The 60,948-nt window shown below is 38.3% G+C and overlaps 1 protein-coding gene across 1 annotated transcript; it reads left to right on the top strand.

The window, feature by feature from the left end:
• Positions 1-19,964: 19,964 nt before the first annotated feature.
• LOC131902702 (vomeronasal type-2 receptor 116-like) lies at positions 19,965-50,704 on the top strand. The gene is made up of 6 exons (XM_059253707.1): positions 19,965-20,176; positions 42,763-43,054; positions 43,406-44,212; positions 44,904-45,119; positions 47,256-47,379; positions 49,776-50,704. Exons 1-6 carry the CDS (start codon positions 19,965-19,967, stop codon positions 50,702-50,704), a joined length of 2,580 nt encoding a protein of 859 aa, XP_059109690.1.
• The last annotated feature ends 10,244 nt before the right edge of the window (positions 50,705-60,948 follow it).

The raw sequence follows: 60,948 nt of genomic DNA, 5'->3' as shown, positions 1-60,948 counted from the left end.
CAGTGGACAGCATGTTTTCTGAGCTGCAATGTACTGGCTCTGGAGTCAGGCAGGAGAGGCCATTATGACCATTTGCTAGAGACCAACTGTGTGCTGGCAATGTCATTGTTTACTTGCTAGTGCTAGATGATTTTGTAGCTTCTGTCTCATGGGTTTAGAGAATATGACAGGCACACTATTAGCCTCTCAGCCCCTCAGTTCGTGGAAACAGAGTTAGGAATTATAAATCCCATTTCTTGGCTTCAGAAGCTGGGTTTTAGTCAGTGTTGGTGATAAATTGTGTATTTCAGTATTGAAAAGAATGGGGGTCAATTCTGTTACCCCATGTTGACTCACAACTGCTAGGTGCAAGTAAACCCAGAGACTTGTGGGTGATTGTGTGTACATGTGCATTTGTGTGTTTTTCTATGTATCTGTGTATGGGTACACAGAGCATGTATCATAGTTCTATAGTCTGAGCATTTACTCTAAACTCTAACTTCTGATTCTTTTCCATGTTCTGGGATACCATACAGCTTCTGTGTTAAGAGGAAAGAGCAGATAGAATATTGAAACTCTCAGACCTTAGATACTCCCTCAGTTGATACAACCTGATATCTCCAGACCTTTTTGCCTATTGTATTTCACACTCTTGCACCTTTTTTTTTTTTTTTGGCGGGGGGGGGTTTTCGAGACAGGGTTTCTCTGTGTAGCTTTGCGCCTTTCCTGGGACTCACTTGGTAGCCCAGGCTGGCCTCGAACTCACAGAGATCCACCTGGCTCTGCCTCCCGAGTGCTGGGATTAAAGGCGTGCGCCACCACCGCCCGGCTCTTGCACCTTTTTTTATCAACACAGACACAGTGAATTATACAGGTGAATCTGCCCTGAGGCCTGTGAGAAAACCTCTGTCCTAGCCAACTCCCACATGTCCTCACCTTACCTAACTTGCAATTGAACAAAAAGGAATCACTCACCAGGGCTGAGCTCTGCTGCTGGAACAGGGTCAGGAATGTGGCCCTCGGTAAATTTGGGTCATCTTCAGCTAGTGCATTTATAGATCCTGAGGATTCCCAAGTTCACCTTTGCACCTGGAGCTGCAATTACCTTGTCACCTGTTGAGCATTGAAACCTTCTGCAAAGGGACCATGATACACCATTGAAGGAGCTGTAAATGTCAATTCCAGGACAAGGCAGCAGGTCCTGGGGACTATTAAGAGCTGAGATAATTAGCATCAATGAAAACTTTCCTGAGTCCATTGTAATGAGCTGCATCTCAAATGCAGAAAAGAGTTGATAAGTGGGTCAGCTATACACTTGGCCTGGTCCCCTCAGCATCACAGGCAGGATATCTGTAATATTCATGACAGAATTTGTGCTATTGATTCAAAATGAGGACACGGATGCTTTCCTGGCAATAGACATGTTAATATTAGCAAGTCTTACACACATGCTCACCTCACATTTTTGGCAACCTTGGAAAATACTATCCTACTCACTTCAATTTTGTCCTTTTTTTTTCTTACTGTCAAGGCAGCTGGGAAAACAAGGGTCCTCATATTGTACTTCTGAACCCATTTCAACATTCTTATTGAGGCTTATCTATGAGTAGTTTAATTCAGAACCAGGACAATTTTGATTGAAGAGAAGGCTCAGTGGGTAAAAGTACTTGCCATGTAAGGTGGAGGACCTGAATTCAGATGCTCAGATTCCCTAGGGCAAGTGTCCAAAGCTCCTGGTGTTCTGAAGATGAGATTGGAAGCCATGGCAGAATAATCTTTGAAAGCTTGACTGTCAGCTAGATAGCTGTACACAGCATGGAAAAAAGGGACCATGACTTAAACAAGTTTGAGTGTGAAAGACCACATCTAGAGAATGTTCTCTAACTACCAGATGTGTACCAAATTAACACACATACATACATACACACACAAACACACACATACACACACACACACACACACACACACAGAGAAAGAGAGAGAGAGAGAGAGAGAGAGAGAGAGAGAGAGAGAGAGAGAGAGAGAGTGAGAGAGTCGACGTTTTGCGTAAGACTCCTCTTATTCTTTACCCACTCACCAGGATTATAATTTTCAAAATATTTCTATTCTAAGAGTTTTTTGTTAGTGTCTTTGTTTTTTGCATCTCTCCATGGCATGGCCATCACTATGTAGATCAAACTCATCATTAACTCAAAGAGACTCATGTGTCTCAGACTGCCCAGTGCTGTGATTAAAGTCTTGAACTAACGCAGCTGAGAAGTATTCATGTTCAAGTAGGGAATTTTGTTTTTTAATCAAGGTCCTCACTTGTGTGAATATGTACTCTAAACTCTGCTTCAGGTCAAATGTTCCTTATGTTTGATGAAGCATTTGTTAAATTTTTGCTTTGATTTGTATTTGTGGTCAAGTTTTTCTAGGTAGACCAGTCTAACCCAAACTATCCATTCTCCTGCCTCAGCCTACAAAATCCTGGAATTAAAGCACTGTACCACCATTCTCATTTCTTTTTACCTTATTTAGCAAATTAACGTTGGCGACACAACATTGTTCCATGGACTAAATATTCTTATAATACAGTCCCACTAGCTCTCCACCTTTACTTATTTAAACCATTTTAAGTTGTTATTGTGTTTAACCCTTCATGTGTGTAATGTTCTAAAGTTCAATGAATAATTGTTCCTATCTGTAAACAGTTTCAGTGCTGACTGTCAGTTCTATAAATACTATGGGTGAAATTTCCATCTCTTCAGTTTCTCCCACACATTCATAGAATTCTATGATACCTCTGATACCATTAGTTATGTTTGGCTGTGTGTTAACAGAAGACTTATTTGAGGTAATAGTCTTCATGATTTTGAGATTTCTCAATCAATAAGTTAACCTACCACAGATGGGATTTTTACCTATTTAAAGATCTTTCAGTAATGCATAACCTATAGGGCTGAGGAAATGGCTATCCTGTTGAGATGCAGAGGAGCTACCCACCACCCACACATATTCCCAGAGTGCTTTTGAGTGAGAGTAGTAGGAAATATTAGATAGAAGGATATAGAGTGTGGAGATAAACCGATAGAAAATACAGGATAGCCTTGAGAGGTCCTGCGACCTATTTCAATGGGCCCAACTCTCTCTGCCCTAGGGTATTTAAAAAAATGCCAAGGGGTGGAGCAAAAGACCTCCCCAGCACAGCCAAGTGCAGACCATCTCAGATACCTGCAGTCAGGCCCGTGGTCCAATCATCCTCTCTATGCAGACCTGCTGGGTAAAGTCACTAGGGAATCTGAAAATGGGCTCCTGCAGTTCCCCATTTCTTAATATATAAAAAACCAGTTCCTCATTAATAGTTTACAGCAATCTCTATAGCTGTCTCACCTCCCAGTACAGAGTAGAGGATGATAAAGATGGCATTTCTTTTTTTGGATTGGATCTGAGGTGACTATGGCAGTCTTTAGCTGCATCCAGCTCTTTCTAAACCAAAAACTCTTAATGCAATTGCAAACTTAAATAATCCCTTAACTTTATCATTATCATTAACAGGTTAACATAAATATCAATATACATAGTTAAAATTCTCTCAATTTTACATCTTAGACTCTTAACAGAACCATTTGAATTAACATAAATGATGCTATATATAATTACGATTTTCTCAGTCTTACAACTTAAACTCTTAATAGAACCATTTGAATTTCTTGCTAACAGAACATAGGAGAAACTTCTGATGTTTTCACATCAACTTAAATATTTCCTTAACTTCAAAAAACCAGGGTGCATTAATATCAATAGGTTAATGTAATTTCTGCAAACATAGATTCAACTTTAATTCACTCATAACTCCTCCTTTTCTTTATAAATTTTTTAAAACAATCTCAAACCCAAACTTACACAGTTCCTTCAAACCCATGTTTAAAAGCAATATTCTCAAACTAACCATTAACACTTTGAAAACTTTTAGCAAAACATCCAAAAGCAGTTTCTTAATAAAACTCTTTACACTTTAAAGTAATCTCTTAGTATACCCATTTGAATTTCCTACTAACAAAACATTAATCCACTCAAATAACAAGAAAATATTTTTAAATTAAATAGACTAAGGAATATTACTTCTCCCTTTTCTTTATAATTTTTTAAAACAAAATCTCAAGCCTAGTTAGAAAACCCAAACTTTTCTGTTTAAACAGTTCTATGAAACCAGTTTCATAAGAAACTCCATTTTTACACATACAGTTCCATACCACAAAACAATTCATGAATCACCACAGTTAATAAAGCATATATTCATACACAGAACTGCATCTTGAGCCTAGGTAGGAACAACAAATTTCTTCATTTAAACAGTTCTATTTTTAACACAAATAATTGCAGAAAACAGTTCCTAAGTCATCACCATAAGTAAATTCAAAATTGTCCCATTGCAATGAAATCACTATTGTTCATTTCATTTAAGTCTCAAAATTCAAATAATTCTAGTACCAACCTTCCAAATATGAAGAAACCTATAACCAAAACATTTTTGTAGTTTTATCTCATTTTTTTAAGTTCAAAAAGTTCAAAAAAAGTAAATTCTGGTATCAGACTTTTACTTCCAAATATGAAGAGATGTTTTACAACCAAAACTTTTTTGCAGTTAACAATTTTAGTTCAAACAAGCATCTCTGCAACTTTCATTCTCAAGCCAGAACATTTTTTAGTTACAGTAACATTTTAAACTGCACCATTTTTGCTACTAGCTCAGGTTTTTCTGTGTTGCATTGATTTTCTCAGACTAATGGGCCTCAGTTGCAGATGCCTGTCTGTGGTTGTTGTACTGGTTCTGGTATCCACCATTCTTAGCTTCTTAGCAGCTTCTGGAGCTTTTGAAACCACTCAGACTTCTTGCTTTGCAGTCTACTAGGATACTATGTTCTGTGTCTCAGGGTCCTTGACTATATACATTAAGCATAGATTCACATCAATATTTACACTTTTTCACAAATTCACATATACTATATGCTTAAGCATAAACTCATGCTCAACATTTACACTTTTTTACAAACACATATAACATATTAACATATACTTCTTAAGGAAACTAGGAACACTTTAGCAAATATATTTCTTATTTACTTCTTTTTTTGAAATATGGTTTCATTTTTTAAAGATTTATTTATCTATCTATCATCTATCTATCATCTATCTATCTATCTATCTATCTATCTATCTATCTATCTATCTATCTATCTATTATGTATACAGTGTTCTATCTGCATGTAGGCCTTCAGGACAGAAGAGGGCACCAGACCTCATTACATATGGTTGTGAGTCACCATTTGGTTGCTGGGAATTGAACTCAGGACCTCTGGAAGAGCAGCAGTGCTCTCAACCTATGAGCCATCTCTCCAGCCCCTTATTTACTTCTTATATTCATCTTATATTCTTCTTATTTAAACTTACATTTACAACTAGCATCTTTATTTCTTACAAGCTTATTACTGAATGTCTTAGGACTACCTTAGATACTTCTTGCAAGCTTATATTCTTAAAGGAATTCTATAGCTCTATTTTACATGCATATACTTCTTATTTAAACTTAGATCTTTACTCATTACAAGCTTATTATAGAGCTACCTTAGATCTTTACTTCTTATAAGCTTATATTCTTTAGTATATATCTAACTTAGCAAACACCTAAAGATTTCTTAACATCTACATTATTTTCCAACAAGACAGAGTAACTTTCTGCTTTTTTACTTTTCACTAGAACTATTAGACTCTTATGTATATCATTTCTAAAGTTCAGAGCTTATCATTCTGAAAGTTCTTGAGAAATAAGAGTTTAATTCTTTAATGGCTTTCTCTTAACTCGGATTTAGTGACTTCTGTTGCTATGCTCTATTGAGAACTATGTCAGTTTACAGCAAACCAAAAAATAAAGAAAAAAGAGAAGAGAAGAAAAGCCTTGTAAGAAATATTTTGTTTCTGAATTACTTGGCTGACAACTCAACAGTCTTCATTAGCTTCTTAACCCTGATATTATTATTAGCATCTGCGATATACTCTGACCATGAGTTAATTCAGATTGTTCTCATAAACATCAGTGCATTCACTAAGCAAACATTCTGATTTAACACTGTTTTCTTATGAAGCAACTATTTTGTAGGAGCTAGATTTTTTTTTTGAAGTTTGATTCCCATCTATAAGACAGTCATTTCTTTTCGACTGCCTGTTTTCTTGTCCCCTTAATTAGATGTGCAAAAGTATCATTGCAGGCTGTCTGTTCAAGAGGTAAAGAACTTTTTTTTTTTTTAAATTTCCCATACGTTTCTTCTTAAACAATGTTCAGTGTATGGACTGCTTTCCCAAGGACTTTAAAATGGCTTGTTGATAAACAGTTAGTAGTTAGAGGATGTCCCTTTGCCCAAATTCATACCAGCTTCTCTGTGACATAATTCAGACAAATTTTCCTGTTGTAGCAGAACTTTCAGTTTGCTCTACAAAAAACTTCACTTCAGGATGAGGGTGAAATTCCTGTTGAACTATTGTAAAGCTCTTAGCAAAAATTTCTTGCACAGCTATTAGGGAAAATGCAATATTTTGTCAAGGAGACAAAAACTGTGAAGCTCCGAGTTTTGTATTCTTACAATTTTCCTTGGAACTAATATTCAACAAACTGAGATGGTTTTCCTCTTTCTTACTCATTTAAAAGCTGTATTTTAAGTTTACTATGAACGTCTTTTCAAGCTGAAAACTTTTTTGGGTCAATGTCGACATCTTTAGTGGAAAAAACTACCTTTCCCAGAATGCATTTCTCTTATATCAGTCTTTTGTTACAAGCTACCTTATGGACTTCATTTCCGTAGCTTATAACTACTGTTTTTTTTTTTTTTCATATTAGCTACAGATTCCTCTATCCTCCCTCCTCTCACCCCCCAGCTCCCCCTCCCCAATGCACCCCTCTTTCCCATCTCCTCCAAGGCAAGATTTCAGCTGGTAGATTCAGTTGAGGAGGGTCCAGTCCTCTCCTCCCTACACAAAGGCTGAATAAAGTGTCTCAGCCTAGGCCCTAGGTTTCAAAACGCCAGCTCATGCAACAAGGACAGGTCCCGGTACCACTGCCTCAGGGACTTCTAAACAGTTCAAGCTCATTAACTGTCTCACTTATCCAGAGGGCCTGGTCCAGTTCCATGGGGGCGCCTCAGTTATTGGTTTAGAGTTCATGTGTTTCCACTAGTTTGGCTATTTGTCCCTGAGCTTTTTCCAATCATGGTCTCGATATCTCTTGCTCGCTCGTATACTCCCTCCTCTCTCCTGCCGATTGGACTCTTGAGGTTCCACCTGGGGTTTGGCCATGGATCTCTGCATCTTATTCCACCAGTCACTGGATGAGAGTTCTATCATGACAGTGCAGATGTTCGGCCATCCGATTACCAGAGTAGGTCAGCTCAGGCACTCTCTTGACCATTGCCAGTAGTCTATAGTAGAGGTATCTTTGTGGATTTCTGGGGACCTCTCTAGCACTCTGCTTCTTCTTATTCCCATGGGGTCTTCATTCATCATGGTATCTCTTTCCTTGTTCTCCCACTCTGTTCCTGATCCAGCTGCGACCTCCTGTTTTGCTAAGCTCTCTTTCCCCTACCCTTGCCTTCTATTACCCCTCACCCCACCCCCCGTTTGCTCATGTAGATCTCATCCATTTCTCTGTCACTGGGCAATCCCTGTGTCTTTCTTAGGGTCATCTTTACTAGGTAGCATCCCTGGAGTTGTCAGTTGCAGTCTGATTATCCTTTGCTTTACATCTATTACCCACTTATGAGTGAGTATATGCCTTGTTTGTCTTTCTGAGTCTGTGTTACCTCACTCAGGATCATATTTTCTAGTTCCATCCATTTGCCTGCAAACCTCATGCTGTCATTGTTTTTCTCTGCTGAGTAGTATTCCATTGTGTATATGCACCACATTTTAGTTATCCATTCTTCAGTTGAAGGGCATCTAGGTTGTTTCCAGGTTCTGGCTATTACAAATAATGCTGTTATGAACATAGTTGAGCATGTGTCCTTGTGGTATGATTGAGCATTCCTTGGGTATATGCTGGGTCTTGAGGGAGGTTGATTCCCAATTTTCTAAGATAACATCATATTGACTTCCAAAGTACAAGTTTGCATTCCCACCAGCAGTGGAGGAGTGTTCCCTTTGTTTCACATCCTCTCCAACATAAGTTGTCTTCAGTGTTTTTGATCTAGCCATTCTAACAGGTGTAAGATGGTATCTCAGAGTTGTTTTGATTTGCATTTCCCTGATGATTAAGGATGTTGAGCAATTCCTTTAAATGTCTTTCAGCCATTTGAGCTTCTGCTAAGAATTCTGTTTAGCTCTGTAGCCCATTTTTTAATTGGACTGTTGAATATTTTGATGTCTAATTTATTGAGTTCTTTATATATTCTAAATATCAGCCCTCTGTCAGATGTGGGGTTGGTGAAGATCTTTTCCCATTCTGTAGGCTGTCATTTTGTTTTGTTGACCATGTCTTTGCCCTACAAAAGCTTCTCAGTTTAAAGATGTCCTATTTATTAATTGATTCTCTCAGTGTTTGTGCTACTGGTGTTTAATTTAGGAAGTGATCTCTGGTGCCAATGCATTCAAGACTACTTGCTACTTTCTCTTTCTCTTTTGTCAGGTTTAGAGTAACTGGATTTATGTTGAGGTCTTTGATCCACTTGGACTTAAGTTTTGTGCACAGTGACAGATATAGATGTATTTACAGTCTTCCACATGTTGACATTCAGTTATGCCCACATCATTTGCTGAAGATGCTTTCTCTTTTCCATTGTACAGTTTTGGCTTCTTTGTTGAAAATCATATGTTCATAGATGTGTGGATTAATGTCAGGGTCTTCAGTTCAGTTCCATTGGTCCACATGTTGGTTTTTGTGCTAGAACCAAGCTATTTTTATTACTGTAGCTCTATAGCAGAGCTTGAAATCAGGGGTCATGATGCCTCCAGAGGTTGTTTTATTGTACAGGATTCTTTTGGCTATCCTTGGTTTTGTGTTTTTCCATATTAAGTTGAGTATTGTTCTGTAAATACAGGCAGTGATGAAGCAGTCATGTGTTTGGGTTTACAACCAATGAGAAGGCAGAACAGCTAGACTATATAAAGACACACACAGGAAGTAGGCTCTTTTCGGAGAGATCTCTTGGCTGAAGCAGGAAGGGTAAGGCTCTTAGTTCTGACCTCTTGGCTTTCTTTTCTGAATCGGCTCTGTGTTTCTTATTTAATGAGATGGTTGGTTACATCTACATTTGGCACCCAACATGACAAGAATCCATTAAAAACCACTTAACTTGGCTTGGCGGCAGGTCCAGTTTCCTGCCACGGCGGCCGGCTCCCTAGCCTGGGCCCAGGTCGGCTTGGCCTCAGGCCGGACAAACCTTGAGCTACTTGCTTAAAGCTGGTGCTACAAACAACTCAGGCCTGCCCTGCCAAACAGGGCCCCTGCCTGTAAAGCCAATGCATGTGGTTGGAGCTTAAGGAAGCTAGAGCCAAGGCTTGACTAGGCTCAAGTGGGAACACGTGGCTGGATTCAAGCTCTTAGGCAGAACTTGTGGCTTCTCTCTCTCTCTCTCTCTCTCTCTCTCTCTCTCTCTCTCTCTCTCTGGATTCACACTTTGGACACTAGGTGGCTGTTTTGAAATTCCCTCGGATTTGTACTGTTCTATGCGGTCTTGGTAAGTCACTTAACATATCAGATATTTTAAAGGAAACTATTTAAAAGAGAAATTTTTTCCACATTAAAAAAAATGGGTTTTCTGTGTACATTGGAAGAAAATTGGGCTTTGTTTGCAATTTTAGGCAGTCTTACAATGGAACGACTATATGAGAAGATTAATGTTGATCCAATTATGCAGTTTATTACTATGCTTATCCTCATTTTACTATTTAAAAAGATAGTCAATTTAAGTGTCAGGGTGACAGCTTTAAAAAAACTTGTTAAACCTATAAAAATTCAGACAGAAGAAATTAACAGTGAAGTTGCTTCAAGATTAGATCATAAGGTTACAGAAAGAAAGCCTGTTTTCACACAGTCACCCTTAATTTGTCCAGTAACCATACAGCAGTTGCCTGATCAAATGACTACACAAAGTATTTGGGCTCCAATTGAAATGTTAGATTTACAAAGGTTTAAGGAGGCAATAGTATCTTATGGCATGCATTCCCCATATGTAAAGCAAGTGTTAAACTCTTGGTCAACATATAATAGGATTGTACCACAGGACTGGCGGGAGCTGGCACAAGCTGTTCTTGAACCCAGTCAAAGGATTCAGTGGCTAACTTGGTTCAAGGATGAAGCTAAAAACATAGAAAAACAATGGAGGGATAAAGGAATACAAGTCTGCCAGGATCAGCTTATTGGAGAAGGTCAATATGCTTCAGCACAAACACAATGTTTATATGATGTCCAAACCCTAATTTTATGTCGAATGGCAGCCTTGAATGCATGGGACAGAGTTGAGGAACCAGGAAAAAAAAACTGAGTCATTTACAAAGGTTGTACAAGGCCCAAAAGAATCTTTCACAGATTTTTTACAAAGACTGGCTTCAGCAGTAAAGAGAATGGTCCCGGATTCAGAAGCTAGTAAGATAATAATTGAATCTTTGGCCTTTGAGAATGCAAATGCAGCATGCAAAAGAATAATCAGGCCACTAAAGGCAAGATCTGCACCTTTGGAAGATTGGATTAGAGACACGGTTAATGTTGAAACTCATGAGCATGATGATATGTGGGTAGGAGAAGCAATTTCAAAAGGTTTGAGGAATGTTAGATGTTTTGGATGTGGAAAGCAAGGACATTTGAAATGGAACTGTAAACAGGTCATTCCTAGAAACAATGTTTCTTCAAGGAACAATGGCAACAAAATGCCCCTTCCTTCTGGAGTATGCAGAAGGCGTGGTAAGGGAAAACACTGGACCAACGAATGTAGATCAACAAGGGACAGACAGGGTAATCCTTTGCCTCAGTCTTTGGGAAACTCCCAGAGGGGCCTCATGCAGGCCCCAATAGCAAATCCAGTTCAAACCTTTCCTGCAGTCATAGAGGAAACCCCTATTCAAAACAATTAAATAACCAAATGCCTATTGGAATAAGTCATGCTGGTCAGAATGATGAAACAGAGAGAATAGAAAATTCAGGAAAAACATAAAGAAAATATTTTTGCAAACTTCTATTAATGAACAAAGACCAAAATTATCAATAAAAATAAATGGTGTTTTGTTGTCTGGTCTGGTAGACATAGGTGTGGACGTTATCATAATTGCACCAGAATTTTGGCATCCAACTTGACCTCTTCAGGAGGTAAACGTTCAACTGTTAGGAATTGGGACATTATCTCAGGTGAAACAGAGTGCAAGATGGCTCGAATGTATAGGTCCAGAAGGACAGAGAGGAAAATTAAAACCATATGTGGCTAACATAGCTATGAACCTGTGGGGTGGAGACTTATTGCAACAATGGAATACTCAGATTAACATCCCTCCAATCTCAGAAACAAATCATAAACTAGCACATGTTTCTGAGAGAAATATTAGAAGGCATTATTCTGAGTGGTCACCAGCCATCCATATTATATAAGAACAGGGCACAACAACTGATGATCTTCCAAAGACACCAACATCTCTACCTTTAAAATGGTTAACAGACAAGCCTGTATGGGTCCAGCAATGGCCTTTAACAACAGAGAAACTCCAGGCTTTAGAAGAGCTGGTAGAAGAACAGTTAAATGCTCAGCATATTGAAGAATCAACCAGCCCTTGGAATTCTCCTGTATTTGTTATTAAGAAGAAATCCGGTAAATGGAGAATGGTAACAGACCTTAGAGCAATTAACAAAGTAATTCAGCCAATGGGCTCTCTACAATCTGGAATTCCTTTGCCTACTCTGTTACCAAAAGGATGGCCTCTCATAGTTATTGATTTAAAAGACTGTTTCTTTTCAATACCCTTACAAGAAAAGGACAGATAAAGATTTGCTTTCACAGTGCCTACTTATAATAATTCTCAACCAGTTAAAAGATTTCAATGGAGGATCCTCCCACAGGGAATGTTGAATAGCCCAACACTGTGCCAATATTTTGTACAACAGCCATTGGAAGTGATACATAAAAATGTCCTAAATCTATAATTTATCATTATATGGATGATATTTTACTAGCTGACTCAAATGCAGATACTTTAGAAAGAATGTTTGAAGAGGTAAAGAAAATTTTGCCTTGCTGGGGATTACAAATTGCTCCTGAAAAGATACAAAGAGGAGATTCTATTAATTATTTAGGATATAAAATAGAGCTACAAAAAATTAGACCCCAAAAGGTGCAAATTAGGAGAGATAGACTACAGATTCTTAATGACTTTCAAAGATTATTTGGAGATATTTCTCATCTATGAACTATTGTTGTTGTAAAAAATGATGATCTGCATAATTTGTTCAAAACCTTAGAAGGTGACAAGGACTTAAATAGTCCAAGAGAATTATCACCTGAAGCTGAGAAAGAATTGGCTTTGGTAGAAAAGAAAGTACATGAAGGGCACGTGGATCATATTGATCCAAACCTTCTAGGCATTCTCCTACAGGAATATTAATGCAGAGGGAAGATATTATATTGGAATGGATATTTTTACCAAATAAACCAAATAAAAAATTAAAAACTTATGTGGAAAAAATCTCTGACTTGATTTGGAAAGGAAAATTGAGACTTTGTCAATTAGCAGGAATAGACCCAGCAGAAATTGTCGTACTGTTAACTAAGGAGGACATTGAAACATTATGGACAGAAAGTGAACCTTGGCAAAGAGCTTGCAGTAATTTTTTGGGAGAAATTAACAGCAAATATCCCAAAAGCGATAGAATTGATCTTATAAAGAGAGCTGACTAGATCTTGCCTCGAATTGTATGTGAAAAACCCATATCTGGAGATCGTACATTTTATACAGATGCCAACAAACAAGGAAAGGCAGGTTACAAATCAGAAAATTTAAGTAAAGTGGTTCAAAGTCCTTATAATTATCTTCAAAAATCAGAATTGTATGCTATTCTGTTGGTATTAATGGATTTTTCAGAACCTCTCAACATAGTAACTCACTCTCAGTATGCTGAAAGAGTAGTATTACATATTGAGACTGCAGAATTTATCCCTGATGCTTCAGAATTAACTTTACTATTTATTCAATTACAAGATGCAATCAGGAAAAGGAGTGATCCTTTATATATAATTCCCATACTGGTCTGCCAGGCCCTCTAGCACAAGGCAATGATGAGATTGATAAATTATTGATAGGAAATGTGCTGCAGGCCTCAGAATTTCATAAAAAGCATCATGTCAATAGTAAAGGTTTAAAAAAGGATTTTTCCATAACCTGGCAACAAGCCAAAGAATTGGTAAAGAAATGTCCTACTTGTTCCTTCTACAATCAAATGCCATTACCAGCAGAATGTAACCCAAAGGGTACTCAAAGGAATGAAATCTGGCAGATGGATGTGTTTCACTTTGTGGAATTTGGAAAACTGAAATATGTACACCACACTATTGATACTTATTCAGGATTTCAATGGGCAACTGCTTTGAGTTCTGAAAAAGTTGATTCTGTAATCACTCATTTGCTAGAAGTTATTGCCATCATGGGTATACCTACACAAGTCAAAACTGACAGTGCTCCATCATATGTCTCTGTTAAAATGAAACAGTTTTTTGCTTATTACAATATAAAGCATATTACAGGCATACCACATAATCCTACAGGTCAAGCAGTTATAGAAAGATCAAACAGAACTCTAAAGGATATGCTAAATAAACAGAAAGGAATAACAAAAACCCCCAGAAATAGACAGCATAATGCTCTATTAACTTTGAATTTTCTTAATGCCAATGAGAAAGGAACAACAGCTGCAGAGAGACATTGGATAATAGAAAAAACTACAGAATTAAATCAGCCTATATACTTTAAGGATGTGCTGACCACAGAATGGAAACCAGGGTATGTGTTGTGTTGGGGACGAGGTTTTGCTTTTGTTTCTACAGGAGAAGATAAGTTGTGGGTACCATCAAAATTGATAAAGGTTCGATTTGAACAAGAGAAACCTCTTAATTAGAGGAGGTGATAGTTCATCAACCAGCATGAACATCCAATTTAAACTAACTTATACCAGTAACACATGTCTTTTCATTTAATCAGATAATAACTTGCCAAAAAAGGAACATCCCCAAAATTTGTCTTGGGGAAAGATTTTTGTTTTTGTCTTTTAGGAGAATGAAGGTTAAGGAATCTGAAGAACACTGGACAAATGAGACAACTGAAGAAAAGGGACAAATCATCTATCCCAGGAAACAGAGTGAAACGGCATATGGGTATATATTATCTAAAAAATTTTATGTCTTCCTAAAGGTTTGTTTCTGATTTTCTCTAAAAATTTAACACTATTGGTCTTCTAACAGTCCCAGTTCAATTAAAATTTAAAGCTGACTTTGGAGTTGGAGAATGGTTCTCTCCTTCTTTAAACTCAAGCATGTTGTTAAATGGAAAATGCAAACTCCCTGTATCATGCCAGAAGAAAAGAGCCATCTTCTGCTATGGGACAGGAGAAAAGCCAAATTAATTAAGGGACTATTCTATTACTAATCTCAACTCTTTGATTCTATTCTGATTCTTTAAACTTTTCTTAAAGTATAAATTTTATATCAAAATTTACAAGATTAATATATATATAGATATATATACATTTTAAACTTTGTTAAGATATGTATGGTCATATAGAGTACTAACCAATTCTAGAAAAAAGGCTTCAATTAGCTGCATATATATGTCTTTGTGTTCGAGTCTCTTATCAGCTTTCTGCAGGAAATCACGGCCAGGCCTAACATCAACTTAAGTCTCAAGGAAGAAGTTGGGGCCCCACAACAACAACAATTCCACGTGGACAATAATAACATCACTAAGTTGACAAACATCATCTACAGATCAGCTTTGTACTACAAGGTGCTCAGAGCAATTTTGAGATGACTAGCTGAGATGATCCAGTCTCAAAGACTACTTGAATAAGGACTTGAGATAAACCTTGAACTTTGGCATTATACACAGACTGGATAATGAAGGACATAGTTACCTTTCCTAGAATTTGACAATTAACCTAAAATTTTTCTTTCAGGATAAAGATAACTTCGCCCATACCCAGCAGGAAGCAATTTTAAGAATACGACGCCCACATTCCCAAAGAGGTGGTGTGGGGCAGGTGTTTTTTTGGTCTTTTTAATGGTTTTTGGGTCTGGGATAATTTTCATTGTTTAGGGGGGTTGATTACAAGTTGTCAAGGGTTAGGAAAAAGGCTAAGCAAAGGAGATTAGATTTAAGGTTCTTGTTTAAAAAAAAAGAGAAAGAAAGAAGAAGAAAAAGACAATTACTAGTTTTAAATACTTTACATTGGATTGGATTGTTTTATATTGTATACAAATTATATATATTGAAATTGATATTGTTAGAAAATGCTATATGTATATTTCTAATTGTACTTATACCGTTCATTTAACAATGCAATTTTCTGATCCTTGAATGTTATTATTACCAATTATTAGGATATAAAGAAATGAAAGTTAGTAGTTAGACATTACAATAGAACTTGTAGTCATATTAGATATGTTTTAAAAATTGAGCAGATATATTTTACACAGGTCATCTTCAAACCCTTCAGAGAACTACAGAATATGACATTTAAAATGTTTTAATAACTTAGAAAATTTTTTTTTGTTATGACTATGAGACATGTCATCTCCTGGCAGTACCAATCTACTTCAGAGAAAATATGGGCATTGAAGAAACTGCGTATGGAGTTAGCTTTCATTGTGGCAAAAGTTAGCCACTGGACAACAAAGTATCCTCGAATCAACTGCTGACAAAATGGGCAGACAGGACATGAAACAAAGTACTACTGATTCTTGCCAAAACAAGTGTGGTTATGGCTTTATCAAAAGGCATCTTCTGAGGCCAGGACTATATGGCACCATCCCTGAAGTGGTCTTTGCAATTCGGAAAAGGTACAGTGCCCTTTTCTTCTAAGGCAGCTGAACAGGCAGTGGGCCGATGGCTTCTGATGTGCAATGGAACAGCAGCTGAAACGTTATTCTTTTTTTTTTATTTTTATTTTGCAATACAATTCAGTTCTACATATCAGCCATGGATTCCCTTGTTCTCCCCCCTCCAACCCCCCTCACCTTCCCCCCAGCCCGCCCCTCATTCCCATCTCCTCCAGATCGAAGCCTTCCCTGCAGACTGAGATCAATCTGGTAGACTCAGTCCAGGTAGGTCCAGTCCCCTCCTCCCAGGCCGAGCCAAGCAACCCTGCATAGGCCCCAGGTTTCAAACAGCCGACTCATGTAATGAGCACAGGACCCGGTCCCACTGCCTGGATGCCTCCCAAACAGATCAGGCCAATCAACTGTCTCACCCACTCAGAGGGCCTGATCCAGTTGGTGACCCCTCAGCCATTGGTTCATATTTCATGTGTTTCCGTTTGTTTGGCTATTTGTCCCTGTGCTTTATCCAACCTTGGTCTCAATAATTCTCGCTCATATAAACCCTCCTCATTCTCGCTAATTGGACTCCCAGAGATCCACCCAGGGCCTAGTCATGGATCTCTGCATCCAGATCCCTCAGTAGTTGGATGAGGTTTCTAGCATGACAATTAGGGTGTGAAACAGTTATTCTTGAAGAGTAACTAAGCTCATGCCTCTCAATACTAGACTGGCATTTGATAGAGGGATGTGGAGAAGAATGGGATGCTGAGATGAAGCCATATATACACAGCCAAAAAGAACGGACAGTTGAATTAAAAAACCATCAACAATTTCCAGAATTTAAAATCCTGAATCATGACATGACACTAGTGGAATTCAGGTGTTTCTGGTACATGGACTGCTCTCACCCAATGTGAGGTTGAACTGTTGACCTTGTGTACATTCTACTTCACAAATGAGTCTGTCAGATACACTAAGCCTATAGGCTGAAGATGATGCCCCAGCACTGCGGAAAAACCTCAGGTGACTGTCCAGGCAGCTGGCTGTTTCTGTCAACTCACAAATTTTTTTTTTTTTTTTTTTTTGGTTTTTCGAGACAGGGTTTCTCTGTGTAGCTTTGCGCCTTTCCTGGGACTCACTTGGTAGCCCAGGCTGGCCTCGAACTCACAGAGATCCGCCTGGCTCTGCCTCCCGAGTGCTGGGATTAAAGGCGTGCGCCACCACTGCCCGGCTCAACTCACAAATTTTTTGGAAGTTGCTTGCATGCACTTTCTGTTTTTATTTTTGTTATCTAATATTATTTCCTTCTTGGGTCTCTGAGGGAGTTGAAGATTAGTTAGTTATAGTTGAAGGTTAGTTAGTTATAGTTGAAGATTAATTAGGATAGAAAATGATTTAGATACATTTTGGACTTAACAAAATAGGATAGATAATGAAATTATTTTCTCTGAATTTGTCAAATACAAATGGACTAGACATAGTTTAGACATTTATTACTTGTATATATTGTATATAGTCATTGTACTTTTGTATATAGTTTTTCTTTTGTTAGTTATATCCTTTTTCATTCTTTTTCCTTTTTATTAAAATAGAAAAGGGGAAATGTGGTAGTATTTTATTTGTACTGAAATGTGATTTTAATTGTATGTTAATAAATAAAGTTGCCTGAGGGTCAAAGCTATTAGAGCCATAGCAAGTGCGTGGCGGTGGTGGTGCACGCCTTTAAGGACCTGGAGGGTGGTACATACAGGCAGTGACGAGGCAGTCACGTGTTTGGGTTTACAACCAATGAGAAGGCAGAACAGCTAGACTATATAAAGACATACACACAGGAAGTAGGCCCTTTTTGGAGAGCTCTCTTGGCTGAAGAGGGTCGCTGAATCAGGAAGGGTGAGGCTCTTAGCTCTGACCTCTTGGCTTTCTTCTCTGAATTGGCTCTGTGTTTCTTATTTAATAAGACGGTTGGATACATCTACAAAAAAGTTAGTTTTTAATGGATTTTTGGTGAAAATTTGAGAATCCCATGGTGAGAAATTTTATTCTTTTTTTTCCCCCCTGACATGATTGAACACCAGGCAACCTGGTGTAGCTAGAGTTTTCCTGCCTGGCCCACAGTCAGGACAAATCTCTCTCACCTGCCAGTCCCACAGCCGCTCAGACCCGACCAAGTAAACACAGAGACTTATATTGGTTACAAACTGTATGGCCATGAAAGGCTTCTTGCTAACTGTTCTTACAGCTTAAATTAATCCATTTCTATAAATCTATACCTTGCCACGTGGTTCGTGGCTTACTGGCATCTTCACATGCTGTTTCTCATTGTGGCGGCTGGTAGTGTCTCTCTCTCTCAGCCTTCCTTCCACTTCCCAGCTTTATTCTCCTCCTTGTCCCGCCTATACTTCCTGCCTGGCCACTGGCCAATCAGTGATTTATTTATTGACCAATCAGCAACACACTTGACATACAGACCATCCCACAGCCACCTGGGAAATGAACCTGGTTCCTCTGGAACATCATTTATTGCTCTTAACCTCTGAACCATCTATCTCCTCACTGAAAAATTTCATATTGTTGTCAGGTCTGCATCCCAATAATGTCTGAGTCTTTACCCTAGACGCAAACTTTTTGTTTCTTCTTCTAAGTCATAAATTGAAAAATACAATGGTTAGTATAGAAGTAACTTGTACTGTTCTCATGCTGAAGAGATAAGAAAATTGAAATCAGTATTAGAAAGTTTCACATTATAGTCAAGACTTCATCCTGTGTGCCAAAGTTGATATCATCTATTAATTTACTAAGTTTTAGATATATTTCAGCACAGCACAACTTGGCAAAAAGTTTCCTGGTGATCCTGGTGATAAATAACTCAATCCCATTTGCATAATGGAAACTCTTTATAAAGTGCAGGTGACATCTTCTATAACTATGGGTTCTGTAGATTGACTACATGTAAACATTTTTCATAAAAATACATTTGGTAGGTGGAAAGACTCAAGGCACGTGTCTGGGGGAGAATAGGGTATAGTTCCAGCCTCACAGATAGCAAAAATGTGACCAGGCTATTAAACAGTCCACTACCAGCTTTCTAGGTGGAAATTAGATTCTACATCTCTGCCTTTGAAAGGAAAACCTTGTGCACTTAACATTCCTAGCTCTCCTGGTGTCTGTAAGCACAAGAAGCTCTATGCCTTCCATAGTGAGGAAGCTCATAATGTAAACAAGAATTTTGATTTCTGCACTGAAATTAAGTGGTTCATTTGGAACTGAGGAATTCAGTAGGGTCATCAATGTTCCAAAGTGAGAAATAAACTGACTGTGTTGTGTGCGGACATCAAATTGGTCTGCATATATCGACATATTATAAAATGAAATCCTGAGACTCCTAGACTCATTATGTCAGGAATACATTCACTGGTTAACTTTGGCTTCAGCAAGCATAACAGTCTCCTTATTTTATATGCTATATGCTGCACAGGCCTTTTTCACCCTCTCTCCTCTCTCCCTTTTTTCACCAACACAGGAACCTCAGATGTAGCATGTTTACTTCAGCTGCAGTTATTTACATAGGAAAAGTTTTTTTGCTTCATACATGTGACCAAATGGCCCTAAGAGGAGGTCATCCCTGAGATCATGCTCATCAACTTGGATGAAGTCATGATGCCTGTGGCTAGAGAAAAAGATCCATAAACACATTTTCCAGTTTGTTTTTCACATGAATACAGGGCCCCAGATGCAGAGCCTAAGGGAAGAAGAAAAGATTCCAGAATTCTCAGTGGCAATGGGTGAGGAGGCAACAGAAAGAGCTTGTGTTGCTTATTGTAACAGCCTCACTCATCAACAAGGTTAGAAGTACATACACTCACAAACATATGAGTTGATTATATAACTCCTGGACACCTTAGTATCTGCATGTAGCTTACTTACAGCTTGGCAGACACACTTGTTAGTGGAATGTCTTCATGGATTTTTATCCTTGGGTTTCTCCTGCTTGCCACTCTTGTATGTGCCTATAGCAGCTCTGAATGCTATGTCAAAATCAAGGAAGATTTTCACCACAAAGGAGATGTGGTGATTGGTGTGTTTTTCCCTATTCATATTGTCTATACAATCAACAAGGATCCACATGCATCTTTACAACACTATTTCAAAGACTTCCACCTACAGTAAGTGCCATTATTTAAGTATTCTTTTTTTAATTCATATTTCTTATGACCAAGATGATGTATGGATTTAAACTTCCATTATCCATATAGTTTTCATCATGACAACCTGGCTTCTATTCTCAAATCCATTTTATTGTATGTTCCTGTTCACTTCTTTTTCTCTTCATAAGATAAAAAGTGGACATGAGAAAATATTTATTGATTTTCGTTTCCAAAATTGGTATTTTTAATCATGTGATCTGATTTGCCCTGTGTTTACTGTCACAAGGTTTTGATTGTTATCCACATTATATCTTCACAGGAAGGATGGTTTTCTTTAATGTTGACCTAGTAATTAAGAAAATTCTACTTGGGAGGCAGAACCAGCGGATCTCTGTGAGTTTGAGGCCAGCCTGGGCTACCAAGTAAGTTCCAGGAGAGGCGCAAAGCTACACAGAGAAACCCTGTCTCGAAAAACCAAAAAAAAAAAAAAAAAAAAAGAAAATTCTAGAAGGTTAGATGTGTTTCTTTAAGAAAACTTGATGCCACTGAAAACTGTGTCTCTTGAGTGCCAGATGTGATGCTAGAGTGTCAAGACCTGCCTGTGTTAGATGCACTGATTCAGGATCAGGGATATCAGATTTAGAAGTTGGGCTCACTTCTTTGCTGTCAAAAGATCTCTGCCTGTGTAAGAGTGTCATATTATATCCTTTGTCTTCTAAGTCTTTTACTATCAGATATGTTTACCATTTACCTATTTGATTCATGCATTTCTAACAAGTTTTATTCTCATTTTCATGTATTTGTTAATAGGAAACACTGACTCAGGTGGTGGTCACATAGGGCTGTTTCTTATTAAGTTAGAAATAAAATCAAACTCAATTTGTGATAGGGGAATACTATTATGATTATAAAAGGTTACCATGAGCATCTCTTGTTTTTTCCTATTTTTTTCATACAGGGTAGAGCACATGAAGTCCCTCAAATCTAAAAGCCGCCTTTTATGCTTCTGATACATCCTTTACTTCAGTGTGGGAAGTACATATATGTTGTCTTTCTTAAAGTATCATGATAATTTTATTCAACATTTCTTGGCTTTCTAGAAGCAATATTTAGTAATTTAAAAATCCATACTTCATTAAAAAGATCAAATAAGGAGGCATTCAGACGCATCCCACCAGAAAACTCTTATTTTTATATATCCAACATTAGATACAAAAAAATCAGCATTTCTATGAATCTGTGAATAATTTCATATCAATTCTTTCTTCAGGTTAACCATATATTTCATGAAAGTGGGTATTTTTGCCCTGTTTTTTGTTTAATCTGTCAGTACACTAGGTACTAAACCAGTACCCCATCATGTCCTCTGCAACCTACAATTGCTCTTGGTATATCTAACTCTCCATCCCCTGAACTTACCTGTTGACTTAATAAACATACCATTCTAAGACCTGAGTGACGGCTCAGCAGCCCAAGAGCTCCTTAATTTCAAGTGATAAAATGACTTCCAATCTTCAGTGAACAACCACATTACTCACAAGGCTTAGGTGTTGGGGGGAATTTACTGTTTCTTTTAACCAACTTTTTAAAATTGAAAATAGATTCTTCTCACAGATAGTACATCCCAACCACATTTTCCCCTCTTTCCGTTCCTATCAGCTACTGCAAACCTCCCCTCTCCCCAATCAACTCCACCTCATTTTCTCTTCAGAAAGGAGAAGGCCTACAAGAGACAACAACCAAACATGACAAAAAAAGAAAAAAAGAAAAGGAAAAAAGAAAATGCTTTCCTATCAAGGCTGGACCAGGCAACCCAAAAGGAATGAGAGTCCCAAGTGCAGGCAAAAGATTCAGAGACACACTTTTCTCCCACTGTTAAATCCCAGAAAAACACCATGGTACCAACACATGCAGGCCCCATGCTTGCAGCTTCAGTCACCTCTCATGAGCCCTGCTTAATTGATTCAGTGGCCCATATTATCCTGGTGTCCCCCATGCTCTCTGACTCTAACAATATACCTCCCTCATTCTCAATGGGATTCCCCAAGCTCTGAGAAGAGGAATTTGATGGAGACCTCCAATTTAGCCACTTCACATAATAGTGTCGTGCTGTGGGCCTCTGCACCCACTGCCACCTGCTGCCATGACACTGGAGAAGGAACTAATCTATGATTATATCAGAATAATTTCATTAATTTTTTTCCAGTCCTGTTTGGTTCTATTCTAAGCTCTGTGCTATCCAGTCTCAGGTTCCTGGCCATCCAGGCAGCATTTGCCATGAGCTCCCTTTGAAGCAAGACTCTCAAGTTATAACAGACAGTGGTTGTCGACTCCCAAAAGATGTACAAGTTCTGTTCCACCACTACCCAAGCACATTTTATAGTCAGGATAGAATGTAGGTCACATATTTTGTTGCTGGGTTGGTGTTTATGTTTCTTTTTAGGTAGACTGCAGAGCATCTTCCCTCACCAAAGAGACTAGAACAGAGAGGTGAAAGTCCCATGCAGGCAACAGCTTGACTGGTCTATGATGTGTGAGCTCTGTGGATGTTGTCCTACACAATTAGGCCCTGCTGTCAGTTTTGGGAGAGTGAACCTCTTTCCTAGTATCAGCCTGAGTTGTTTGGGAATCACTGAAGGACCACTTTGGCCAACAACTCCATCAAATGAACAATGGCCTACCACTGCAAGCTTTGCCTGGGTACAGAAGATGGACAGCTCATATTCTACATCCTTTAGTACTAGAAGTCCTCACTAGGACCCTCCTCCAGAAGTTTCCACAGCACCAAGTTTCCAAAGTCCCCCAAATGACCCCTGATTGTAGCTGTCTTTCTATGCTCTTACTCTCTCCATCCCTCACCCCCACCTGATCACTCCTGTTCCTATACCTACCTGCCCCCAACCCATTCTCAAAATTCATTCTATTTCCCCTTTCCAGGGAGAATCATGCATTCCTCCTCTAGAAAACTCCTTTTTACCTAACACCTATGGGTCTGTGGATTTATAGCTTGGTTGTTATTTACTCAACAATCAATAACCACTTATAAGTGAATATATAGCATATTTGTTTTTCTGGGTCTGGACTACCTCACTCAGGATGGTTTTTTTCTAGTTCCATACATTTGTCTACAAATTACATTATGTCATTTTTTATACAGCTGAATAATAGCCCATTGTGTGTAACTTCATCCATTCTTTGGTTGAGGGACATCTCGTTCTTTCCAGTTTGTGGCTAATATAAATAGAGACAAAATTAACAGAGTTGAGCAAGTGTCTTTGTGGTAGGATGGGGTGCCCATTTTGTATATGCCCAATAATGTTGTAGCTGTTTTTTCTTTTTTTTTATTATTAAGACATTTTCTATTCATTTTTCATACCAACCACAGATCTCCCTCTCCTCCCTCCTCCTGGTTTCTCAGAAAGTTGGGAGTCAATCCATCTCAAGACCCAGCTATATCACTTTTGGGAATATACCCAAGGAATATTCAATCATATCACAAGGGTACATGCTCAACTATGTTCATAGCAGCATTATTCATAATAGCCAGATTCTAGAAACAACCTAGATGCTCCTCAAATGAAGAATGGAAAGAAAATCTGACAGATATACATGATGGAGTATGACTCAGCAGTAAAAACAATGACATTATAGCTGGGTCTTGAGGTAGATCAATTCCCAATTTTCTAGGGAAGTACCATATTGAATTCCATAGTGGTTATACAAGTTTGCACTCCCACCAGCAATGGTGGAGTGTTCCCTTTGCTCTATATCCATTCCAGCATGAACTGAAACTGTCACTTCTGTTTTTTATGTTAGCCATTCTGACACATGTAAGATGGAATCACAGAGTTGTTTTGATTTCCATTTTCCTGATGGCTAAAGATGTTGAACATTTCAAGTGTTTTTCAGCACTTTGAGACTCTTGTGTTGAGAATACTCTGTTTAGAGCTGTAGCCCATCCTTTCATTGAATTATTAGGGTTTTTTTATGCCTAGTTTCTTGTGTTCTTTATTTATTTTGGATTTAAGATTTATGGGACTGGAATTGCTAAAAAAAAATTTCCCATTCTGTAGTCAGCTGTTTTGTCCTATTGATCTTGTCCTTTGTCTTACAGAAGCCTGTAAGGTTCTGAGGTCCCTTTTCTTAATTATTGGTCATAGTGCCTTCACTATTGGTGTTCTGTTCAAAAAGTTGTCTCTGTGCCAATGCATTCAAGGTTATTCCCCACTTTCTCTTCTATTGGGTTAAGTGTGTTTGGTTTTATGTTGAGGTCTTTTGTCAATTTGGAGTTCAATTTTGTTCAGAGTGATAAATATGGAACTATTTGTATTGTTCTACACTCAGATATCCAATTTGACCTGTACCATTTGTTGAAGATGATTTCTTTATTCTAGTGTGCATTTCTTTCTTTATCAAAAATCAGAAGTACACGGGTGTGTGGATTTATTTCTAGGTCTTCAATTAATATTGATTGATGGACACTTCTATGTTTATGCCAAAATCATTCAGGTTTTTTTTTATTACTGCACCTCTGTAGTACAATTTGAAATCAGGGATGGTGATACCCCAGTATTGTTTTTTTATTGTTCAGGTTTGATTTAGCTACTCTGGGCATTTTTGTTTTTCAATATGAAGTTGTTGTTCTACCAAGGACTGTAAAAAATTGTGTTGGAGTTTTCATGGGGATTAGATTGCATCTGTATATCTCTTTTGGTAGGATGGCCAATTTATTTAAGTTAGTCCTACTGGTCCATGAGCATGGGAGGCTATTCATCTTCTGATATCTTCCTCAATTTCTGTCTCCAAAGGCTTGAAGTTTTCATCATTCATTCTTTCACTTACTTGGTTTAATTTACTCTGAAATTTATATTACTTGTGGCTATTATAAACAATGTTATTTCCCTGATTTCTTTCTCAGTCCCTTTGTTAATTTGTTTTTATGTGGGCTACTGATTTTTTTTTAGTTAAGTTATATTCAGCCACTTCACTGAAGATGTTCATCAGCAGTGGGTGTTGCCTGTTGAATTTTTTAGGGTCACTTGTATATACTATCATATCATCTACAAATAATGATGCATTGACTTCTCCCTGTCCAATTTTTATTCTCTCAATCGCCTTCAGTTGTCTTAGTGCTCCCGATAAAACTTCAACTACTGTTATATTGAATAGAAATGGAAAAGTATGGTAGAATTGTCTTGTTCCTCATTTTAGTGGAATTCATTTGAGTTTCTCTCTATTTAATTTGATGTTTACAACTTGCCATAAATCACCATTCTTATGTTTAGAATGTATCCCTGATCTTTCCAAGACTTTCATTATGAAAGGGTGTTGGATTTTGGCAAAGACTTCTTCAGCATCTAATGAGAGGGTCATATGTTTTTTTTTTTCAGTTTGTTTATATGGTGGATTACATTAACTGATTTTTGTATATTGAACCATTCCTGCATCTCTAGGATGAAGCCTACTTGATCATGGCAGATGATCTTTTTCATGTGTTCTTGGCTTCAGCTTGGTCCTTTGCATCAATGTTCATGACAGAAATTGGTCTGTGATTCTTTCATTGTTGAATCCTTTTGTGGATTTGGTAGCAGGGTGACTGTGGCCTCATAAAATAAATTTGGAAATTTTCCTTCTTTTTCTGTTTTGTGGAATAATTTGAGAAGTGCTGCTATTAGCTTTTCTTTGTAAGGCTGGTATAATCTCATGGTAAAACCATCTGGATCTGTTTATTTTTCAGGGGGTGGCTTTTTTTTTTGGTTTTTTGATAGGGTTTCTCTGTGACACAGTCTTGGATATCCTGGAAATCACACTGTAGACCAGGCTGGCCTCAAAGTCACAGAGATCCACCTTCCTCTGCCTACTGAGTGCTGGGATTAAAAGTGTGAACCATCACTACCCTGCTGTGGAAGAAGATTTTAATACTGCTACTATTTCCTTAAGGGTTATATGTCTGTTTAAATTGTTAATTTGATCTTTATTTAACTTTGATAAGTGGTACCTAAGGCAACTGTCAAGAAAATTATCCCTTTTTTTCAGATTTTTCTAATTTTTGTAGAGCACATGCTCTTAAAGTATGTCTTCTTGACTGTTAGGATTTTCTCAGTGTCTGTTGTAATATCCCACTTTTTGTTTCTGATTTTGTTAATTTGGATATTCTTTCTCTGTTTTTTGGTTTGTAAAAGTGTTTGTCTACCTTGTTGATTTTATCAAAGAACCTACCGTTTCTCCATGATTCTTTGTATTATTCTCTTTCTCTCCATTTTATTGATTATAGTGTGAAGTTTGATTATTACTTGCCATGTACTCCTCTTGGGTGTAACCACTTCTTTTTGTCCTAGAGATTTCAGGTGTGCTGTTGGGTTGTTAGTATGAGACATCTACATATTTTGTGTAGGCATTTTGTTGTTTGAATCTTAGATGGTCTTTTAATAAAAAACACAAAGCCAAATACTAGGATCAAAGCTGAACGATCAGAGAAGCAGAGCAAGCTACAGCCAACCTCACCTGCTAACTCCTCAGCAGATCGTGTTTCTTCTGACTGAAAGCCTATGAGTCCTCACCCAAAAGGATCTCAGCTGAACTGCGTTAGTTCCTGTTTCCTCACAACTTGTATACCTTCCTTTGCCTGGCCATCACTTCCTGGGATTAAAGGAACGTGTGCTTTCCAGTACTGGGATTAAAGGTGCGTGCCACCACTGCCAGACTATGGTTCCAATGTGCCCTTGAACTTAAAGAGATTCAGATGAATCTCTGCCTCCCCGAGTGATGGGATTAAGGGTGTGTGTCACCACTGTCTGGTTTCTATGTCTAATCTAGTAGCTGGTTCTGTCCTCTGATCCTAAGACAAACTTTATTAGGGTACACAATATATCACTACAGCACTTAGTGTTACAAACTTTCCTATTTTCATAGCTTTCATTTTGTCCCATAAGTTTGTATATATTTTGTACTCATTTCATTCTAGAAAGTGTTTAATTTTTTTATTTGTCTTTATATATATATTTATTATTATTTTATAATTTAATTTAATTTTACATATCAGCCACGGATTCCCCTGTCCTCACCCCTCCCACACTCCCCCCCATCCCCCTAAGCCCACCCCCCATTCCAATATATCCTCCAGGGCAAAGACTCCCCTGGGGATTCAGCTCAACCTGGTAGATTCAGTCCAGGCAGGTCCAGTCCCCTCCTTCCAGGCTGAGCAAAGTCTCCCTGCATAAGCCCCAGGTTCCAAACAGCCAGCTCATGCACTAAGGACAGGACCCGGTCCCACTGCCTGGGTGCCTCCCAAACAGTTCAAGCTAATCAACTGTCTCACTTATCCAGAGGGCCTAATACAGTTGGGGGTTCCTCAGCTATTGGTTCATAGTTTATGTGTTTCCATTAGTTTTGCTATTTGTCCCTGTGCTTTTTCCAAGCTTGGTCTCAACAATTTTCACTCATACAATCCCTCTTCTTTCTCACCAATTGGACTCCTGGAGCTCCACCTGGGGCCTGGCCATGGATCTCTGCATCCAGTTCCCTCAGTCATTAGATGAGATTTCTAGAACGACAGTTAGGGTGTTTGGCCATCCTATCACCAGAGTAGGTCAGTTCGGGCTTTCTCTCTACCATTGCCAGTAGTCTATTGTGGAGGTACCTTTGTGGATTCCTGGGGACCTCTCTAGCACTTTGCTTTTTCTATTCCCCTGGGGTCTTCATTTTCATGGTCTCTTATTCCTTGTTCTCCCTCTCTGTTCTTGATCCAGCTGGGATCTCCAGCTTCCCTTAGCTCTCTTTCTCTCGAGACTTGCCCTTAATTACCCCCACTTATGTCCAGGTTCTTCATGTAGATCTCATCTATTTCTCTGTCATAGGGCGATCCCTGTGTCTTTCTTAGGGTCCTGTTTTCTAGGTAGCCTCCCTGGAGTTGTGAGTAGCAGTCTAGTCATCTTTGTTTTACATCTAGTATCCTCCTTTGAGTGAGTACATACCATGTTTGTCTTTCTGAGTCTGGGTTACCTCACTCAGGATGATATTTTCTACATCCATCCATTTGCCTGCAAACCTCATGATGTCCTTGTTTTTCTCTGCTGAGTAGTACTCCATTGTGTATATGTACCACATTTTATTTATCCATTCTTCAATTGAAGGGCATCTAGGTTGTTTCCAGGTTCTGGCTATTACAAACAATGCTGATATGAACATAGCTGAGCAAGTGCCCTTGTGGTATGATTGAGCATTTCTTGGGTATATGCCCAAGAGTGGTATAGCTGGGTCTTGGGGGAGATTGATTTCCAATTTTCTAAGAAAGTGTCATATTGATTTCCAAAGTGGCTGTACAAGCTTGCATTCCCACCAGCAGTGGAGGAGAGTTCCCCTTGCTCCACATCCTCTCCAGCATAAGGTGTCTTCAGTGTTTTCGATCTTAGTCATTCTGACAGGTGTAAGGTAGTATCTCAGAGTCATTTTGATTTGCATTTCCCTTTTCATTATGTAGAGAAATGTTCAGTTTTCATGAGTTTATAAGTGTTCTATTGTTTCTGACATCCAGCTCTAATTCATGATGATCATATAGTATGCAGGGAGTTGTTTCAATTTTCTTGTATCTATTCAGACTTGCTTTTATCTCAGTATGTAGACAATTTGGGAGAAATTTCTATGAGGTGCTGAGAAGTAGATATATTCTTTTGTGTTTGAGTGAAATGTCCTGTAAATATGTGGTAGGTCCATTTGGTTTCTAGTATCTACTAGTTCTAGTATTTCACTGTTTACTTTATGTCTGGATGACTTCTAGGTTGATGACAATGGGGTATTGAGGTTTCCTATTATTAGGAATGATGAATATGTGATTTTTATCTGCAGTAATGTTTCTTTTACAAAAGTGGATGCACTTGTGATTAGGGCATTGATGTTAAGATTTGAAATGTCGTCTTGGTGGATTTTTCTTTGTATATGTATGTTGTGTTCTTCTCCATCTCTTTTGATTAATTTTGGTTTGAAGTTGATTTTAGTAGATATTAAAATGGCCATACCAGCTTACTTCTTAGGTCCCCTTGTATGGTATACCTTATTTCAACCCTTTACCCTGAGGTAATACCTATATTTGGTGTTGGGATGTGTTTCTTATATGCAGCAGAACAATAGATACAGTTTTGGCATTCATTTTGTTAGTCTGTTTCTCTCTGTTGAGGAATTGAGACCATTGACATTGAGAGATATTAAAGACCAATGACTGTTAATTCCTATTATTTTGTTGTTGTTTTTGATGTTGATGGTGCTGGTATTGGTGGTGGTGTGTGTGTGTATGTGTGTGTGTGTGTGTGTGTGTGTGTGTGTGTGTGTGTGCATTTGCATGTGTGTGTTTTGGGCTTCCTTATTTTGTTTTTTTAGTATGAGATTATTTATTTCTTGTGTTTTCATGGGTATAGTAAGCCGCCTTGGGTTGGAGTTTTCTTTCTAGCACATTCCATATGGTGGGATCTGTAGATTTATTTTATCTCTATCATGGAATATCATATTTTCTATGCATGATGATTGAAATTGTTGCTGGGTATAATAATCTGGGCTGGCATCAATCTTTTGGGGTCTGCAAGATATCTGTCCAAATTCTCCTATATTTTAGAGTTCTCATTGAGAAGTCAGCTGTAATACTTTTTTTATTAAGAGATTTTCTTTTCATTTTACATACCAACCACAGATTACTTCTCTCACCCCCAGCCTTCACCCCACCCCACCCCCTATTCCCACCTCATCCAAGGCAAGGTCTCCCATGGCGAGTCAGCAAAGCCTAGTACATTCATTTGTGGCAGGTCCAAGCCCCTCCTCCCTGCACCAAGGCTGTACAAAGTGTCTCGCCATAGGCACTAGGCTCCAAAAAGCCAGCTCATGCACTAGGGACAGGCCCCCATTCCACTGCCTGGGGGCCCCATAAACAGTTCAAACTAAACAACTGTCTCAATTATCCAGAGGGCCTAGTCCAGTACCATTGGGGCTCCTCAGCTATTGGTCCACAGTTCATGTGTTTCCACTAGTTTGGCTAGTTGTCTCTGTACTTTTTCCAATCATGGTCTCGGTATCTCTTGCTCATAGAATCCCTTCTCTCTCTCATCGATTGGACTCCTGGAGCTCTGCCTGGGACCCCCGGCCATGGATCTCTGCATCTGCTTCCATCAGTTATTGGATGAGGGTTCTATGATGACAGTTAAGATATTTAGCCACCCTATCACCAGAGTAGGTCAGCTCAGGCACCCTCTGAATCATTGCCAGTAGTCTATGGTGGAGTCATCTTTGTGGACTCCTGGGGACCTCCTGAGCACTCTGCTTCTCCCTATTCCCATGGTGCATTCATTTATCATGGTATCTCTTTCCTTGTTCTCCCATTCTGTTCCCTTTCCAGCTCAAATCTCCCACTCCCCTAAACTCTCATTCCCCTGTCTCTTGCTCTCCATTACTCTCTCTCACCTCCAGTTTGCTCATGTAGATTTCATCCATTTCTCCATCACGGAGCTATCCATGCATCCTTCCTAGGGTCCTCCTTACTAGCTAGCCTCCCTGTAGCAGTGGGCTGCAGTTTGGTTATCCTTTGCTTTACATCTAGTATCCACTTATGAGTGAGTGCATACCATGTTTGTCCTTCTGAGTCTGAGTTACCTCATGCAGGATGATATTTTCTAGTTTCATCCATTTGCCTGCAAACCTCATGATGTCATTGTTTTTCTCTGCAGAGTAGTACTCCATTGTGTATGTATACCACATTTTCTTTATCCATTCTTCAGTTGAGGGGCATCTAGGTTGTTTCCAGGTTCTTGCTATTTCAAAGAATACTGCTATGAACATAATTGAGCATGTGTCCTTATAGTACAATTGAGTATTCCCTAGGTATATGCCCAAGAGTGGTATAGCTGGGTCTTGAGGAAGATTGATTCCCAATTTTCTGAGAAACCACTATACTGATTTCCAGAGTGGCTGTACAAGATTGCATTCCCACCAACAGTGTAGGAGTGTTCCCCTTGCTCCACATCCTCTGCAACATAAGCTGACTTTAGTGTTTTTGATCTTAGCCATTCTGACAGGTGTAAGATGTTATCTCAGAGTCACTTTGATTTGCATTTCCCTGATGACTAAGGATGTTGAGCACATGGTCTTTTGGCCATTTGAGATTCTTCTATTGAGAATTCCCTGTTTACCTCTATAGCCCATTTTTTAATTGGACTGTTAGGCATTTGGATGTTTAGTTTCTTGAGTTCTTTATATATTCTGGGGATCAGCCCTCAGTCAGATGTGGGGTTGGTGAAGATCTTTTCCCATTCTCTAGGCTCTCGTTTTGTCTTATTGAACATGGCCTTTGCCCTACAAAAGCTTCTCAGTTTCAAGAGGTCCCATTTATTAATTGTTTCTCTCAGTGTCTGTGCTACTGGTGTTATATTTAGGAAGTGATCTCCAGTGCCAATGTGTTCAAGACTACTTCCTACTTTCTCTTCTATCACATTCAGATTTATGTTGAGGTCATTGATCCACTTGGACTTAGGTTTTGTGCACAGTGACAGATATGGATCTATTTGCAGTCTTCTACATATTGACACCCAGTTATGCCAGTACCATTTGTTGAAGATGATTTCTTTTTTCCATGGTACAGTTTTAGCGTCTTTGTTGAAAATCAGATGTTCATAGGTGTGTGGATTAATGTCAGATTCTTTTATTTGAGTCCATTGGTCCACATGTCAGTTTTTATGCTAGTCTCAAGCTGTTTTTATTATTGTAGCTCTATAGTAGAGCTGGAAGTCAGGGATCATGATGCCTCCAGAGGTTGCTTTATTATACAGCATTCTGTAGCATGATTCTTAGAAAGTCTTATTAATAAAAACAAACCTGGAGCCAGGTATTGGGGTAAACACTGGAAGATCAGAGAAGCAGAACAAGTCACAGCCACCTCACCTTGCCAGTTCCTCAGCTGATCCTTTTTCCTCAGACTGGAAGCCTTTCAGTCCTCATCCAGAATGAATCTCAGCTAAATTGTTGCTCAAAAGCCTAAAAGCTTAACCAGGCTATACTGCTCGTCCTCACACCTTAAATACCTTACTGTCTCCTGCCAATACTTCCTGGGATTAAAGAAGTGAGTCACCATGCAGGGCTGTTTCCCATGTGGCCTTGTACTCACAGAGATCCAGGCAGATCTCTGCCTCTGGAATGCTAGGATTAAAGGCATGTACTACCACTGCCTAACCTCTATGTTTAATATTGTGGCTGTTCTGTTCTCTGACCCCAGATAAGTTTATTAGAGTGCACAATATTTGGGGGAACACAATACCACCACAGGATTCTTTTAGCTATTGTAGGTTTTTGGTTTCTCCATATGAAGTTGAGTATTGCTTTTTCCAGATCTGTGAAAAATTGTGTTGGGATTTTGATGGGGATTGCATTGCATCTGTAGATTGCTTTTGTTAAGACTTTGTTTACTATGTTAATCGCACCTACCCATGAGCATGGGAGATCTTTCCATTTTTGATATCTTCTTCAATTTCTTTCCTCAGAGTCTTAAAGTTCTTGTCATACAGGTGCTTCACTTTCTTACTTAGAGTTACCCCTCCAAGGTATTTTATAGTATTTGGGGCTATTGTAAATGGTCATATTTCTTTGATTTCTTTCTCGGCCCATTTATCATTTGTTTATAGGAGGGTTACTGATTTTTCTGAATTAATCTTGTATCCTGCCATATTACTAAAGGTGTTTATCAGCTGTAGGAGTTCCTTGGTTGAAATTTTGGGGTCATTTATGTATACTATCATATCATCTGCAAATAGTGAAAGTTTGAATTCTTCCTTTCCAATTTGTACCCCTTTGATCTCCTTTTGTTGTCTTATTGCTCTAGCTAGAACTTCAAATACTAAATTGAATAAATATGGGGAGAGTGGACAGCCTTGTCTTGTTACTGATTTTAGAGGAATCTCTTTGAGTTTCTCTCCATTTAATTTGATCTTGGCTGTTGGCTTGCTGCAAATTGCCTTTATTATGTTTAGGTATGTTCCTTGTATTCCTGATCTCTCCAAGACCTTTATCATGAAGGGGTGTTGAATTTTGTCAAAGGATTTTTCATCATCTAATGAGATGATCACATGTTTTTTCTTTCACTTTGTTTATATGGTGCATTACATTGACAGATTTTCGTATGTTGAACCAAACTTGCATCTCTGGAATGAAGCCCTCTTGATCATGGTGGATAATTGTTTTGATGTGTGCTTGGAGTCTGTTGGCCAATATTGTATTGAGTATAGTTTGCATTGATGTTCATGAGGGAGATTGGTCTGTAATTCTCTTTCTCTGTTGCATCTTTGTGTGGCTTGGAGATCAGAGTAACTGTAGCCTTCTAAAAGGAGTTTGGTAATTTTCCCTCTGTTTCTGTTGTGTGAAATGATTTGAAGAGTATTGGTATTAGCTCTTCTTTGAAAATCTGGTAGAATTCTGCCCTGAAACCATCTGATCCTGGGCTTTTTTTGGTTGGAAGACTTAATGACTGTTTCTATTTTTTAGGGGTTATTGGTCTATTTAAATAGTTTATCTGGTCTTGATTTAACTTTGGTATATGGTATCTATCCAAAAAATGTCCATCTCTTTTAGGTTTTCCTGTTCTGTGGAGTACAGGTTTTTGAAGTACGACATGATAATTCTCTGGATTTCCTCATTGTCTGTTGTTATGTCTCCCTTCTCATTTCTGATTTTGCTAATTTGGATGCTCTATCTCTACCTTTTGGTTAGTCTAGATAAGGGCTTGTCTATCTTGCTATTTTGTCTAAGTACCAACTCTTTGGTTCATTGATTCTTTGTATTGTTCTCTTTGTTTCTATTTTATTGATTTCAATCCTCAATTTGATTATTTCCTGGCATCTATTCTTCCTGGGTGACTTTGCTTCTTCTTTTTCTAGGGCTTTCAGGTGTGCTGTTAAGTCACTAGTGTGAGATTTCTCCAACTTGTTTATGTGGGCATTTAGTGCTATGAATTTTTCTCTCAGCACTGCTTTCAAAGTGTCCCATAAGTTTGGGTATGTAGTACATTCATTTTCATTGATCTCTAGGAAGCCTTTAATTTCTTTTTTATTTATTCCTTGACCCACTGGTGATTCAGTTGAGCATTATTCAGTTTCCATGAGATTGTAGGCTTTCTATAATTTTTGTTGTTGTTGAAATCTAACTTTAAACCATGGTGGTCTGATAGAATACAGGAGATTATTCCAATATTTTTGTATCTGTTGAGATTTGCTTTGTGACCAAGTATGTGGTCACTTTTAAAAAGGTTCCATGGGGTGCTGAGAAGGCATATTCTTTTGTGTTAGGGTGGAATGTTCTGTAGATATCAATTAAGTCCATTTGAGTCATAACACCAGTTAAGTCCTTTATTTCTCTGTTAAGTTTCAATCTGGCAGATTTGTCCAATGGTGACAGTGGAGTGTTAAAGTCTCCCACTATTAATGTGTGCTGTTTGATGTGTGATTTAAGGTTTAGTAATGTTTCTTTTGCAAATGTGTGTGCTTTTGTATTTGAGGCATAAATGTTCAGAATTGAAACTTTATCTTGGTGGATCTTTCCTGTGATGAGTATGTAATGTCCATCTCAATCTCTTTTGATTGATTTTAGTTTGAAGTCTATTTTGTTAGATATTAGGATAGCTACACCAGCTTGCCTCTTAAATCCATTTGTTTGGAAAGACTTTTCCCAGGTTTTTACTCTGAGGTAGTGTCTATCTTTGAAGTTGAGGTTTGTTTCTAGTATGCAGTAGCAAGATGGGTCCTGCTTTCATATCCATTCTGTTAGCCTGTGTCTTTTTATAGGTGAATTAAGTCCATTGATATTAAGGGATATTAATGATCAGTGATTGTTCATTCCTGTTATCTTTTGGTGGTAGTATGTGTGTACTTCTCTTCTTTGGGATTTACTGCTGTGGGGTTATCTGTTGCCTGTGTTTTCATGGGTGTATCTGACTTCCTTAGGTTGGAATTTTCCTTTTAGTGCTCTCTGTAGGGCTGGATTTGTGGATAGTTACTGTTTAAATCTGGTTTTGTCTTGGAAGTCTTATTCACTCCGTCTATGGTGATTGAAAGTTTTGCTGGGTATATTAGTCTAGGCTGGCATCCATGGTCTCTTAGTGTCTACATCACATCTGTCCAGGTCCTTCTGGCTTTCAAAGTCTCCATCGATTAAGTCAGGTGTTATTCTGATGGGTCTGCCTTTGTAAGTCTCTTGGCCTTTTTTCTTTACTGTTTTTAATATTCTTTCATTATTCTATATGTTTAGTTGTTCAATTATTACATGGAAAGGAATCTTTGGGGGAGGGGTCTAGTCTGTTTGGTGTTCTTATAGGCTTCTTGTATCTTTATAGATATGTCCTTCCTTAAGTAGGGAAAGTTTCCTTCTATGATCTTGTTGAATATATTTTCTGTGCCTTTGAGTTGGTATTCTTCTCCTTCTTCTATCCCTATTATTCTTAGGCTTGGCCTTTTCATGGTGTCCCAGATTTCCTGGACATTTTGTGTTATGACTTTTTTGTTGGTGGTATCTTCTTTGATTGATGAATCCATTTTCTCTATTGTATCCTCTATACCAGAGATTTTCTCTTCCAGCTCTTGTATTCTGTTGGTTATACTTGCATCTGTGTTTCCTGTTCATTGACTCAGATTTTCTATTTCCAGCATTCCCTCTGTTTGTGTCTTCTTCATTGTTTCTATTTCACTTTTCAGGTCTTGAACTGTTTCCCTCACATGTTTAATTGCTTTTTCATGGTTTTCTTGGCTTTCTTTAAGGGATTTATTGATTTCTTCCAATTTTTTATTTATCTTTTCCTCAATTTCTTTATTGATTTCTTCCAATTTTTTGCTTGTCTTTTTCTCAATTTCTTTAAGGGAATATTTCATTATTTCTTGAAAGGCCTCTAGCACCTTCATGAAGCTATTTTTAAGGTTGCTTTCTTCTGCTTCTTCTACATTATGATGTTCAAGTCTTGCTGTTGGGTGAGGGCCAGGTTCTGGTAATGCCATATTGCTCTTTATGTTGTTGTATGTATTTTTTGCATTGACATCTGCCCATCTCCTCATCTAATAGGTTCAAGAGTTGCCTGCTTATGAGCAAGTTGCTATGGGTCCACTCTGTGCTTCTTGTGTCTGTGTCTCAGGGGGCCCCTCTGGGTCCAATCTTAGCTCTTGGTCTAATTGGAGCTGGCAGAATCTGTATCTCAGGGAGCTGCTCTTGGCCCAATCCAAGCTAGCTGATTCTGTGACTCACAGCGCTGCTCTTGGTCTTATCATGGCTCTTGGTCAAGTCAGAGCTGACAGATTCTGTGTCTCAGAAAGGCACTCTTGGTCCAATGAGGTCTGGTGGATTCCTGTCTCTGGAAATTAGTCTTGGTCCAATGAGAGCTCTTGGTCCATTGAGAGCTGGTAGTTTTGTTTCCTTGTCTCAGGAAGTTACTGGGTCACAGCTGGATGGGTATTGGGGCACGGTATAGAACTTTTAGATTGCAGGGTCCTAACAGGGGCTTTTGGAAGAGGCTTCCTGCAGGAGTTTTTCCTGCTGGCCAGTAACTGAGGCAGAATTGGATGGGGATTCCTGGGGATTGGCTGTGTCCCAGGGCCTGGGTCCCTAGCAGGACACTCTGGGTGGGAGAAGAGTCCATCAGTTGTAATTCTAATAGGTGTCCCTTCAAAATTTTAATAATCTTTCTTTGTGCTGTATGTTTAGTATTTTGATTATTATGTCAAAGGGGACTTTCTTTTCTGATCCAATCTAATTGGTGTTCTCTAAGCTCCCTTACCTGTGTAGGCTTCACTTTCCTTAGGTTAGCAAAAATAGATTTTCTCTGCCTTTCAGCTAAGATTCTTCTCCTTCCCCTACTCTTATATTACTTAGGTTTGGCCTTTTTATAGTGTCCCAAATTTCCTAGATGTTTTTGTCAGGAAATTTTCAGATGTAACGTGTTTTTTTTTTTTTTGTATTTATTTATGTAGATACTAATGTATCTATTTCTTGTATTGTATCTTCAATGCCTAAGGTTCTCTCTTTTATCTCTTATATTCTGTTGGTGAAGCACATTTTCATTCCAAAATTTTTCATATGCAGCATTCCCTCAGTGTGGGTTTACTTTATTGCTTCTATTTCCATTTTCAGGTCTGGAACAATTTTTTGCTTCCTTCAACTGTTTGCTTTTTCTTGGCTTTCTTTAAAGAATTTATGGATTCCTCCAATTGTTTGTTTGTGTTTTTCTTGAATTTTTTTTTTTTTTTTTTTTTTGGTTTTTCGAGACAAGGTTTCTCTGTGTAGCTTTGCGCCTTTCCTGGGACTCACTTGGTAGCCCAGGCTGGCCTCGAACTCACAGAGATCCGCCTGGCTCTGCCTCCCGAGTGCTGGGATTAAAGGCGTGCGCCACCACCGCCCGGCGTTTTTCTTGAATTTTTAAAGAGATTTACTCAGCCTGGTTGTGGCGAACACGCCTTTAATCCCTGCACTTGGGAGGCAGAGCCAGGCAGATCTCTGTGAGTTCAAGGCCAACCTGTTCTACAGAGTGAGATCCAGGACAGGCACCAAAATAACACAGAAAAACCCTGTCTCAAAACCCACCCCCCAAAAAAGAGATTTATTCATTTCCTCTTTAACGACCTCTATCATCTTCATATAGTTGATTTTTCTTTTTCTTGTACTTCAACTATGTTGACATATTTAGGGCCTGCTGAGTCATAATAACTGGGTTCTGGTGGAAACATACTTCTCTGGCTATTATTGATTGTATTCTTATGCTAGTATCTATGTATCTGGGGTTGGAGTGATTATAGTTACAGGTGTTGATTTCTATGTTTGTCTTATTTGAGTTGGTGTTTTCTTTACTGGTTTCTGTTTCTTCTTTGGATCTTAAGAGGGTGTGTTGGGTGTGTGATGTCTGTTTTATTTGCCTGCTCATCTGTGAGTTTGTGGGGAGTACTTCCTGGTGTTGGAGGCTAGGAATGAGTAGTCAGAGTGGGGATGGTCTCTGAGATCCACAGCAGGCATGAGTAGGGGGGAACAGGGGCTTGGGGGGGGGATGAAACTGAGGATTCAGTCTAGGGGAAGAGAAAAAGAGAAAAATTTCCACAGGCAATTTATCTGGTTTTCTGGAAGGCATGACCAGCAGTTGGGCAGTGGTTGTGAAATGCCTATGCTGTGGTGGAAGAAGTTGAGGGGACAATGATAATGGAATCCCCAGAGGGGTGGACAGAGGTGAGGGAAGGCTGCAGATGGTATTGTGTTGCAGCAGTAGGGAAGATCCTGTAGGTTTGGTCTGAGGGAATGGAGAGAGTGGAGAAGCTCTATGCACAGCCTACTTGGCCATACACACACGTTTGCAAAGAGGCCTTATGTTCTCTCTCTCCTCCATTGTGTTTCCTCACTTTTACATATATAAATACATTGTTATGTAATTATCACATTTTAAGGAGTCACAGCTGTAACTGTAGCATTATGTTTTAATTCCAAACCAAATTCATGATAGGAAAACAGTATTTTTGTTTTGTTTTGTTTTGTTTTGTTTTGTTTTGTTTTGTTTTGTTTTCAGAGCTGAGGACCGAACCCAGGGCCTTGTGCTTGCTAGGCAAGCACTCTTCCACTGAGATAAATCCCCAACCCCCAAAACAGTATTTTTTTTTACACAAGATTATCAGCCTTGTCTTATAGAACTTATTTACTAAATGCATTGTTTTCATACAGGATAGCTCACATAAATACATAATGCAACCAAAAAGTCTTCTTCCTTCCTTCTCACTTAGTTCTTTATTTACCATAATATTTATCTTTCATCATAGCTTGATGAAATTGATATATCCTAAGTATAATAAAATATTACTTGAAATTTTGTATTTTAATATTTTTACTATAGACATATGTATGTATGAATTTTACTAAGTACTAAAAGTCAAAACATTTTCTTGGAGATAATTCTAAAATGTTACATTATGACACTTGTTTTAAACATTTTGAAATTTATATTTAATGTTCAAAATCACATGAAGACTCACTTTTACTAAAATTTATCAGGCTATGTTTTCTGATAATTATTAAAGCTTTTTTTCTTTTAAGAATCACAAATAAACATAAGGACATACACACAAACAAATATGTACTATTCAAATATGTATTCATTTTAAGAATGGAAAAACTATAAAATGTGCATTTCCAATTTTCTAGAACATTTCTCATATAGATAAAGCCATCCTGGTTTCCTTGTTCATATCTTCCCTTCTGTGTATTAGCAGTGAAAAATGTTCTAACCCATAATTGTACCTTGATTCTGAGCATTTCCCTCCATAATTGCCTGTGACCTATTGGAATTTCTCTTTCAATGAATTGCTGCCCTGTGGGATTTCCTGCTTTTCTCTGCAAATGGTGAAAGTAATTCTTGAATGTTCTCTGAATTTTTTATGGAAGACTATTTGTCCTGAATTCATTTCCTTGAGACCCACATTTATGTTGTCTGCCCTGTTGTAGCCACCGAACTTTGTTCATCTCCAACTTGTCTTTTTAATTGGCACTTGGATCTTGTCTTTTTTAAATTTTATTTTATTTTATTAACATTTTTCATTCATTTTACATACCGACCGCAGTTTCCCCTTCCTCCTCTCCTCCCGTTCCTTCTCGCCCAACTCCCATCTACCCCACTCCCCATCCACTCCTCCTCTCAAATCTTGTCTTCTAGCTCCTAGTTTTCTAAGAGTATTTCACAGAGAAGAAGCAATTTTCTGAGATATTTTCCATTACACCCAAAATCACAAACACAAGCAACCCATCAGAAATATTGCAGCCTCCCTGATATAAGCATGTTTGGCAGGTCTCCCTGAGGTGAATGCTGACACTTGCATTGTCAGCACTGTGGGGATTTTTTGTTAACTATTCATCTCAAACTGTAAGTTACAGGAACGTATATGTACAACCCATAACTGTATTTACATCCAGTAACAACTCAAACTTTTGTGGATTGATTTTTTCTGACATGAATAACAAAATATAAAATTATGCAATGTTATTTTTGCATTTTTGAAATCAAATAACTAAACAATGATATCTCTTCTGATTTACATTGGAAATTATATGATGCTGGGAAACATTTCAAAAACCATATAAACATTTTGAGATTTCTAACCTTTCCTACTGATGTGTCTATGAATTCTGCTACCATTATCAGCCTACTGAGTATATTATATATGATCAATTATGCAAACTGTCAAAGGAGAAAATAAATGTTATGATTACAAGGCCAAGACTCTCCTGGGTAACTATACACCCAAACATGCCCAATCTCTATCCTTTTTACATGTGTTTAAAGGAGAATTAATCTCCTTCTCGGTGCCTGTGTCCTGCATAAAGAAAATAATATTGTTTCTCTATGAAACTGTAAATATCTCTTAGTATAATATATTTTGTTATCAAATCAAGGAATAATTTGTAAAATACAACATTGTAAATAATATTTTAGTGAGCTGTTAGTGAGTTTCAAATAACATATTACAATCATACTAATCTCCAAATCTCTCCAACTATTCAAAATTTTCCCCCCTTACCCCACACCCTATTTCATGTCCTCTTTTATTTTTAAACAGACTATATTAAAGCAGATGTCCTAGGCCTCTGGCTCTTAACAATGTTCTGTTCCCGTTCCAAAATGTTCTTTGAACCTTAGGTGTAGGGCTTATGTAGTGAATGCATTAATATGAAGCAGATACCCCATGGTTAGTTAATCTCTGCATTTGTACCCAATTGTGTCATCCTGTAATGATCTATGTAGGCTGCATAGAGTAGCTTCTTTAATACAAGGTGAGAATAATACTCACATGTGGATTTAATTATAAGTACTTGAAATGCAGTTACAGGTTATACTGGTTTAGAAAAGTGGCAGAAGTGGATTCTCCTTTAGACTTAATAGCCTCACTAGTCACAGGTAGCTGGCTAAATACATAGTATCAAGCATGGATGGATTTCTTCCTATCGAACAGGTTTTAATCAATTAGGCATCTGTAGGTTATCCCAGGTCATAAGTGGCATAATTCCACCTATCAGAATATCTCATCATGTTTCTTTTGTAGTGATTCATTTGCCTTACAACTGGGTAAGACTCCTGCTTGCTTTTCTCCATAGAAAGATTGCATGGCTCTTTCTGTAACTATGAGAGCTATTCCTCTGAGAAGAGGTTCAATGTCAAATAGAGATTGATTCATCCACATTCTGATTCTGAAGTGTGTGGTGTCTTTAGCAACTGGGCCTTATGTTCTTTTTCTGGAAGCCACTAAGGGCAGTGGTAGTAGCCTCTATTTTAAGGGTGGTGTCTCTTGAGTTCCCCTAACCAACAACTAAAACGGAGGTTTCCAATGCCTCTCACTGGTTTGTTTAGTTTCTTAAAGCATTTTTTTCTGAATTGCAAACTTTGACATTAAGATAAAGGATGTCTCAGAAAGCAAAAGGCTTCAGATGCAAATGCAACTACCTGAGTTCAGATTCTGAGAAACTACATGAGTGTACGTCTGTAATCCAGTAAGCATGTGTTGTAATGGGGAAAAACACACAAGAAGCCCTGGAAGTATTTAAGGGAGACTTAAATGGCATACAGAGGGGGAACTCTAAAGAGAGCCTATTAAAAGAACTTGGAAAGCTGTGACTGATCCTTGACATTGTGCTTTGTCTTGCACACATAACATTTAAAATTCTTGTACTTTCACAGACAGAGAGACATATAAGCATATAAGTGAAACATAAACATTATAAAATCAAGCAAAAATGATATTTTCAAAGAAATAACTGTTTCTCTAGAGGGTTTGCATTAACATCATACCTATGGAGTGCTGTGGGATGTTCTGTATGGCAAATGTGTTGCTAATTAGTTAACAAATAAAACACTGATTGGCCATTGGCTAGGCAGGAAGTGTAGGCGGGACAAGGAGGAGAATAAAGCTGGGAAGTGGAAGGCTGAGTCAGAGAGACACTGCCAGCCGCCACGGTGACAAACAGCATGTGAAGATGCCAGTAAGCCATGAGCCATGTGGCAAGGTATAGATTAATAGAAATGGATTAATTTAAGCTGTAAGAACAGTTAGCAAGAAGCTTTTCATGGCCATACAGTTTGTAACCAATATAAGTCTCTGTGTTTACTTGATCGGGTCTGAGTGGCTGTGGGACTAGCAGGTGAGAGAGATTTGTCCTGACTGTGGGCCAGGCAGGAAAACTCAATCTACAGTGGATCAGGATATTTTCTTAGGAAATTGGTTGCCTTAATCAAAGTTTATGAGCTTATAATTATAGAACCTAAAAGATCAAAGTCAATGAACCAGGAGTGTGTTATTTTGTGAGTATCTTTGTTCATGTCACAGAGAATTGGTAATATATCTAACATAGAAGAGATATAAACAGAGCTCTCTTGCAACTGTCAAAATTGAGGCATAATTACAAGATCTTATTTCATATTAAAAATATATTATGCTCAAAAGAATTCCAGTCACTTGAAGAAATATATTAAGTATGGATCTTAGGGAAACACTAACATTTGAACTAGAAAATATATTGAACTAAATCTATAGATGTGTGTAGTCTGTACCCTCTTGTGTATTTTCATGTTATCTATGCAGGTATAATTTTAGGAACTATGAATTTCTTCTGGCTCTAGTTTTTGCTGTTGAGGAAATCAACAGGAACCCATACCTTCTATCAAACATATCCCTGGGGTTTGATTTCTATAATCTCCCATACAATGAACTACAGATTCTTATGAATGCTGCAATTTGGCTCACAGGAATGAGCAATCCCCTCTCTAATTACAATTGTGGAAAGGAGAACAAGGCAGCTGCTGTGATAACAGGAACATCATGGAAAACATCTGCCCACATAGGGACACTCCTGCAACTCTACAAATTCCCACAGGTGAGTTATGGTGTGGAAAAAGAAAGCTAGATCTCTGTTGATGACATTTCACATGTCTTTGAAGAAAAAAGGACACATAGACTATGTATCTAAAAATGCACGGGTTCAGACACTGATGATAGACCCACATTTATAATGCTTAGAACAGAAAGGAAGAAGACAATGGACCAGACAAGATGTGTTATTAAAACTGGAAGATGTGGCAGTAATTTTCTGAAAAACTCAGTCCCAGGGATTTGTCTTTAAAATAAGAATGAATATAACTTCAAACTGACCACTAGTTGCTTTTTATTGAGATTATGTATCATGCCAGTGTTCTTTCTCTTGTTTCCTATTCTATTTTCTCTTCAGCTTACTTTTGGGCCTTTTGATAAAATGTTGAGCAACCAAGGTCAGTTTTCTTCTGTCTACCAGATGGCCCCCAAAGACACATTTCTGTCACTTGCCATTGTCTCTTTGATGCTGCATTTCCACTGGACCTGGGTTGGTCTACTACTCCCAGATGACCACAGAGGGATACAGATGCTATCAGATTTAAGAGAAAAGATGGAGAGTAGTAGAATATGCACAGCTTTTGTAGAAATGATCCCCAGCACCTGGACTTTATTTTCCAACAAATTTTGGAAAAATCTGGGAGTGATTCAGGAATCATTTGCCAATGTCATCATTATTTATGGTGACATTGATTCTCTACAAGGTTTAATGCGAAATCTAGGGCAACAGTTTTTGACACAGAAAGTCTGGGTTTTAAACTCTCAATGGGATGTTACCAACCATGCTGATTATTTCATGATAGACTCTTTCCATGGGAGTCTCATTTTTGAACACCACCATGAGGAGATGTTTGAGTTTACCAATTTTATTAAAACAGTTAATCCATATAAATACCCAGAAGACAACTACCTTCCTAAATTGTGGTTTTTGTTCTTCAAATGCCCATTTTCTGAGCTTGATTGTCAACTTGTAGAGACCTGCCAACCCAACGCTTCATTGGAATTCTTGCCTAGGCACATTTTTAACATGGCCATGAGTGAAGAGAGTTACAATATATACAATGCCGTGTATGCTGTGGCCCACAGTCTCCATGAGATAAGTCTTCAGCAAGTACAATTACAGCCAAATGAAAATGGGAACACAATTGAGTTTTTCCCATGGCAGGTAATATACATTCCATTATGCTGGAACATCAGCTATGTTACAGTTTGAACATTCACTAAGGTACCAATTTAGCTATTGTAGCTTTCAATATATCATGTTAAAAAGCACAGGAGAATATATAGATTTTCATATTCTCAGAGATTAATGCAGATCCATTGCTGAGGAATGGGGTGCAATTGGCAAGGAGGAATTTTGATTAGTCAATATCTAGTTTATATCACAAATAATTTCACAATCTTCTCACAAAATTCAGAATTCTTCTACATGTTTCTTCAAAATGTAATCATGGAAGTGGATCCTTAAGATAAATAATAACACAGCTCATTATAACATTATATTAACACATAAATGAAGCTTTTAAACACCCTTTAGTCATCAGTACTCTCTCACTTTTCATACTGAAATTCTGAATATACTCCAAAAGTAAACGTGTTTGGCTAGTTTTTCAAGTTGAAGTTTGTCTTATTCAACAGTCACTGATTCCTTACTTGAGCTTGGTCAAAGTTTATTTCTTGAAGGTATCTGCCCATTCAAAAGCAGAATGGAATCCCACTCACCGAGGCTACCATTGACTCATTGATAAATATATTAATGTTATGTTTTACATCAGAGATTAAAAATAATGAAAGAAACACTATAAAAGTTTTTATCTATGTCTAGCATGCACTTTAACACAGTTCATTCCTTTCAGCTTCACCACTTCCTGAGGAAGATTAATGTGGAACACAACATGGGTTTAGATTGGAATCAGAATTATGATGCAGAGTATGACATTCTCAACTTTTGGAATTTTCCAAAGGGTCTTAGACTAAAGGTGAAAGTAGGAACCTTTATCCCAACTACTCCCCAACATCAACAGTTGTCTTTACATGAGCAAATGATAAAATGGCCAGAAACATTTTCAGAGGTGGGCTACCTATTAGTTCAATGCTTTCAATTTACTGTGAAAACAAATATATTTCCCATTGTCATAATTTTTTATTTCTCACTCAAAGCCTATCACTATGAAATTACCTGTAAGAAATAAAAAGCTACTACCAATAGGTTTGTTTTCTCATGCCTTAATTCTGATGAATGGAAGTATTTCACTTTAATTATTTTTGTTAATGTTTGTGTATGAGTTAGTTTATGTCAACAGGACAAAAACGTGGGACATCTGTTAAGAGGGAATCTCAAGGCCTAAAATGTTGCCCGGTCCAATGTCTTAGAGAAAGTATGTGTTTAGTGATTTTCATTCTGGAAAAGTATAATAGTGGCAGTTTGTTGCTGTGATCAAATACCATGACCAAACATGACTTGGTAGAGCTTAATTTCAGTTATGGTTCTGGTGGTATGAGAGTGCATTACATACATGAGGCATGACAAGTAGCACCAAGGAAAGAGGAGTAAGTACCTAAGAGTAAATGTCTCCATCCATACACAGGTAGTAGGAAAAGAAAACTAGAATTAGGGTATGGTTTATTAATGTTTTAAAGTCCACTCCAATGACACAATTCCTCCAGCAAATCTGTACCTAATACAGTTTCAATAACTGCTCAAATAATGACAACAATCAGAAAATAAATATTTAAATACCTATGATTCTGAGGGACATTTTTCCCTCCAAACCACCACATAGGGTCTCTGTCACATTTCATTCACTGCCTCTAGACACTGACAGGTTTTTTTTGATTCTGTGCTTAGAAGTTTCATCTTCAAACAGTTATCCTTTTCCATTTAGGCCCCTGGAAAGAGAGAATATCATGGTTTGCATGTATGTGTCATTTACTTGTCTGGCTGGTGCAAAAGAGCAAGTAATTAAAATAACATAAGGAAACACTTCGCTTGGATGACAGTTTGAAGGCACAGTTCATTATCTTTGGAAATGCAAGATTGTAGAAGCATTAGGTGAATAACAGCATCATATTAATAGTCAGTATTTAGGTAGTAATGAATGCTGCTACTCAATCTTTCTACATTTTATTCATTTGGGACAACAGCCAATGACGTGGTAATATTTACTTCCTTAGTGGCTCTTTCACCATAGGCAAATTACTCTATAAAACCCCTCACAGAAATGTGCAAAGGTTTGTTTCCAGAATATTTCAAATGTCCATCAATTTAATAACTAAAACACACAATTGTAGTGAAAGTAATAGTTGCTAAACCTAATAATCAGTAAGTCCAGAGAGAAGTTCAGTTTAGAAGGATCTCTTCCTTTTCTATGTCATGTACCCAATGACCCAACTTCCTTATACTTGTCTCTACCTCATTAAGTTTCCATAACCTCCAACGCTGTGATAATCTCCTGTTCAATCTGTAAACACATGGGCCTTTTTGATGGGCTCAGTTGTGGTTGATATACTGTGTACCCTAATAAACTTATCTAGAGGTCAGAGAACAGAACAGCCACTAGATTAGACATAGAGGCCAGACAGTGGTAGCACATACTCCTTTAATCCTATCACTCAGGAGGCAGAGATCGGTCTGGATCTCTGTGAGTTCAAGGCCACACTGGGAACAGAGCCAGGTATGGTGGTACATACCTTTAATCCCAGTACTTGAGCTCTCATGCCTTTGCTACCAAGTATTTGAGAAGCACACATGCCTTTAATCCCATCACTAGGAAGGAAGTGATATCTGGGCAGAGAAAGGTATACATGCCTTTAATCCCAGGAAGTGATGGCAGGAAGCAGAAAGGTATATAAGGTATGAGAAGCAGGAACTAGAGGCTTTTGTACAGTTCAGCTGAGATCCATTCCAGTGAGGATTCAGAGGCTTTCAGTTTGAGGAAGCAAGATCAGCTGAGGAGCTGGCAAGGTGAGGTTGGCTATGACTTGTTCTGTTTCTCTGATCTTTCAGCATTCACCCCAATACCTGGCTCCAGGTTTTTTTTTTATTAATAATACCATTTAAGATTCGTGTTCCACTCATTCTTTTAAAACCACATTCATTTATAGACATAATTGTAAGTAAATTAGTTGTATAATATTTAAAACTTCTGTATTTCCCAGTTTCCTATAAAATCTTAAGCCTTTCAAAACCTTTCCTTTGTTCTTCCCAGATTCCTCATTCTATGTGCAGTAAGAGCTGTGGGTCTGGATTCAGAAAAGCTGGGCTGGAGGGCAAGGCTGTTTGCTGCTATGATTGCACTCCTTGTCCAGACAATGAGATTTCCAATGAGACAGGTAAATGTGCGTTTACAGAGAATTTTCCTACTTCCTTACAGAAGTCTACAATACCTAAGCAAGTAAAAATCATTGATCATATAGTGGAGACCAGGGACCTCAAACCAGACCAATGACTTTTTGCACTGAACACTAGCAAGTAGAGATGTATGGACAAAGGGGTATATGATGTGACTTGTTGGGTTGCACTGCAGCTTCCATGCAAAGATTTTAATGTTTTCCCTTTCTTTTTCATTTTTTCTCTTGCATTTTGTTTTATTGGAGAGTTCTAGGGCAAATGGCAGATGCAAAGGGATGGAGAAGGATGAGATCAAGATACAAGACACAGAATAAATTTTTTAAAAAATTAAAAAAGAATTGTAATCATAAAAAGGGAAATATCTGGCAAGAAGTCAAAGACAATTTTTTTCTTATTTTTAGCAAATAAAATGTCACAGTTTATTATAGTCCTCTTGAAACAGCAAATGCTAGGCATTGAATTTTATACATGGTTTAGGATTGTGACCCACTGCATAAGTTGTTTACTGAAGAAACAAATTTCTTCTGCATATAATAATGTGTTTTATTTCACAATGCAATTTAACACATAATTTTAAAGTATCAAACTTGATGCTTTCCACACTATATTTCAATCACATTTAGGACTCACATAAATCTTTGATTTATTTCATCTAATAATTATTCTTCCTAGCTCAATCTTTTATACAAATCAAGAGATTGGAAATTTGTGTTTGATTTTATATACATATGTGCTATCCAATATAGCTAAAAAATTCAAATTTCCTAAATGAGTAGGATTACTACCTTATTATCATGCTCCATTTAACAGTATGTGAAACAATAACTTCAGAACACTCAGAATAGTGTGAAATGAAGATACATACCATGATCCAAGGCCTGGAATGGGCCACAGAATCTCCATTTACAGGAGTATGTCATGAACACATTTTGATGCCTTCTGTGGTAAAAAAAAAAATTGTTAACATCAGTATGTCCACATCTGTCAACACAGTTGATCTATAACATATCAAATCTGAAATTCTTTAAGTGGTGATTTTATTTCTTATAGAATTTTGTACTACATATTTCGATCATATTTCTACCCTAGAAATGCTTCCAGATCTACCCCTACCTTTCTAACTCCCTACTTATCCTCTCACAAAACAAACCAACAAACAAACATCAATTCTAACTTGTGCTGCCCAAACACTCTTGTGTGTGCAACTTGCAGTGGAGCATGATATTACCATCAGAAGTCACATTCTTAAAGAATACGGACTCTTCTTCTTTTAGCAGATATGAAATTCCAGTGTCTCCTCAGATAATTGTGGAACTTTATGACAACCTCATCTTCATGGTGTGTTCTTTTGTGACCTAAAATTACAAAGGTTATGTACATGCTTTCACAACTATATTTATCTGCAAATGTATGGCTGTGTCTTGATACCACTGTTTCTTTTCAGTGTTCCACTGCATCACAGTCTTAAATCTTTGCACTCTCTTCTATAAATTACCACATTTGATATATAATGGACTGTATCCCCAACTGTGTGTGTGTGTATTTATATAAGGAGTGCCACTCACCTACACACAATTCTTCAGGTTTTCTGTTTCATATTCATACTTTACAACAATGTTCATATCAAAAATATGTTAAGCAATGCAAAATTGAAAATATTACTGATTGAATGTTGCACAATAAGCCAATTCTCTCACAAAGGAGAAATGTTACTTCTATGTAAACAATGTTTATATAGTATATCATGAGCCTTTAGTAAGAGATGTAGTTATGTTGCCTAAAACATTCAATACAAAGGAGAAAACCACCAGAAAAGAAACAACTCCAAGAAGGAATGACAGAAATAACAGAATCTGAGAGATTACCCTGATAGTAAACTCTGAAAAGCAGTTTATTAACATGTCAAGACAGCTTAACAAAACATGAAAATATTGAAAAGTTTTTAAAAACAAATTTCATTCTACTAAAAAATAAAATTGAAAATATGTTAATAAAGTTTACCAATGATATAAAATTGAAATCTGGCAATGACTTCAGTTTTCAAGAAATACTAAAAAAAAATCATTGAAATAAAAAATATGACACATAGCTCAATGTGCATTTATTTTTGTTCAAGAAGGATTTCAATTTTTTCAAGAACAGAGTATAAGAAATGTGTCTTTTGAAAACCTAAAACTATTTAATAGTTCTCCTACTGTGACAATATATGCTTTCCACCAAATATAATGACAAAAATTTCACTAGAGTACTTATTTATTTGCCTAGAGGAAAATAGCAAGGTGACTTAAGTAACAGCTTAATGAGCAGGTAATAGAAAAACAATTAAGAGAAGAGGGATCACATCATCATAGATTCACAATCATTGCTTTCTTTCCAGATGTGGATCAGTGTGTGAAGTGTCCAGAAAATCATTTTGCCAACAAGGAGAAGAATCAATGTCTCCAGAAAGTTGTCAGTTTTCTAGCTCATGAAGACCCATTGGGGATCATTTTCACCAGCATAGCCCTGTGCTTCTCTGCACTCACAACTGTGGTTCTTGGAGTCTTTGTAAAGCACAAAGATACTCCCATTGTGAAGGCAAATAACCGGTCTCTCAGTTACACCTTGCTCATCACACTCACTATCTGTTTCCTCTGTCCCTTGCTCTTCATTGGTCATCCCAACACTATTACCTGTATCCTGCAGCAGACCATATTTGGAGTTTCATTCACTGTGGCTCTTGCCACTGTCTTGGCCAAAGCTATTACTGTGATTATTGCCTTCAGGGTCACTTTTCCAGGGAGAGTGATGAGATGGTTAATAGTATCAAGGGCCCCAAACTTCATCATTCCCATATGTTCCCTCATCCAAATTGTTCTCTGTGGAATCTGGCTAGCAACCTCTCCACCCTTCATTGACCAAGATGCTCATGCAGAATATGGACACATCATCATCGTATGCAATAAGGGCTCAGCTATTGCTTTCCATTGTGTCCTGGGATATCTCTGCTTCTTGGCACTTGGGAGTTACATCATGGCCTTCTTGTCCAGAAATCTGCCTGACACTTTCAATGAAGCAAAATTCCTGTCCTTCAGCATGCTGGTGTTCTTCTGTGTTTGGGTCACCTTCCTCCCTGTCTACCACAGCACCAAGGGAAATGTCATGGTGGCTATGGAAGTCTTCTCTATCTTGGCTTCTAGTGCAGCACTTCTTGGCTTCATCTTTGCCCCAAAGTGCTATATTATCTTGTTACGACCAGATAAAAACTCACTTCATTATATGAGGGAAACAAACCATTCCAGAAGAAGTAATACTCTCAAAAACTAGTTTAAAAATATACCTACTTCCTATGTTAAAAAATAAGTAGAAATATTAAATAATATACAATAGCATTCTAATAGTGTATTATAGAATTAAAGTACCAGTTTGATTCTATGGGCAATTATTTCTTCATCCAATTGTATGAGTGTCTTCTTGAAATGGAGCCACTGACTTTTATATATGAAATCCAGGTGGTTTTTTTTCTGTGTACAGGACCTCACTATGCATGTGTATTTGCCTAGACATTTCTATGAAGATCATGATATTTTGAGCTCATAGAGATCTAACTATTTCCTCCTTCACTGTTCTGAGCTTAAGAATGTGTGAACCACATTTGTTCCATGTTTAAAATTTATATCATCCTTTAAAATAGATCATTAATTCTCATGAAGTCATTTTGATTTTCTTGTGAACTCCATGCCTATTCTCTTCTTTGCTTGAATTAGTCACGTTTATTTTTTTATTTATTTAATTTTTTATTGGTTTTTCTTGTGGATTTCATAGAATGCATCTCAATCCCACTCTTTCCCCATTCCTTTATATCTAACCTCTGACCTTGAAACCCCTCAAGATATAACAAAATTAAATTTTGAGAGAAAAGAAAATCTCATGATGGAAGCTGTAGTGTGACACAGTGAATCACACAATATACCCTTTAGTTTGTATGACTTAATTGCAAATTTTAATTGAAATGAGTCATTGGTCTAGTTTGAGGTCTCTGGTTTCTGCTACAGTATTGATTCTGGGCCTTCACTGAGACTCTTTTTGTGTATCCTGTTATTGTCCTGTGCCATGGATTTCCTGCAACTTTAGGTCTGCCTAACTGCCCCCTTTGAGTGCTCCAGCAGACATAGATGGGGTGGATGTTGTGATGGGTCAACTCATAGCTCTTGTTCTGGACCTGGATGTTTGCTGGGTTGTTCAGCCCACCATCTCTCCCTCATCCTCAATACCAGGTTGAGTTCTCCAGCACATCCCCAACAAGTTCACCATATGCAGAAAGCAGCAATGGGTGGGGCTGGTTCTTCTTCTCTAACACCTTCCCTTGGAGCTCAGCCATACCTATACCACTAGGGTCAGTTCTATCATTTTGCCAAGGGGAGGTACAAGGCCTACTCCCCTGAGTGCTGCCATCAGTGAGGTACTTGGCCAGCTTACCAGTTCTCCTTATATCAGGGTCAGCTCTCCTACCTGCCAGAGGTGGTGGGGGAAGGACAGGGGAGGGCATCTGCCTTTCATTCAGGCCACCATATGACAGATGAGGAGCAGGGTCAATTCTCCCTAGTGCTGTAGCCAGTGAGGGGCAGGGCCAACTCAGTGCAGATCTATCCTCTCTGCCTTTGGTGATAACAGAAGCCACTGACATCAACACAGACCATAGCTAAGTCAGGGCCCTGGGTGCAGATATGGCCCTTGGAAGGAGCCCAGGCCCAGAGATCACCAGAGGTGGCAAGCATGCCATCCATCTCAACCCACTCCTCACTGCCTTCACCTCTTTGGATCTGTCTCTTTCCACATGACATGAACCATTTTGTTTCTCTCTCTTCCATACTCCACCCTATATTTGCTCACCTTAATAGACCCTGATGGTGCCAGGTAGGTCAGTGGTGTCTCCATCAGGACCAGGGCAGAGAACCCCAGGCAGGCATGTAGGTCTTTGTCTCCCACACAGTCTTCATGGCACTGGGCAGGCTTCCCTTCTTTACTCTCAGCCTGGGGTGGAAAGGCCTGGACAGGTATCTAATTTTTGAAATTTTAAAGTGGTTTATAATATAATTTTATCTTGTCCTTTAATCAATTAAGGTAAACACTTCAAGAGATGTATTTATAGATATTAATTTCATTATATATTCAGTTTTCAATACACAAGATTTGCACATGAATATCAACTGGTTTATAAAGCCCTCAAGATACTTTACTAAGTTATCATTTTTCATTTGTAGTAATGTACTTGTAGAATCTGAGTGTTCACATCTTCAAAAGTAGCAGGAACACAAGACAGACAATTGAAAATACACAGTGCTGTTAATATCAAATCCCTCCCTAGTGCTTTCTCCAGGAAGGATGCCCTATCCAATCCTCCCTAAACAGCAGGAACAAGTGAGCAACAAGTGTTCAAATTCCTGAGGCAATGGGGGATATTTCACATTCAAATCAACACATCTTCCATGTAACAAACAGTGACCATGCACAGAACAGTTTTCTATATCTGTAACTTATTGAAGTGAATTATTTAAATTCAGAGACTTCTGGCAACTGAAGGCCCACAGGTGAATCAGAAAGGAAGTTGTCTTGTGTGGACTTTACAGTTCTCATATCTCTGTAGTTCTTAAACACTCAAAGAAGGATTTCTCCTAGCCAGAAGGCAAATGTTAAGCCTCTAACTTCTCTTTTTCTTCACTAATTGCAAAATATTAATGTTCCTAATTTTTCATCAAAATTCATGGTGTATTGTTCTAGTTGCACCAAGTGACTGTATATTGAAATTGTAGCCTTGTATTATGTACTATTTAAAGAACCCAGTTGATTTCATTTCTGGAAAACAGTTCCATGTAAATTCCTTGATAAGTGGGCTGTGCTCAGTGTTTCTGTCATTGTTATGGTGATATTTATAGTTTTTCCTAGCATATTTCCTTATCATAATTCCATTTAATTTATAAGTATATTTATAAAGATTGCAAGATTGTAATCATTTCTAGTGCAGATCATGACATTGTGTTTTTCATAATACAGACCCTTGAGAGTACATCCCTGGATTTCTGTCTATTATTGGGCAAGTGTGATTGCATTGGACAACACTGGAATCTGATCATAGATAATCAACTTCACTTTGTTGATAAGAATACAGAGAAGGATGGAGGGGAGTAAGACACACAAATCTCTTTGCAACATTCCCACACATGAGACCTTCATATTCTCTGGGTTCTGCTGTGGGATGGTCTGTATGTCAAGTGTGTTGCTGATTGGTCAATAAATAAGTCACTGATTGGCCAGTGGCCAGGCAGGAAGTATAGGTGGGACAAGGAGGAGAATAAAGCTGGGAAGTGAGTCAGAGACACTGCCGGCCGCCATGATGACAAACAGCATGTGAAGATGCTGGTAAGCCAGGAGCCACATGGCAAGGTATAGATTTATACAAATGGATTAATTTAAGCTGTAAGAACAGTTAGCAAGAAGCCTGCCACGGCCATACAGTTTGTAAGCAATATAAGTCTCTGTGTTTACTTGGTTGGGTCTGAGTGGCTGTGGGACTGGCAGGTGAGAGAGATTTGTCCTGACTGGGCCAGGCAGAAAAACTCTAGCTACAGGGTCCTGTGTTGCTATTGTCCTTCAGGGATCATGAGAATTTTAAGAGCCTCTCCAAACACTGTCTCTTTGGAGACACTGACAAGAATTTCATGATCAGCTTTGGTATTTACCTATCAAATAAAGTTTGTGAAAAATTGTTGACTCCCAAAGCAAGAATGTTGAAATTCTGCTAAATGGAGATATTGCAGTGATTTCTAATGAGTTACTGCTAAAAAAAAAAAGGTAGGTCACAATCTCTCTTAATCTTTCTACATGACTTTTTGAAGTGCATGGCAATTAACCTAGGGACTCCCACAAAGTGATGAATGTTCAAAGAATAAGAACTACAGAGTACTGAACCATAATTGGGACATACATATCAAATATGCCCACTTAGACTTATCAATTTTCTCTAAAGTGTGAGTGGAAAGATTATTAGAGAGAGGCTTTTGATGCCACCAAGGAAACAATGTTTTACAGATAAATGGCCATATGAATATGTGAAATATATCAAGTGACAGCTTAAAGAAGACATTGCAAGCTCAAGCTTGAAGCAATCCCAAAATAGACTGGGACAAGTGGGCGTGAATTTGCACATCTAGCTGAGGAGCTTTAGAATTTGATAGCTGTTGGGAGAGGGAGTGTAAGTCCTCTTTACTGGTGTGACCCCTGGTAGGTGGACACCAGATCAGACCTCTCTACTGGTGCATTTCTGTTCTTGCAATTTTAAATGCTGAAGATTTCTTCATTTATTCTACCTTTTGCTGTGTGGTATATTTCCATTCCATTCAAATTATTTTCCAACAGTTAGCTCATTGGTATATCACATGTCTACCAGGACAAGAAACTTTAACTCACAAAACATGACTATGTTCTTTTCAGAATCCTGCTTCATTGGCTTCATTCTTTGGCTTATTTTAATGAAGATATCTTTACTGTGATTAGCTGTAACCATAAGTACAATATTCTGTTTCCAACTTATTTTAGTGAATTATTGAATCTCAGGGAGATCTGGGGACTGAGGGCAGCAAGATGAACAGAAGGGATCCTTTTTCAGACTCTAGCTCACTGATTCTCTCTTAGCTTCAACCTTTCAACATGGAAGTGTGTTTAGTGGACAGAGGGTGCACCTTAAATTTTTAGATTTTAAGTCTATTCACTAATTTCCAAACACTGAATATTCAAGACACTTCCTGCAAAGACCTGCCTACAAATACTCTACTTCTTCCAAGTAGATTCTATCTCCCAAAATCTCCAGATCCTCCTTAAATGATTCCATCAGTTTGGAACCAGGTATTCAAACTCTGGTTGTGTGGGGGAATTTTATTCAAACCATATCTGTAAAATCCATTGGGCTAAGATGAGTGAAAGTAATAGTGAACACAAATGACCACAGTGAAATAAAGGGATTTGGGGAGGAGAGCAGCATGTTTGTATAGGCAACTTTTTATTGCTATAGTAAAATGCCACAATGAAGCTCACTTATAAACGAAATGTTTCATTTGGGCATAAAGGAGGAAGAAGCATGGTCCAGATAGTAGTCCAAGCGATCACATTAGTATCCACACAGGAAGCAAAGGGTGGGAAATGACAGTGTGATAATGTTATAAATTCTCACAACCTACCCTTAGTAAATACTCACTCCATAGAGGGCGCACTACTGAAATGTTTCACACACTCCATGCAGATCAGAGTCAACTACCAACTAAATGTTAACATGCCTCAGCCCATACAACACATTTATCAGTCAAACAACTAGACTACTTTTCTTCTACACAGGACCATGGACGTCTTATAATACAAAATGCATTTTGTACAACTGTAGAAGTGATATCATAGTTCAAAATCCAACATCTAATATTTCTTCTGAGACTCAAGGCAATTTCTTAACTCTGATTCCCCTATACAAGCAAACCTCATTAATGCTTCCAACACAGACTGGTAGAGAATATGCATTTCAGTTCCCAGAATGAAATGAGCACATGGAAAGGAAATACTACATCAAAACAATACAGAAACTCAGCAGGGATATCACCAAAGATTGTTGTCGTGATATATTGTGTACCTTAAAAAAATTTACCTGAAGATCAAAGAACAGAACAAGCCACTAGGTTAAACATAGAGGTCAGGCAGTGGTGGCACACACCTTTAATCCTAGTGCTAGGGAGGAAGAGATCTGTCTGGATCTTTGTGATTTCAAAGCCATCCTGGACTGTATGAGATTGATTCAGCCTAGGAGAGAAACAGAGCCTTGCAGTGGTGGCACACACTTTTAGTCCAAGTAGTTGAGAAGCACACGTGTCTTTAATTGCTGGGTGGAGAAAGGTATACAAAGTGTGACGAGACAGGAACTGAAAGCTTTTTCAACTGAGGCCTTTTCGGCTGAAGGAGCTGATTCAACTAGAAGCCAATTGGCTGAGGCTCTTTCAGGCTGAAGAGGTGGTAAGTAGTGATGGCTGTAGCTTTCTCTGCTTTTCTGATATTCAGGCAAGGTTTATTAGATGCACAATATATCACCACAGTCCATATTTAGTGTCTGGGACTTTAGGGTGAAAAGACTTAAATCACTACACAACTCCAATATTTGAACACAACACACATATCTGTCTATGGTTAGGTCTACTCTCCATATGTGTCTCTGTTTGCTCAGTATATCAACAATCTGGCATGTTGAACATCTTGTGTTATATACTGCAATACAGCCTCCACTCTCACAGCTAATGGATTCTCATGGCATCCCAGGGAATTTATGATACACACTGCATGTCTTCAATGGCTCTCAAACTTCAATAGGAAGACTCAGTGATCCACTTGCTCTTGGATTTGCCAGGCCTCCAAATATAGTACTACAAGTGAGACAATACCATATCAGACATCCAGTTTGAGATGCACCCTTAACACCACCGACCTCATTGCAACATCTTTGGTATTTTAATGGAATTACATTTTATGAGCAAGCAACATCTTAAGCTTTCTCCTTAGACATTCTGGAAACTTAGGTTGTTAGTGCTTTTCCCTAAGAACAAACTTCTCACAGGTCATCTAAGGATCAGGAGACCTCTTTCAATGGCATTAATCTGAACAATTACAGCATATCTTTGGGATGTAGCTATGGCTGGAGTGTTAATCTTCCTTGTATTCTTTGACTTCAAAACCATATACTTCACATTTCATTCTGCCCAACATGCTGTTTTTCACTGTAGACCAGCATAAGAATTATCAGTAAGTAGGATTCTGTAGAGTCAGTGTTATACTGTATTTAAATTTCCTGTGCAAAATAAATTAACTAGTCACTCTAAAATTCTGCATCATATAAACTCTCAGGATGTGGCAATAAATAAAGTTTGTCATATGTCACAAAAATGATTTTTAACACAGTTGATATTAAACTCCATGATTCATTCTGGAATATCTTAAGCCAGTCTTCAAAGTTCACTTTGCTCTCAGCAAAACAGTTTTCCAAATAGCAAGTTGAGCAGTCCATTAAGCTCTGCTTACAGTCCTCAACTGCTTCTCTAATCCAGAGTTCCAAACTTTTTCACATTCCTCCAAAAAGAAACATGGTCAGAGTCTTCACAGCACCATCCCACTCTCTGGTAACAATTTACACATTAGTTACTTTCCTGTTGCTATCATAAGACACTATAACTGGAAACAACTTACAGAAGGTCGAGTAAGTTTGGGCCTTGGTATCCAGATGGACTGTTCATCATGGTTGGGTAGCAGAGCAGAAAGCAACAGGCATGGCATCAGGAGCAGGAAGCTGAGTGCTCACATTCAATTTGAAGTAGGAAGCAGAGACAACCAACTGGAATATACAAGCCTGTTAATATCAAATCCCTCCCCAGTATATTCTTTCTCCAGGAAGAGTGCCCCATCCAATCTTCCCAAAAAAGCACGAACAAGTGAGCAACAAGTGTTCAAATTCCTGAGGCAATGGAGGATCTTTCTCCTTCAAATCCACACATCTTCCATGTAACAAACAGTGACCATGCACAGAACAGTTTTCTATATCTGTGACTTATTAAAGTGAATTATTTAAATTCAGAGACTTCTGGCAACTAAAGGCCCACAGGTGAATCAGAAGGGAAGTTGTCTTGTATGGAGCTTGCATTCTCATATCTCTGTTGTTCTTAAACACTCAAAGAAGGATTTCTCCTAGCCAGAAGGCAAATGTTAAGCCTCTAACTTCTCTTTTTCTTCACTAACTGCAAAATACTAATGTTCAAAATTTTTCTTCAAATTCATGGTGTATTGTTCTAGTTGCACAAAATGATTTTTATATTAAAAATGTAGCCTTGTAAATGTGTACTATTATAAAATTACAGTTAATTTAATTTGTGATAGATAGTTTCATGTAAATTCCTTGATAAGTGGGCTGTGTTCAGAGTTTCTGTCATTGTTATGGTGATATTTATAGTTTTTCCTAGCTTATTTCCTTATCATAATTCCATTTAATTTGTAAGCAGTTTTATAAAAGATTGCAATCATTTCTAGTTCAGATTATGACATTGTGTTTTTCCTAATACAGACACTTGAGTGGACATCCCTGGATTCCTGACTATGGAGAAGCAAATGTGGTTACATTGGACAACACTGGAATCTGATCACTAAAAATGAACTTCACTTTGTGGAGAAGAATACAGAGAAGGATGGAGGGGAGTAAGACACACAAATCTCTTTGCAACATTCCCACACATGAGACCTTCATATTCTCTGGGTCCTCTGTTGCTATTGTCCTTCAGGGATCATAAGAATTTGAAAAGCCTCTCCAAACACTGTCTCTTTGGAGACACTTGACAAGAATTTCATGATCTGCTTTTAGATAAGTAATTACCTATCAAATAAAGTTTGTGAAAAGTTGTTGACTCCCAAAGCAAGAGCTGTCATTGCCTCTGTAGGTGAAATGAAAACTGCAGTTCAGAAGGGACATGAGGTCACAGCCACAGACCTTTATTTCACAGTTAAGATGTTTCCCTTTCCTTGATGCTGAATTTCAGAAATTTCAGGATGTTATGAAGTGTACACTGACTAAAAATCTCTGCTGAGAGAATCAGTCAGGCAAGTAGATTGTATTTGGTCTGGGAAGCAAATCTAGCTATGCTGTGGGATGGTCTGTATGTCAAGTGTGTTGCTGATTGGTCAGTAAATAAATCACTGATTGGCCATTGGCTAGGCAGGAAGTATAGGCGGGACAAGGAGAAGAATTCTGGGAAGTGGAAGGCTGAGAGAGAGACACTGCCAGCCGCCACCATGACAAGCCGCATGTGAAGATGCCGGTAAGCCACGAACCATGTGGCAAGGTATAGATTAATAGAAATGGATTAATTTAAACTGTAAAAACAGTTAGCAAGAAGCCTGCCACGGCCATACAGTTTGTAACCAATATAAGTCTCTGTGTTTACTTTGTTGGGTCTGAGTGGTTGTGGGACTGGCAGGTGAGAGAGATTTGCCCTGACTGCGGGCCAGGTAGGAAAACTCTAGCTACAAATGGCGTCCAACGTGTTGGCAAGAGTTTCCACCTAAAACCTGAGTAAAAAGATTCTAAAATGGAGCTAAAAACAGCTCCTAGTTGTCTCTTTTAAGCTAGCGGCAGCCTGCGTGTTTGAGCTACTATGGCGGGTTCCTGGCGTACATGCTCGACCTGCAGTATGGCGGGAATGAGGCCTCTGCAAGTGGCACATTAAGCTGTGTGGTGGATTTAGCCTTTGCTAGTACAAAACAAAAAAAAAAAAGAGGTTTCTGGCCTACACACTGCTTTGATAGAAGCATAGACCCACTATTTCTGAGAGTTGATGGCTCCCAGAGCTGGTGGAAAACGTACTACCACCATGTTGGGAAGCTGAAGTGGGCGGAACCAGCAGCCACAGCGCCAGTGCGTTTCAGGCTTAGAAGGCTGCAGTTTAAAGCAATAGGCTCAAGCTAATATAAAAAAAATAAGCCACGTAAAGATGGCTACCACACAGAGAATCTGGATTATGTTCTCTTTGATATTCGTAACTGAAGAAAAACATTTGATTACAAAAGCTGTTGAGTTATGCCAAAATTTATATTTTAAAGGTACCTTGACTTCAAAATTTGGATGTAAAGATATGTTGCTTTGGAAAGGAGGCTCTGCTTTTGTTTCTACAGAAAGCCAGAGGCTATGGATTTGTTCCAGATTAAGATACATCAGGTTTGACCAGCCAAGACCACCTGAAAGGTCTCCGATGACACCATGGCCCAGATGATCCAACATCCAGAATGGTTTGAAGGCAACTGGCTCAGACGATACACCCTCATGGACTACTCCATAATCCTAAAATATTCTTTGTGTCCCCATAAGATACAGCGCCCCCTCCAGCAGGAAGTAGTAAGAGAAACTACGCCCAAATTCCCAAATATACCAAGCTGACTTTGGAGATATACAAAGGTTAAAACCTTCCTTTTTAAGAAAAGAAAAGGGGAAGTGCTGTGGGATGGTCTGTATGTCAAGTGTGTTGCTGATTGGTCAGTAAATAAATCACTGATTGGCCATTGGCTAGGCAGGAAGTATAGGCGGGACAAGGAGAAGAATTCTGGGAAGTGGAAGGCTGAGAGAGAGACACTGCCAGCCGCCATGATGACAAACAGCATGTGAAGATGCCGGTAAGCCACGAGCCATGTGGCAAGGTATAGATTAATAGAAATGGATTAATTTAAACTGTAAGAACAGTTAGCAAGAAGCCTGCCACAGCCATACAGTTTGTAAGCAATATAAGTCTCTGTGTTTACTTGGTTGGGTCTGAGTGGCTGTGGGACTGGCGGGTGAGAGAGATTTGCCCTGACCGTGGGCCAGGTAGGAAAACTCTAGCTACATAGCTACTAAGGGAAATCTTGGGAAATGATTATCTTTGGAAAGTTGATTCAGAAGTGGGAAATATATGCAATGCAAATTTAGATTTTAGATTCTATGACTATCTTACAGTTTAATGTATTTCCAA

This window comes from Peromyscus eremicus, chromosome 1, assembly GCF_949786415.1.
Source record: "Peromyscus eremicus chromosome 1, PerEre_H2_v1, whole genome shotgun sequence".
NCBI lineage: Eukaryota > Metazoa > Chordata > Mammalia > Rodentia > Cricetidae > Peromyscus > Peromyscus eremicus.
Note: the sequence above shows the minus strand (reverse complement) of the source record. Positions and strands in the feature narration are given on the sequence as shown.

What these genes read in the sequence shown, in the direction of transcription:
- LOC131902702 (XM_059253707.1), top strand. Translation starts at nt 19,965, where the DNA reads ATGTCTTCATGGATTTTTATCCTTGGGTTTCTCCTGCTTGCCACTCTT. An exon ending in AACTCTACAAATTCCCACAG is followed by an intron (nt 43,055 to 43,405) that starts GTGAGTTATGGT and finishes TTTTCTCTTCAG; the next exon opens with CTTACTTTTGGGCCTTTTGA. An exon ending in TTGAGTTTTTCCCATGGCAG is followed by an intron (nt 44,213 to 44,903) that starts GTAATATACATT and finishes CATTCCTTTCAG; the next exon opens with CTTCACCACTTCCTGAGGAA.